This window comes from Juglans regia, chromosome 7 (assembly GCF_001411555.2).
Source record: "Juglans regia cultivar Chandler chromosome 7, Walnut 2.0, whole genome shotgun sequence".
Lineage (NCBI taxonomy): Eukaryota > Viridiplantae > Streptophyta > Magnoliopsida > Fagales > Juglandaceae > Juglans > Juglans regia.
Genome location: NC_049907.1, coordinates 7,137,418 through 7,198,365, shown reverse-complemented (window position 1 = coordinate 7,198,365; position 60,948 = coordinate 7,137,418). Strand labels below are relative to the sequence as shown.

The 60,948-nt window shown below is 34.6% G+C and overlaps 5 protein-coding genes across 6 annotated transcripts in view; 2 read left to right on the top strand and 3 right to left on the bottom strand.

The window, feature by feature from the left end:
* Nucleotides 1-5,340: 5,340 nt before the first annotated feature.
* LOC108996064 (UPF0187 protein At3g61320, chloroplastic-like) lies at nt 5,341-8,122 on the bottom strand. Its single transcript, XM_018971814.2, has 4 exons — nt 7,320-8,122; nt 6,889-7,056; nt 6,323-6,529; nt 5,341-5,914 (listed from the first exon to the last, which is right to left on the bottom strand). Exons 1-4 carry the CDS (start codon nt 8,022-8,024, stop codon nt 5,738-5,740), a joined length of 1,257 nt encoding a protein of 418 aa, XP_018827359.1. The 5' UTR covers nt 8,025-8,122; the 3' UTR covers nt 5,341-5,737.
* A 5,490-nt stretch (nt 8,123-13,612) lies between these two features.
* Nucleotides 13,613-17,226, bottom strand: LOC108996083. Of its 2 annotated transcripts, XR_004801907.1 has the most exons (3): nt 16,936-17,226; nt 14,015-14,877; nt 13,613-13,928 (listed from the first exon to the last, which is right to left on the bottom strand). XR_004801907.1 is itself a non-coding variant. In XM_018971846.2 (2 exons), exons 1-2 carry the CDS (start codon nt 17,050-17,052, stop codon nt 14,806-14,808), a joined length of 189 nt encoding a protein of 62 aa, XP_018827391.1. In that variant the 5' UTR covers nt 17,053-17,221; the 3' UTR covers nt 14,505-14,805. The 2 variants fall into 2 exon arrangements, 1 of the variants encoding a protein (XP_018827391.1); XM_018971846.2 differs by lacking the exon at nt 13,613-13,928 and having other exon boundaries at nt 14,505-14,877; nt 16,936-17,221.
* A 7,088-nt stretch (nt 17,227-24,314) lies between these two features.
* On the top strand, nt 24,315-29,568 carry LOC108996077 (shootin-1-like). The gene is made up of 4 exons (XM_035691624.1): nt 24,315-24,641; nt 26,815-26,869; nt 27,667-28,039; nt 29,081-29,568. Exons 1-4 carry the CDS (start codon nt 24,396-24,398, stop codon nt 29,163-29,165), a joined length of 759 nt encoding a protein of 252 aa, XP_035547517.1. The 5' UTR covers nt 24,315-24,395; the 3' UTR covers nt 29,166-29,568.
* A 506-nt stretch (nt 29,569-30,074) lies between these two features.
* LOC108996337 (serine/threonine-protein kinase BSK3-like) lies at nt 30,075-37,511 on the bottom strand. Its single transcript, XM_018972183.2, has 11 exons — nt 36,729-37,511; nt 35,942-36,199; nt 35,632-35,852; nt 35,277-35,412; nt 34,649-34,782; nt 34,454-34,559; nt 33,591-33,676; nt 33,233-33,421; nt 31,716-31,868; nt 31,328-31,441; nt 30,075-30,792 (listed from the first exon to the last, which is right to left on the bottom strand). The coding sequence occupies exons 2-11, from the start codon at nt 36,021-36,023 to the stop codon at nt 30,538-30,540; spliced, it is 1,476 nt and encodes a 491-aa protein (XP_018827728.1). The 5' UTR covers nt 36,024-36,199; nt 36,729-37,511; the 3' UTR covers nt 30,075-30,537.
* Nucleotides 37,512-52,996: 15,485 nt separating this feature from the next.
* Nucleotides 52,997-60,948, top strand: part of LOC109019059 (AT-hook motif nuclear-localized protein 9-like) — an 8,227-nt gene continuing 275 nt past the window's right edge. The window contains exons 1-5 of the mRNA XM_035691956.1: nt 52,997-54,645; nt 59,140-59,207; nt 59,530-59,661; nt 60,284-60,445; nt 60,780-60,948. The exon at nt 60,780-60,948 is cut by the window's right edge and continues 275 nt beyond it. Coding sequence (XP_035547849.1) covers nt 54,210-54,645; nt 59,140-59,207; nt 59,530-59,661; nt 60,284-60,445; nt 60,780-60,948 — 967 coding nt within the window. The 5' untranslated portion in view covers nt 52,997-54,209. The remainder of the gene's footprint in view (nt 54,646-59,139; nt 59,208-59,529; nt 59,662-60,283; nt 60,446-60,779) is intronic.

Below are 60,948 nucleotides of genomic sequence, written 5' to 3'. Positions count from 1 at the left end.
TAGGCCCAAGCGTTAGGTTTCTCTCCCACAAGTCATCTCAGGTAGTTCTCAAGGCATTTATTGACCACCTCACTTTGGCCATCTGTTTAAGGGTGGTATAAGGTGTTAGTGCCAAATGAATTTCCTGTATTCTGAAAATTTCCTGCCAAAACAAGCTGGTAAACACACTGCCTCTATTTGAAATAATGGATTGAGGTATCCCATGGAGCCTTAAGATTTGTCTCATAAACAATTAGGCCACAATTTTAGCTGAAAATGGGTGAGTGAGGGGGGTAAAATGGGCATACTTGGTTAGGCGATCCACAACTACCCATATGCTATCAAACCCCTGGGATTTTGGTAAACCGTTAACAAAATCCATTGTAATGTGTAGCCATGGCTAAGAGGGAATAGGAAGAGGTTGTAAGAGCCCACTAGGCTTAGCCTAATTTGTTTTCATCTTTTGACACACTTCACAATTTTTTATGAAATTCCTCAACTCCTTTCTCAGTCCTGGCCAATAAAATTCATTCTTAACCCTATGGAGGGTTTTTTCATAACCAGAATGCCCCCTTAAACGTCCACTGTGTAAAGTCTGCAAAACCTTCTGTCTTGAATCACCCTGCCCAGCCACTAATAGTCTGCCTTTGTAAAACAGCAACCCACCCTTTTAAGAAAAATTCTGAGGTAACATACCCAGAGTAGCCTGTTCCATTAGCTTGGATGCATAAGGATCCTGCTTGTACCCATCTTTAACCTCTTCCCACCATTCAACTGTAAGAATAGACAATGCTGCAAGAGTCAAACTCACTCTGTCTTCTGAACTTCATCCCTCCTGGAGAGGGCATTTGCCACACTATTCTTAACAGTCTTCTTATACTCCACCCTTATGTCATATCCAAACAATTTGGACACTCATTTCTACTGTAAAGGAGTCCTTATTTTCTGCTCAATCAGAAATTTTAAGCTCTAGTGGTCTGTTCTAATAGTGAAGACCTGTCCCAATAGATAGGGTCTCCACTTTTGTATGGCTGCCACTAGGGCATAGAGTTCCTTCTAATAAGTTAACCATGATAAAATCATGCCTTCAAGGCTTGATTAAAATAGGCAATAGGCCTATTTTTTTGCATCAACACTGCTCCAACTGCCCTTCCCGAGGCATCACACTCAATCACAAAAGGTTGAGTGAAATCTGGTAAGACTGGTACATGAGATTTAGAAACTGTCTCCTTTAATTTAAGAATTGCATCTCTTGATTCAGGGGTCCACTCAAATTGATTCTTCTTTAATAACCCAGTTAATGGTCCAACAACACTCCCATACCCATTTATGAATTTTTTGTAATACCCAGTAAGGCCTAAGAACCCCCTGAGTGCCTTTAAAGATCTAGGCAGTGGTCATTCCTCCATAGCCTTAATTTTATCAGGATCAGCTCTAGCCCCTTCAGCTTATATTAGATGACCCAAATAAGACACCTCAGCACATGAGAAACTACACTTAGATGCCTTAGCTAGTAGCTGGTGTTGTCTCTAGGTCTCTAGTGTCACCCATAGATGCTGTAAGTGTTCCTCAACTGTCCTGCTGTACACCAGAATGTCATCGAAGAAGACTAGAATAAATCTTCTCAAATGAGGCCTAAAATTTTCATTAATTAGGCTTTGAAATGTAGAGGGTGGGTTAGTTAGGCCAAATGGCATTACTAAGAATTCATAGTGTCCTTCATGTGTTCTAAAGACAGTTTTTGGCACATCCTCACTTTTCACTCTAATTTGGTGGTAACCAAATCCAAGATCCAACTTAGAGAAAACCTTTGCCCCACTAAGCTCATCCAGTAGCTCTTCCACCATAGGAATTGGATATCTATCCATAATTTTCATATTGTTCAAAGCCCTGTAGTCCACACACATTCTCTAGGACCCATCTGCCTTTCTGACCAATATTACAAGGGAGAAAAATGGGCTTTGGCTTGGTTGGATTACCCATTTTTTAAGTAAATCCTTGACAATCTTCTCAATTTCGTCTTTTTGGAAGTATGGGTATCTATAGGATCTTACTGAGACAGGCAATGCACTTGGTAATAAGGGAATGGCGTGGTCATGTGTTCTTCTGGGTGGTAGACCTTGTGGCTCACCAAACACATCAGAAAATTTATCTAACAATTTCCTGATATTTTCTAGGATTCTCACTGGTTCCATTTTTTTTTTCAATAAACTGAATTCCACATTTTGCAATCTAAATCTCAGTTTTGGGCACCTACCCTCACTGGAAATTTTATCCCCATTGGCCACTCTGACCCTTACCCTCTCCTTAGTCAGCATTGGAATATTTCCCTTCCTCAATATTGAAGGGTCTAAAAATTTATGTGTGCTGCCAGAATCAATCAGCACCACTATAACTTGGTTTCCCACCCTCCCTTTAATCCTCATAGTCTCAAGATTTTGGGATCCCACCAAAGCATGGAGAGATATCTCAGGTTGACTATCACCCATCTGCAAGGTGTTATTCTCATCTTTAGTTGCCTCATCAAATTGTTCCAACTCAGCAAGGTTATCATCATTGATTTCCTCAATCTGAAACAGTTTAGGATGAGAACACTTATGGCCAAGATTCCACTTGGAATCACAGTAATAGTATAGGCCTTTATCCCTTCTCTCTTTCATCTGGGATTGGTTAATTTTTTGTACAGGGACTAGGGTTTTAGAAGGTCCTTTCGAAGCTGTATGGTGGGAAACAGTTGGGTATTTTAGGGTCAAGTAGAAGTAAGATTCCCTTGTAACTTCTTTTAGTAATTCCCAAGTATTCCTCTTGAATTTTTTCCGAACTATAGGCAGTCAAGAGATTATCAAGTTTAAACATCCTCACAGGCAGTTTGATATCATCCATTAATTCACTTAAAAAACAACCAAGTTTATAGGAATTAGACAACCCCCTTAGTCTATTTGAGAGTGCCTCAAACTTAGACTTATACTCATCCACAGTCTCTCCTTGTTTTAGCATAGTTAAGGACTCCATAGGGTCGTCATAGGAACAAGGTCCAAATCTGGTGACAAGGGTCTTAGCAAATTCATCCCATCCCATCAGCCCTCTGACTCCTCAAGGTTTTGAAACCAGACTAATGCTTGGTCTTCCATGTGAAAAGAAGCCAATCTGATGCAAACCAAAGAGCTGGACATGCTGATCATACAAGTGGGAATGGAGCTGAATTTGCACAAGACCCTTTGTCACTTCTTAGTGGCCCAATTACAAGACTGGTCTTGTGCAAATTCAGCTTCATTCCCACTTGTATGATCAGCATGTCCAGCTCCTTGGTTTACATCACAATCTCAACTTGTGGTGTGGTAAGGTGTAATAGAAGGCAAATAAATAGTTAGCCTTGTATAGCCAACCCGTGGGGTCATTCTTATTAAAACTGGGAAAATCAATGCGTACTGACCTTGGTATTGCTTCTCTTTCAGGGTCTTGAAGTTCCTGCCTCAGATTCTGTTGATTGAAAGTTTCCCCATCAGAAGAATGAGGGTTTCTCCTCTGCAACTAAGCAGTCAAAGTTACCATTTGCTAAATCATGGAGTCTGATTGCCTCTTCAACGTCAACAGCTCAGTCTGCACTGTTTTGAACTACGAGTCTATGGATCTGCTAAGGTTGGCCAGCCCTTCCTACAGCTAACTCATCCTTGTTCCATCGCAATGGTCACAGTTTAGAGATCGAAATCTCTGATACCAATTGTAACAATGAAGAAGTAATTAAGAAATATTGTAGAACAACTCCTTAGAGGGGAGTAGCCTGCAGAAAGTTGTGAGACAAAGAAAAGAGAAATTCTAGAAAGTTGTATTCAGAAATATTCTTCAGATAATTCCTTACAAGGGCGTGTCATGCCTTAAAGGGAAACCATTCTAACGGTTTCTACAGAGAACTAGCCAATAGATGGCATTCTAGCTATAGTCCAAAAAATGGTAAAATAGACTATATAAACTAATTAGTCATGCAAGACCTTTTGATAATAAAACGGCCTAAACAACGTAAAACACATTGCCTAAACACAACAACATCCTTCAAGGGCCCCAAGCCTAAACCTATGGTTTCATTTACTTCCTCAGTCTTCATCTATGCGTGAGCCCATCATGTCCCTGGCCCATGAACAACTCATTGCGTGTGACATTATTCTCGTCACCAACCCTCCATCGCAGCACCTTAGATCAAATTTTTGCAAGTCATAAATTTTCTAAATCCAATTATAGATTCCAATTTTCTAAACTTACTTTTTTTTTTCAAGCCATTAAATAGAATCGAAAGCAAGTTCATCAACAAAAATCAAAAGTAATAATGGAAAAATAAAAGGCAACTTTGAATGCTTGGATAGCATAGCTAGAGCCTAGAGCAAAGAAGGGAGGTGGCCAAGTTGTGGCTCATGTTTTCCAAGCCTTCGAACTGAATGAACTTATAATAATCAATTATCCTTTGATTAACTCTCTACCCATACACCAAATATCATGATTTACAAGGGAAGACTATAGTGAAATGTTTGCTTGCACACAAATCTCATCTTGGTAGAGTCTGAAAATGAAATAGATAGAACTATCATAGAAGAATTAGAGTTGCCTTCATTACTAAAAATTTGAGCTCTTATTTGCACAGCTTTGGCAAGTATAGTGCTTGAGAGGTGGTTTTCGGTTGGGTTTCTTTTATTGAAGAATGCGATGTTCAGCAGTAAAGACTTTTAGCCCTTTTTCAAAGATGGAGGACTTCCATTAAAATCAAGAGCTACCAATACCAAAGGTTTTTTAGCCCTTTTCTGGATATTTAGATTTTTTTTTTTTTTTTTTTTTGCTGATTCAGAGAAAGAGATAACAAGAGACAGAAAGAGAACGAGAGATATTACCAGTGTTATGAACATAAAACAAAGCAGTGACGGCGATGGCAATGGTCTGGAAAAGAGCAGGCGCTAAACACGAAAACAAAGTATAGGAAATGAGATATTCAACTTGTAAGTGGGGTTTAATCCCGTGTGATAGGCTCTATCTTCAAAAGCAATGAAAGAATAAGATGTCAGCCTCTTATTGGGTGGGTGGTGTGAGACATGGCTTTACACATCTGTTTTGAAGATATTCTCTTAAAGATAAGAAGACACAGAAATAAGTAATTAGAAAAAGGAAAATTCATTTGTAGGTCCAGAGGGTTTCAACTTTGAAAAATGATAAACACATATCACTTCTCACAACACTTTACACAATAATGTTTAAAGCAGTCCCTCCATCTAATTTTTGTTAATTATATGACGAAAAATACTGAAAACACAAAGGAATTGAACTATCATAGAAACTAAAGAGGCATTTTCTGCTTTTGAGGCACAAGACAATGAAATCTTTCCATATAAAGAGATTGTAATTCATGCACTGTTAGTAATTAATCTCCTTTGGAGCTATTGAAATAATCTAAAACCAATCAATAAAGAAACTGATAACAGCTCATATTGGAGATTTAATTCTATTAACACATGACTATTATATACATATATACACCATAATCCAAAGCAAATTTTTGGGACTAAACCATATCATATCTACATTCTTTAATGCTAAAGCCCCACCACAGTATGTAAATTAGATGACAGAAGATGCAGGTAACCAGCCACCACCGCCACAAACAGGGAAATCTAGAGGCACTATGCTCTGTGGCCAAAATTGTGAGGGAAAGTTGACAGACAATTCACCTTGCTGCAACTCCAAAGTACTGTAAAAAAGAAGAGGGTTTCCAATCCATCTAAGAATTAGGCCAGCCATTTGGTGAATGCTCCTTAGAGTGATTCCTTAACTTTGCAGTCAGCTGAGCTTGAATTATTTTGTCAGTTGCAATTGCTTCCTGAATGTTGTTGTGAACCAGCTTGCAAAGGTCGTCAAGTGCAAGCATTGGGAATGGCTCCTCAATTAGAACACCAACCTACAGAAACCAATTCTCATCGTGTTAGAATATCAAATCTGTACTTACGACCCGTGTGTTTGGGCTGTGCTTCATTTGAAAAATATGCACGGGAGAGAGAGAGAGAGAGAGAGAGAGAGAGAGAGAGAGAGAGAGAGAGAGAGAGCATGTTACTAAAAACTATCCTCCAGACTGCCATAACTTCACATTACTATTAGTTTCTATTGTGTCCTTGCCACATCAGTAGTGTCAGGGATAAAATTTATTTATAACAACAGCATTTCCATAATAATGAGAAGGAAAACTGATTGAAATCCAGAGTAATTCTTACTGTTCAAGAAATTAAAAAAGGCAACCATATGACAATGAACTTCTGTAGCACGTAAATACAATCACACATTAAATGGCAGACAGCAGAGGTACACATACTTCTTCTATGCAGAACAATGATGCAGCGCTAATGAAAGTAGCGGGAACCACAATCCAATGGCAATCATCCCACAGTATGATAGGAAGGGTGAGATGCCAGAGGACCAGAAACCTTGAAGTCAAGCGAGTGTAGGAAAGTGGGATAGGGATACCCACAAGTTGTTCACAAACACCAATTCCTTCGTGCAAACAAGAAATCTTTGACTCCTGCATCGCATGTAGAAAACTAAGATGTCGCTTGAAAAAGATATTAAAGAAAGCATACGGCTTTGGGGGAACTTGAGTGTTCGTAGGCATTTCAAATAGTAGTGTCAATTTTAGTTTGTAACATAAGTCAATTCTCGAAGTTATCCACAAACATCTGCTACCGTTGAAGAAAGCAAAAAGGCTGAATAAAGAATCAGAAGTCTACCAATTAACATAACTGCATAACCATATCAAACATCTGGGGATGAAATAAAATACCCAAAAGAAAAAAGCAGAAAAATACTCTGGATCACTTGTAGAAACTTTGGTGGTTGAAATGGAAGGCTTAGAAAACTTAATTAACCCGAGAAGAAAATTACCAACAAGTTTCTCCTTGATTCCTCCAACTTTAGCAACCGGAGGCTTTGAGAGATGAACTCGATAATGCAACAGGGCCGATGCTTTGAATTGAGTACTATTTCTAGATCATCTACTTCAAGAAAACTTTGGAGGTCTTGCCTAGCATTTGAGCCATAAATCACATGACACTGCATTTAGACTGTTCACATCAGTAAGTTGTGTCACCAACCTAGACGTAAGCAAATTACAATCGCTGAACTGCAAAAAGAAATGAATCTGAAATCTTCTGTTAAGCGCAATAATATCAAATTCATAAATTTGTACATCTTCTGATTAAGCAAAAAAAAAAAAAAAATGCCTATGTTTACTGGTCGCCGAGAAAACCAATTAAGCAGAGCATGATACCAGCAACAGCAAGAGGAAGAAAGTAAAGGGGAAAATTAGAACCAACCTTAAGCGCAACTGGAAATGCCATAATATACTGCAAAAGCGCCTTCTTGAGCGGCGCATGATTACCCGAAATATCAACCCCAGAAATCACCTGCGTTGCTAAATCGTTGGTCACCGAAATCACTTTGGTCCATGCCTTCCTCCCCTCCTCAAACCTCGAGTACGACGCCTCGGTCCGAAACACCAACAAGAGAGCGAGCGCCGGTGCCGTCAACTGGTACGGCAACGACGAGGCCTTCAAAACTGGGAAGAAACCCGGCAACCAGTGCAACGACACCGCGGAATTATAACCGGCGATCAACACAGCGAAAGAAGTGAAGGCGATCACGGGCGGCACCAGCGACAGAATCACTCGCGACGACAGGCTCGAGAAGACGTGGCGCAAATGGCGAAGCGAGCTCCGATGGTGAACCCATTGTTCATGGTTGTAGAGGGTGCGGCTTTGCCGCATTCCGCGCTCTTTTACGCCGTCGGCCCAATCGGGTATGATGCGGAGGACGGAGATCAGGTTTTTTGTGAGATCAAAGGAGGGAAGCGGGTTGGGGTTCTGGGGTTGTGAGGAGGACTGGAGTTTGAAGGAGAGGGAGGTTTTGGGTATGGAGGAGGGAAGGGATAAAGGGTGAAGCTTGGGGAAAGATTTGGGAGCAAAGGAGGAAGAAAGAGAGAGTTTGGAGGTGGGTTTGAAGGGGTCTGATGGTTGTGTCATTTGTGGAAGTCAGAGACAGACAGAGAGAGAGCATATTATGTTGTAGTGTTTCAGATTTCTGAGTGAGAGAGAAGAGTCCATGGAAGGACACACAGAGAGAGTGGATGGGTTCGTTAGAAACGGTTATTCTGTGAAGGAGGTTTTTACACGTTCTTCTTCCTTGTCTTTTTCTTTTTTTGGTTGGATAAAATGGGAGTGAGGTGCAAATTTGCATTGAGGGCGGGAATCGTGTACGTGTATATTTAAGACGGTGAGCATCAGAGACCAGACAACCGCACTGGAAGTCTGGAACTCATGATCTTTCGTTCATTAAATTATATGAAATTAAGTAAACATAAGAGTTATGAGATTTAATTTAGAGGCACACCTATTAAAAATACTTGGGGGAAAATTTTAAGTTATATGAATCAATCATATTAAAAGAAATTTTATTTTTTGAAAATTAGGTAGTCTCTTATAATTAAGGTGGGCAGGTTTAGGACACAAGATAAAATACAAAATTCTCATCTCATCTTATCATTACACATTTTTTAAATCATCATACAAAATATAATAAACAATTCAACTTTTTCAAATCCCAATACACATTTTCCAAATCTCAAAACAATAATAATATTAAAACATAATATTTTAAACTTCAAAATAAAATACAAAATTATCATCTCACTCCCTAAACCTGCTATCGAAAATAGATACCAAGAAAAGTCACCAACGTGTAATTTTTTTTTTCCAACCAATTTTTAAATTCCCTTAAATATTTTTTATTTTAAAAAATCATGAACTCATTAAAAACACTTTTTTAATAATTAAGTAAAAAAAAAAAAACGCACACAATCAGTAGCCTTTCTCGATACCCACTCTCGATGAAAATAATTTGTTGCTAGACCAAAATACTTAATAGCATCACGGATTTAAATATAATTTTTATTGTCCATGAACATGAAAGAATGTCCTTAAAATTCTTGATGACCTTGAGAGGGCGGAAGAAATACCTAAATTTCAAACCATCTATAAAACAGGTTCACAATGAGGGACTTAAATTTTCCTAAATTCTAAGGAGTATGATAAAAATAGATATATAAAATGAATCACACAATATTTAATATTATCCAAAAACTACAGGGATAATCATAAATGTTGTGAAACTTTGTATGTCACTCTCTTCAACTCTAGACCTTAAAGACGGGATAGTTACTCTGTGGGATCCATGTGGGAGAGCCTAGCCACCATAAGTAATTTCGTATCAATTTGTCTAATGAAATAACCAAATAAAAGCTTTCATGCCACAATGACAGATACAAGTAGTAACACAAAGCAACTGAAAAGGCTCCTCTTTCTAAGCAAATAAATTTCATTAAAAAAGAAAAAGATGATACATGAAGAGGGGGTGGAGTTTCCCAACAAATACTTCAGTACAAGAACCACAGTGTAAAAGTGATAGAAAAATAAAAATAAAACAGATTTTGAGACCAATTTCTTGGTCCCCACTCATGCCCTACAAAGAGAGCGTTATCTTAAAAGATGGTTTTTAAGTAAGCTACCGCTGGAGGCTGTGTAAGCTGTGGGTACACTGTAGTTTGTTGTCTTGGGATATTTTTTTGAGAGATCCGTAATCCATTTTTCAAGATCATCAATTAAGAAAAACGATAACATAATAAAATGACCGGCATTGGATGGACTAATCTGCGGCGGATCATTTGTCTTCCCACGCCTATGTGGTGGCGCGTGGAGGCCACACATCGATGGTTGGGAAGTGAGGTGGGGAATCTGCTGGTACGACGCATGTAGCCGGCGGAGTTGTCAAGAAGTAGCAGCGAGTGGAGACCGCGCGTGAGGGTCACACAGTGGTAGTGGAAAGGAAATGGAGATGGACAGGAGGGTGGACAGCATATTCACACAGCTCTCACCCTCCTCTCCAGCGGAGACACTTGGAGTGATTTGGGCTTTCTGGAGAAAAGGAAGAGCTTCTCTTTCTAGAGAAAAGGAAAAGGTTGGGAAGTTTTTGAGTGTCTACCGAAAAGGCTCCTCAATACCTCCAACACTCCCAGAAAATTTCACAGAATTTAATAACTTTATGACCCACCAACCAGCGAGTTATTATCCCCCTCAAGTATTGCACCTCGAACGTATGAACGCTTCTTTGGCACGGCCCTCAAGATTTTTTCATGCTCCTCTTTGATTGAACTATAAAAGTTGGTCTGAAAATGCAGCCTTCTTATTTCATCAAAGCAACCTTGGAAAAAGAAATAAGAGTAATGTTACAAACCACACCATCTAGCAATGCTTTAAATTTGTTATTTCATAAATAATAGTTGGTCTAGTAATTGATGGACAATGCCACATTAGTAGAGTAATGAGAGTCAGATGAGAGTTTAATATATAACATTAGAGTGTTGCTATATAACCTCATACTATTCTCTCAACTTCCACACACCACTTATGTGGCTTTTTTTTTTTTTTTCTAACAAATCGTGTATTTCCTCTTTTGCCCTTCTTCTTTTAGGAGGTGACAGTCATGTACACTGGGAATGTAACGCCCCGGTCCCGCAGGGGTCGAAAAGTTACTTCCTGTCACTAGCACTCACATTTCATCAATATAAGTATAGACTCCAAATTCTCAATATCATAAAGAAATTTCAATTCAAACTAATTTCCTCAATATAACCAATTTTCCAAAAGGCCAAGTCATCAAAACATAATAACATTTCTTAATAAAAATCGCCAATACTAATCAAAAACTTTCTATACTTAATCCACTACTCTTAAATCATCTCACCCAAAACTTCAAAATCTTGATCCCCAGCTGAAATATCCAAAATCATCAAAAATATTGTGGAAATAAGAGGTGAGTTATCAACAACTCAGTAAGCAGACAACTTATACTAGCATGTAAACATGAACATTTATAAAGTTCAGTATGCAGAAAAAGACATTTACTTTCAGAATGCAGAAACAACATATTTTCTTTCTGAATGCATAAACAAAATTTGTTACAAAATATCAGAGCGAAATTTTCAGAAAAACAAAATAAACTTGTTCCCAAAAAGAAAATCCTTTGACATATCCAAACTGAAACATTATATTCATATCATCTCATAGCATCACATCAGGACAAATATCATGTTTAACCCCCGTAGTAGAATTATAAACTACCATTATACCCGTAGCTGGGCCATATACCACGTTTCACCCCGTGGTAGGGTTATAAATCATCATTATACCCATGGCTGAGCCGTATACCATGTTTCACCCTCCTGGTAGGGTTATAAACCACCATTATACTCATGGCTGGGCTTTAACATAAACAGAACAAAACATCTTTGGAACCAGATCACATTCAGATACAAAATCAGAACTTCATGCCAAGGTTTTCAAATAACACATCATATCAAAACAAAATATTGAATAGCTTCAGATCATTTCACATGTTCGAAATAAACAGAATTAAAACATCTTTATTTATTCATAACAAAAACTTTTAAATTTTTATATTCGCTATTTTTGCATAATTCAGAAACAAAATGCACAAAATTAGCTCACGTCTACACCAGACATGACAGAAAATATTTTCTCTTATATAGAATTTATGCATATGCAGAAGAAACATCTGAGGTCGTTTTCAGATTTCTTTTCAAAAACCAACATGCATATTTTCAAAGTCATCCTCATTTCCTTTCTTTTATACGAAACTAGTATATGAACTCCGCTTACCTGGACTTATTAAGTACTATTCTGAATCTTTCCACAATCATGTTGAATGAATGTCAATCGTCACCTATACAAAACACTAAGCATTACTAAACTTCTAAAAGGACTTGCTAAAACTCTCTGTTTACCTAAATTCATACTACGGAAATAGTTTTGATAATTATCTAGTTAACAGAAATCTAATAACTATATTATCATTAAAAAAAATAGTCTTAACTTATTATAAAATAATTTTATCAAATATGGCAAAACAACTTAGATTCATTTCGAAAATAAACTTAATCACATTTAAAACTCATATCTCTATAAACTATTATTAACACGATAATTTAATACTGACAACATATAATATAGTAGGAAATTCATAAATTTCTTAAGCAATAGTAATTCATAAAATATTCTGAATCATATCTAATTTAAAAATCATCAAGGACTTGTATCATATAATCGGCTTAGTGTTTAAAAAAACAGATTAAATACTTCTAATTTACAACTTAATAATATACTTATATCAAATTCAAATAATATAACAAGTGGGAAACTCATTTAATAAAATTAAAAAAACCTTTTTATTTACTATTGAAAGTAATATAATTATACTTAAAACAATTTCTTCAACATGCTTTCCAAATGCCATACAACAAGGGATTAACATAATATAATTTAAATCATTTTCTTTATACGATCTTATACTAAAACACAGCCTTCACAATATAAGTATAATTGATAGACAATGACCCCAAAATAGAACCTACCAAATAACAGGGATATTTTAGGAAACATGAAAAAAATGCATGGGCAGATCTTGGGAATAAAACATAACCCTACCATGCGATGGAACCAAGCTCATCGTGAGGGAAAAATCGCGACAACGGATTGGAGCAACAATGGGTGGATGTCGACAGTGGCGCAGCTGGGTGTGGTGGCAAGACACAAAGAGAGGGAGAGTGTGCGTGCGTGTGTGTGTGTGTGTGTGTGTGTGTGTGAAAGAGAGAGAGAGAGAGAGAGAGAGAGAGAGATCACGGTATAACAGGAAAAGAACACTCACCGAGGGAGAGCAGGGAACATGTGAAGGTGCAGGGGGTTGGGCTGGCGAGAAACAATCACGGCAGTCTCCTCCATGGCAAGCTGTGGAGTTCAGAGAGAGGGAGAGAGCATGAAGACCATGCCGACAAGGAGTAGTCGAGAGGGGTGAAGGTATTGTGATGGTAGTTCACGACGACTCCAGGTTGTGTTGTTGCTTTGTTCTATGGGCTTAAATCAGAGTAGTTTCGTTTTCTGCTTCCCACGAATGTTGGTGATGGTTGATTTGGCGCGACGGAGCTTCGTTGCCTTGGGGTTCTCGATGCAAGGTTGAGGTGGTGGGAAGGGTTGTTGAAGGCTTGAGTGCACGTTGAGGTGGCTTGTCTATTGCTTCTTGGACGTGAAGGGCAGCGGTGCAAATTTACTGCTTGTTGCCAACTGTTGAAGTGCACGCAGTGATTGGTTCCTATATGAGGACACGAAGGTTCTGGGCAGTGGAGGCTGTCTCATGGTGGTTGGATGGTGGCGTTTCTAGGTGCCTTGCGACGTGGTGTTGAGAAGTTAGATAGATAAAGAGAGAGGGTGTGAAGGCAACGACAACTATGCTAGCATGTGCACAAGAGGGAGAGAGATAAAAGGATGGGATGAGGGAGAGCAGTTGAGAGAGATTAGGACGTGGGTAACTGGGAGGGAGAAACTGTTGGCGGAAGAGAGAAGAGAGGGAGAAAAAAAATTAATAATAAATAAAAAATAGGAACCAAGAAGATAAAATAATAGCAATAATAAATAAAATAAGAGTATACACGAGTGGTTTTTCCTTAGCATCAGAGCTTCTTTATGGGCGTGGGCTAATATTTGGTCCGGGTGTTACAGGAAATGCCCGAGGCACCAACTTCACTTGGAGTTCAATTTTGTTCCACTTTTAATTCCAAAAAAAGAAAGAAAAAAAAAACTCAGATCATATGTTTTTCTTTTAGTTCTAATCGTAAAATGTTCTTTGGTAGAAGAGCAAAAGCAATGGTTCAATTAGTTGTATCCTCTCTGGTTTCTTCCTTCCCATCTCTTCGACATTCCAATTTCTAGATTCTTCCTTGCATCATCTCTCTCCCCGCAGCCAAGACTGCAACTTTCTTCCCCCTTCATTCTTCATCTTCGTAATCGAGCCCCCTAACACTTGGAGAATTGAAACACAAGCTGAGATGCATAAAAGTACCAAAATCCATAGAGAGGGAGAGAGATTGAGATGGAGAGGGGCTCACCTTGGGTTATTGACGTCTACGATGGAGAGATTCGCAGAACTGGGTCTGTCTGTGATGTCTAGAGTTTGCAAGAGAACCTCAATCCATCATTCGGAGTTTGAGAGCGAGAGAGATGGCTGGAGTTAGCACCTTACAAAGACGGCTCGGTGAGAGAGACAGAACGGGACTGAAGGGGTGAGGGAGATGAGATCTTCGTTGAGGACGAAAAATAGCATTTCTAGGGTGAGGGGCGTCGGGGTGATGGGTGAGGGAAGAGTAAGATCGGGTTGAGGGAGAAGAGATGGGCATTTGTGAGGGAGAAGAGATGGGTGCTGGGGTGAGGAACGAAGAAGGCTAGAGTCTGAGGGAGAAGAGGATGGTTTAGGGAAGTTTGGGGAAGTGATGGGTGAGAGGGAAGAACCATGACGTGGGGCCATAGACCGGGTTCGTGTGGTGTGCGATAATAGACCCGAAGTTGAGTAGATTTTTTCATAACATTAACTCTAGAGAATAGCATAACCCAAAAGGAAAAAGCTTCAACAAAATGTACATGCTCTCTAATCCATAGCATGCAATGTCAACATGATGTAAAGTTTTGGTTTCAGCCAGAGATCCGAATATATGAAATCCATGAGACAAAATAAAAGATGTGCCAAAAGAACTACGTTCCATATTACATACAACTTTCAAATACTCGACAATTCTTGTAAAAACCTCTCTAAAACCCATAAAGTTCCCTATACAAAGTGAACTGCCGTTAACTAAGGATACTCCTTGGTGCCACGGGATCCCAGCTTCCCCAATTGACCCTCTTAAGATTCCTTCTTTGGTCCAAATACATACTCCTTAACAGAATTTTGTGCTGACAGTATTGCCTTCTTAATCTGCCATTGAAAATTTGTTTCATCAAGAAGTCCAAAAGAAAACAAATCTTTAATGTTGTGTGCCTATGTGTGACTGCACACGTGTGTGTTAGAGAAAGAGAGAGAGAGAGAGAGAACAAAAGAGGAAACAAGTATATCAGTTCATAAAGATTGATACAAAATCAACATGTATAAAACACAAAAGTAAAAGCAGTTGAAAATCTACAGGGAAAAACTTCAAGTGATTCACTAAAGATTTTGAACCCCAAATGTCATCTACCAGTACCATTATGAGAAATTTGAACTCAGAGACTACCACTAGCAATATTTCACACAACCCAAATGCCTAAATCCTCCTCAGGAGGGAAAATCTAAGAGTAGCTGAAACTGCAAGTAACACAGATTTCTATAAACAATTATTGAAGTAAAGTAGTGTTAATCTAGAACTACATTTCCAGGATAAGTTCCTAAATTTTCTCTTTTTATCAATGCTTAACCTTTCTTGCTATCAGAATATCACATTTAGCATATAATTAGAAAGCATTCTGGCTTCTGATGGTCATATATCAAGGTTCTGGCACCTGTAATGCTTGTGTCAGGAATTCCATTCCATGTCCCTATTATTCAAGGCAACCACAACAGGGTGAAACAAAAAGGTTGCATCAATATATTTATCAATTCCAAAAATAAAGGTCCTACAGTAAAAGGGGTAGTAATCTGTAGAACCAAGATGAATCTTAGATTAAACTAGTCAGTCTGGTCAACTGAGGACCATTTCAGATGCTATATAATCCTGACTTTCAGTCTCCAGTACTGTTGTTAGCTAGGATGAGACTTTGCATTGCATTTGCCACGCAACCAAAAATAAAAATGCCCCTTTACAAAATTCTGTCTCTAGAGTGATTTTTAATATTAATTAGACAAACATGTTGCAATCAATCATAGTTTTGGTAGCTCTTTCATTTCGTTCTTCGAGTTTAAATCATTCCACTTATCCTAATGTTGCACCTCAGTACACTAGAAGCTACTCAATGATTCCCATTACACATCATGACCAGGCAAAAACGTTTTCACGTTAGATTCCAAATGTTTTACACCCCCAAAGAGATTAAAAAGTAAAGAGTACGAACAAAAAAGGGTTTGATCACTTCTTCTCAAGAAATCTCCATCACTATCAGTTCTAGTTGATCAATACTAAGAATGCTGTGCCTCTTAATGCTTTTTTTCCCCTTTTTATTTGGGGTGGGGGGAGAGGCTATCCTGTCTCTGTGTCTCCGATCTTCCATATGTAGGCCATCGTCTTCTTGCTAAAGTTTACCTTGTAAGATCCTCCCCACATGGATCTTCAATGGACACAACCAAACCATTCATATCACTTCGTAAATCTCATCCCCGATTTGGACTCATCCATTATGACTACAAATATCTGTCTTTCAACGTCTTCATCTTAGCATTCAGTTATTCTCACTCTTGAAAATCTGACATTCTATACAAGGCATGGCTAACAATACTCTAGGCACTGCAGTCTATCATAGGCAGCACTTGTTCCACCCCCAGTATCCAACTATCGCATTGATGTATCTATGATGGAGATCAAAACTAGTTGCCCTAAGAAAAAAAATCTAGATTATATTTTTCTAGATTGAAATGGACAAAGGACAAAAATCCTATATCCCCAAATTTGCACCATAACTAGAAACATTAAAGAAACCCAATATATATATATATATATAAATATATATAAATACCCCAAATTGTGAACTAAATAGGATATCCTGCACAGAAAATATCAAAATTTGCAAGAAATATGCTGCTATTGAGGAAATAAAGGTAAGTGCGAATATAGATGATATCAAGTAAAAGAATCCAGTATACATATAGAAAAAATTGCAGAAAACCCATATCATAAATTCTAAAACTAACCCATCCAAAAGCTTATGCTTCACTCCGATGCTAAGAAATTGCAGAATTACACATGTACAACAACAACAACACAGTTTCATTTCATTTATTTGCAACCAAATGGACCCTTTGAGATAAATAAGTAAATAAAATTCTTATAGAAAAAGAAAAACATACAGGATCGAGAGCGTTTGGTTCTGAGCCATAGTCAGCGGTCAAGAGAAAATAGGAAGCAGTGACAGTTGCCACCATGGTTGTCCTTCTCACCAGTTTGTCTGTCTGTGAATTCATCATGCTTGTTCAACTTCAAGTTTGCACATCAAAGACAGCGATACACGCAGAGAGAGAGAGAGAGAGAGAGAGAGATGCTTTTATATGAGAAGTAGAAGAAGAAGGTTTTCGAAGAGCTTGGTTTCTTCGCGGCGAAACGGCCCCGACGTTTTCCAATAGATTAGGCCCGTTTGTATACAGAACGATATATCTCCTTTCACTATTATGGTGAGTTTGGTTGCCAAACTCATCTCAACTCATTTCAATTCATCATTATAATTTTTTTAAATTCTAATATAAAATATAATAAACAATTCAACTTTTTCAAATCTCAAAATAATAATAATATTAAAAAATAATATTCTAACAATATTTTATTATCTCAACTCAACTCAACTCAACTCACTTCAACATCCAAACACAACCTTAATCTCATCGTTATAATTTTTTAAATTTTTATATAAAATATAATAAATAATTTAATTTATTTAAATTTTAAAATAATAATAATATTATAAAACATATTTTATTAATATTTTATTCAAATTTCAACTTTTATTTAAAATTATTTTACATCACTATCCAAACATACATCAATACATTCGGGATAATTATCAGGTGGTTTCGAGATACTCTTGTCTTTTCACGTAATTTTGTTCTGTTTAGATTTCTTTTTTCCCAAATAGCTTATACTCTACTCGATAGAAATTAAATAGAAGATAAGATGACGAAGAGTCGCAGGCGCTCTCTTAAATCATATTTAAGAAAATTTTGACATTATTATTATTCTTAACGTCATGTTTTGCATATTTTTAAATCGAATTTCAGCAATTTAGATTTTTAATTTTTCATCTACACACTTAAGCAAACGCAAAAAGTGAGAGGTCTTAGTTGTGATCGGAGAGTCTACAATGCTAAAGTCAATATATCTCTTTAGTAATTTATACATAAATTTAGAGGAATCAGAAAAAGTTCTTCGTACCTGAAAATTGACTTTTATAATAGATTTATGGAGGGGACAACTTGTCCCTGACTTTGAGGAGCCTATGTCATTTCCATAGTTCATTTAGTCAGAATCCTTAAATGCGGTGTGGCTTCTGAGCGTCATCATTAATGCGGTGTAGAGTCTGAGGAGTGACGCCGTTAATGTAGCGTGGCTCCCTGACTCACTTTACTCTGTAGGCGTTCCATGTTAAGTCTCTTCATGTCTACTGTCAAGAGATCAATAATTCTTCATATTTCTCGCTCAAGCAGGTTCCCAAGAATAGGGTGTCTTTGGGGTGGTGTCAGGGAGACGAATCTCATATGTCCCTTTCGTCCACTTTTCCTGCATGTGAGCTGCTTCGAGGGTGGGTTTTGCTTGTGCGTTGAGTACTCTGCAGAGGCCCCTAAGTCATTTGAGAGGAGGCTAGTTGGACTTGATTGAGTTTGGTCGGACTTTCTATCTTACTTCTCCAGCAATCCCTCGTGAGCTTACTTTAAGGGCCGAAAGGGGAGAAAAACCTCTTACAATTATCATAAATTTATATTTTAATTTAAATTCAAAACCTAATATATATCAAATTACAAAATTACATGAGAGCAACCAAATGATTTTTAATCAAGTCGTGCTATTTAAAGGCTCGCTACTTATGTCACACTGCACACCGGTGACGTGGTTCAGCTTAGTATATTTTTTTAATAAACATCAAAGAAAAATCTTACTCATCATCTTTATAACACATATTTTTATTATTAATATTTTTATTTTTTTCTTTAACAAGCATGTGATGTAGAGATGATTAGTAGAAAAACTTAATTAGTTTAATAGAAATAAAAAATAAAAATAAAAATAAAAACATGTGTAATGTAATGTATGCAACTGGAGAGCCCAACATCAAAATGCAGTGAAATGTCCTAATTTGTGGTGATTGTATCCATTATTTTTCCAAATCTCCCCCGCTGCCAATACTACTCAGAAAGCCTCATCACTTAGAGCAATCCCAATAGCTTTGTATTATACAAAAAATATAAATAATTTGAAGAATTGTTCTAAAAAGAAGTTCCATCCGATTATGTAAAATAAATTATAAAATACATTTAGCTACAGTATCCCGCTATATGTAGCAGGTACTGCTTGTCTTGTAAAAAAAATTTTATTGTTGATATTTAATTTACTCCCTCATTTTTATTTATTTTGATTTTTATCATATAAGCAAATTCTTTTTATTGTTCATTATTTAAAATACATATATTTCATTTTCTTCTAAAAAATATCTTGGAATTATTTTTAAACCAAATTTTCATATTTGATTTTATTTTTAATTTTTATTTGGCTTATATATTTTTGTTTTACGTATATAGGACTGAATTATTTTGCATTGTATATAAATATAAATTGCAAATATAAAAAAATATATGGATATTGTAAATTTATTAGTAGAAATGAAATATTTAAAAAGAATATTTAAATGATATAGAGAAAAAATAGATAAACTGATGGATGACATATTGTAAAAGTCAGTACGTAAAATAAAAAAAAGTGAGTTTGGTGATGTATTTTAAAGAATGAGATAAAAAAATATTATGTGTTTTGAGGAGTGAGATGAGAATTTTATTTTTTGTTTTAGTGTTTAAAATATTATGTTTTAGTATTATTATTGTATTGGGATTTGAAAAAATTGAATTGGGATTTGAAAAAATTAAATTATTTATTATATTTTATATGAGGATTTAAAAAATGTGTAATGATGAGATGAGATGAGATGAGAATTTTCTGTCTCATCCCACCCCCCAAACCTGCCCTAAGAGTACTCTTAAAAGCAAAGGCCAAGAAGACCATCCCCGAAAGAAAGAGGTATGTTAAGCATTCTCAATGGGTTGCGTAAAACTCATGCTTTTATAAAATTTGAAGAAAAAAACTCAAAATAGCTCATCCAATGGATTATATATTTTATCACTACCATCCAGTTTGTTACAGCATCACCTCTACATCAATGAGACACTATACACACTTGTATAAATATTTAATTCATTTCTCTCTCTATTTTCTATTTTTTTCTTCACTAAGTACATTCATTTCTCTATCTACTTTTTACACATTTCTACTTTATTTGAAATGAATAAAATATAATATTTAAATGATATAAATAAAAAATAGATAAGCTGATGTATGATACATTGTAAAAGTCAACATATAAAATAGAAAAATTAAGTTTTGATAATATATTTTAAAGAATATGATGAAGAAGCCATTAGGAATACTCTAAATTTTGTAGTGTTTTTTTTTTTTTTTTCCCTCTAAAGGGTAAATAATCATAGCGAATAATTTCCACCAGGGGTTATGAATCCGCAAGAGGATTAACTGATTTCGTGCATGAAGCATGAGGATGAACTAATTTCCACAACGTAGATGATAGAATTATTGACAATTGACTCTAATACTAAATTCTCAGTTGAAATAGCTCAATAGGCAAACAGGAATATGGAAGGCCACAATAGTGCAGAAAGTGAGAAGAATGTTATAAGTGAATCAAATGCAAATGATCATAGTTATCATATTAATAATGGTATTACACTTTAAATTCCATTTTTCACAACCAATGTCTACAACATGCATATTAATTTGAACCAATTTTAATGCCTAAATAGAGGATAAAGAGACAGCATGCAACATAAAAGTAGAGGCTGAGATGAAGAATGAAAATGAGGTGTCTGACATAGTTGATGAGGAACAAGTCGATGAGCCAAAATCTGGAATGACTTCTACCACTAAGAAAGAGTTTTCTACGTATTACAAACGATATGTCAAGTAAGCGAGTTTTGGTATAATGACACAAAATACAAAATGATAGGCAAATGTGAGTATTAAGTATGTAACAATTAGATTTGCACGTGGCGGCAAGTATAAACCTAGCCATAGCAGCATCTTGAGGCCACCTCCAACAATTAAAACAAATTGTAAGGTCAAGGTAAATGATCATTGGATGAATGAGTTATGGGTTCTGATCACCATTAAAATTGCTCACAATCATACTGTAAACTCACAAAAGTCTAGATTCTTTAGATGTAACAAGTATTTAGATGAATATGGTCAAATGATGCATACTGTGAATGATAGAGCAGGATTCGAATAAACAAAAACTTCAATACTTTTGTTATTGATGCAAGGGTGTATGAGAATCTTAAACTTGTAGAGAATGATTGTTAAAATTTTATTGATAAAACTAAACATTTAAGGCTTAGTAAAAGAGGTGACAAAGCACTCTTGATAGAAGGAATGAGATAAATGATGTTTTTGTATCTGTTATGGATATAGATGACGAGTTTAGGGTCAAAAATGTGTTTTGCACTGATGCATGCAATCGAGTATCGTACAAGTACTTTGGAAATGTTATCACATTCGATACGACGTACCTAACAAATAAGTATAATATGTCTTTTGCTCCCTTTGTGAGTGTGAATCATTATGGACAATCAATACTGTTAGGGTCTAGTTTGATTTCAAGTAAGGACACAAGTACGTTTGCATGATTGTTCTAAACATGGTTGAAGTGCATAAATATTCGGGTTCCTAAAGCAATGATAACATATTAAGATCAATTAATGAAAAATGCAACTACTGTTGTATTTCCAGATGCTTGTCATAGATATTATCTGGTCAAAAGAAATACATAACAAAATAGAAATCTAATGTTCTTCTTTCAACTACAATCGAATTTGCAATCAAATGAATGGAGAGTATTTGTGCTTGATTAAGACAATAGAAATGTACATTCGTTTAGTAACTTATCGATCGATGCCGAAGAAATGTTGAATCTGGTAGAAGAGCGAGTGGGTCGAACTTCAGACAAGATTCAAGATGGAGAGAGAGAGAGAGAGAGAGGAACTTCAGACGAGGCTCGCCATTGTTTGAAATGCAGACATTGTGCACGGTGAAGGGCGGAGCTAGGAACACAAAGGCTTCCTTTGTGTAAAGTAATACTAGATATATCATACATTTTTAGAATATGCAAGTCATTTATTAAAAAAAAAAAATGTGCTTTATAGTTAAAAAATAAACTTTTTATATACATATATATTAAATTTATTCATTTTTTAAATGAGTGCACAGAATTTATTTACTATAACTATAAATGTCATTTTTCTTCTTACTTATCTGTTTTTTTTTTTTTTCCCTTCCTTCAACAATTTGGCAGCTTATAAAAATTCCATAAAATCTATTTTTAATATTTTGATATGATAATATTCGAAATTTTTTTATCATTGTTGATATGACGTGAACGAGGGAGTTTATGCAGAGAGCAAAAGAAGGAAAATGTACGTAGCCTCTTTAAATTTCAAAATTATATTAATATTTGATTTTTTTAAAATATTTTTAAAAAATATTGCTAAAAGAAACATTTGTAATATATATATATATATATATATATCTTTCTCTATTATATAAGTAGCTATGAAACGGCTCAAACGGAAATTCTTGTTTTTTATTAACTTTCTGTTAAATTAATGTTAACTTGCTGCAGCAGCTTTGAGAACAGTGACTTTTTTATCCTTCAGTCAGTTTTTACTTTTTCACATCTTTATCCGTTGAGTGTTAGAATGTTTTAGGTTTATTATTTTTATCCTTTATGCTTTGTCGGTTATGTCAGTACACAATTTTTACCATTTTCTCTTTATGTTGTCTCTGAATGCTTTTTCATTTCTGCAGGTTGTCAAATTGTGATGTTATTGGGATTTCTGGTCACTGACCGCACTTGGTATAACATTTTTATTCTTTTTTTTTTTTTTATGTTGTCTTGTATGATTTTTCTGTTCTGCAACTTGTCAGATTATGATGTTATTAGGGTTTCTGGTGTACTGACCGTAGCTAGTATGCTTTTGTGTCAGTACACCATTTTCATGCGTTTTCTCTATATGTTGGTCTATGTATGCTAGTCTCTTTACGCCTTTTCTCTTCTACAGGTTGGGTACATGTATATAGATAATTGTGCCTTTTACATTTTTAAATTTTGAAAAAAAAATGTTAAAAAAAAAAACAGATATTCACTACAGGTGAAGAAAATAAAATCGCAAAAAAACAAATAAGAAAACACACAAAACATTAAAAAACTTGTAAAAAAAAAAAAATCAATCAAAATCTGAAAAACATATAAAAAAACACAAAAACCATTAAAAAAAAATTCTTAATCAGTGTATTAAAAAGCTTCATCATTACTGAAAAAAATATAATTGAATCCATGCATCTATTCTATCCGTTCATGGTCATGTTATTGCACTTTTCTACAAAGTAACATAAAATATATGTCAAATAGATTTTTAAGAAGAATACATCTAAGTGGATAAAAAAAATTGTACAAGAAAACCTGACTCCATTACTGAACACAAAAAAACATATGCATGCATGGTTTGAGGACTTTTTTCCATATCTGGTTCGAGAGTTTTTATTTTCTCATGTCTAGCTTGATTAGTTTTGCAGTTTTTGATATGTGATAGGTCGCTTGAGAAGAGAGGAGACATTGCACTTTAAAAAATAATGGAAGGCTATTAAAAATTTCATCTGCCATATATAGAAAATCTTGTATCACAATTTTCACAGAAAGAATGGATGATTAAACTTTTAGTAGATCCTAATCGACTCAACCAACAACAACACAAGAATTTCAATATTGTCTCTATTGATGCAATACAAGATGACACAAATTGATGCATCATAGTAAAAATATCAAATGACTCATATTTTGAACTGATGTTTTTGTTGAGTTTGTTGCTAAAACTATCGATGTTATAAATATGTGTTGGACTATGTTATATTTTAAACTGATGTTTTTGTTGGGCATGTATTAAACTTATCGCAGACAACTTTGCTAAAACTATCGATATTATAAATATGTATTGGACTATGTTATATTCTGAACTAATATTTTTATCATCTAATCTATACAAGCATGTAATTATTATACTCTACTTAACTATCATTACCTCTAAATATTTGTTAGATTTCACATTTTTTCTCATATGTATTAAATTATTGATTAAATTCAATTTTTTTATAAAATATATACCATTTTTTCAAAATAATTATTTTGCCGAATTAGGCAAACATATTTTGCACATTGTTCCGGCCTAGTGTGTGTACATATAAATATATATATATATATATATATATATATATATATATATATATATATATATAATTGCAATCATAAAAGTATACGAACACGGCATAAAACGAGAAAGTAAATAAATATAAAATTTATATAAAAATAATAATAATAATAAATTCCTCTCTTCTTCAAAACCCGGCACTTGCGAACTCACTGTTAAGAATATTCAATTTGAGAGTAAAACTTGTGAGAGTTTAGGTAGGTGTCTAGCAAACCTTGCAAATGAACTCAACAAGAGCATCAATGGAAGAAGCTGTGCCTGCGCAGACAACACCGACGCAAATCTCAAACCCTCCAACCGCTGCTCAGTGCCCCCCTCCACAACCTCCACAACCTCCTGCTCCCACTCCTTCCCTTCCTCCTAAGATCAAGAAGAGACCGCTTGACAGTAGTAGTATTCATATCCAAAACCCCAAATACTTCAAGATGCGTGCCGTTCTTAAAGAGCTTCGACCTCATTTTGTTGAGGTACTGTTCGAGCCCAGTAGCTAGAGAAACTACACTTAATTTCATTTCTGGGTTTGTTTCTTTATGCATGATTTGATGGTAGTTTTTTCCATCTTAGGACAAGTAGATACTGGAACTAATTGGGTTCTTTTGTGCAGAATTTAATGTTATATTAAAGATCTCTAGTGGTTTCATTGCTAGGTCGATTTTGTATGCATGTTTTATCCAGTGCTTTTAGTTTTATATTTTTGTCCAATTTATAAAAAAATTCCTTTTATTCGTTGGAATGATATATTGAGAAAATTTTCGCTCTTTAATATCCTGTTTGCAATTATAATGAAGATCTCTAGCGAGTTAATTTCTGGTTTTCTTTTCTTGATGCATAATGATGCGATCATTTTCTTCCTCTTCCTAATGCTGTGTGTTCTTAGTAGTTATGGAAATTTATGTGGGAACTGGGACACAATTGACATTTTAGATGGTAGTATTGGGTATTAGAAGGTAATCTAGGTGTTATGTGTTATTTTTCTTCTTTTGTGAATGAATTGAAGGTGCTTGAGATGAGATTTTGAAGGTAGGAATCACATGGTGTTTAAGATCAGTGTGCTTAAAGAAAAAAGTCTTGATATGACCACTGAAAGGCGTTCTTTTTCTATTCATGTGCAGAATCTAAGTAGGTTTTCTTTCGTTTTTTGTTTTATTGTGGCTGTGAACTTATAATTTCAAGTAACGATAGACGTACAACCTTTCTTACAACTCTTTTAAATGAAGGGATGTGTAAAATCTAAAATTCAAAAGAAAAATAATTTTGTAGTTTTTATGAAGTGAAAATCATATTAGTTGGTTATAAAATAGTTGTAGGATCATTATTATATAACCTAACCTATTAATTAGAATGCTCATATAGGTGAAATATGAAGATACAAGATCTATTTTTCCTGACTGAGATATATTGCATATGATGTGTTACCTGGAAACCACTTGTCAAAAGAAAAAAGAAAAAGGATGGGCTGTGCATATAGAATAATATGCATTGGGCAACACATGCACACACACGCATGTATGTATGGAGGAATATATGTAGAAATGTATGTAGGTATGTTTATGCCATCAAGGCCAATGGGTGTCAGGCATGAATTACTGTACAGTGGACTATCTAGGCCAATGGGTGTCATCCTAGTTGTGATAGCAGTAAATGCAGATGGTAGAATTGTTCAATTATCAATCTTAGATCTCCTACCAAATGGCATCTCTTCTTCCCCAAACTAGGGATGCAGGGCAAGGTCGATGGTTTAATCCTGCTTGTGTGCTTGACTTGTGATTTCGGTTTTCCTATAAAAAAAAAAAGAAAAACAAAAGACCTTGAATTTCAGTAAAGAGTTTCATTGTGCTAAGCTGTGAAACTTCCTTGAAATGCAGTTAATAAATGTGATTGTGCATTTGAAGTGAATGTCAATGTTTTGTATAATCCTAAATGTGGAGGGTCGATAATTTTGAGATTCCTATAAAATATCCTGGTTTTAGCATTGCTCTTGAAGAAAAAACGCGTACTCTGACTAAACCTGCTGGTGCGGTTTCAAAGTTGGAAGTTCTTTATTGTTTCACTCTCTATGGCCAATCTATCCATGAAGCAGAGTTTCAGATAAAAATGCTCATTTCAAGACAATGCCTCATTAATAGTTTGTGATTCAATATAATTTCATACGTAGATATTTGGTCCAGCTGACCTCGACAACAACACAGTGAGCATTTTTCTCTATCATTTCCTCTAAGTGCTTTCATAGATGCCTTGACTAATGGCGGTGTAATTACAATGTTGTTACTATGTAATTTTCCCAGCACCACCATGCTCTAAACGGTCCTGTATATTATTTCTTCTGCACTTGACTCTCATGTACTGTAATTGTTTTTGCAAATGGAATAATAGATTGAATTCTTTTTTTTTTTATAAGTATGGATTGAATTCATCCCATGCACAAAAGAGTTTTTATCAAATTCAGGATTATAGGATTGAAAGAGTTTTTCTTTCTTTCATGATAGGGATTAAAGGGAGGTTCCTGACATTTCATGATGGGATATTGTCATATTTGAGGAGATGGTAGTGCACGGGGAACTGCTTTATTTGCATGGTAGATTTTATCAAACATGATGGGTCTTATTTATTTTTATTTTTGTTTCATTTGTTATCTTGAAGGTTATGAGGACCCCTGACTTCCGGAATTGCAAGGCAGCTCATGAAATACAAGAACGTAAGCTTATCAAAACACTCTAATAGTTATTCAATCATATATATATATATATATATTCATCTCTGTGTTGGTGCAATTTGGCTACCCAATGATTAACTCTTCATAAGAACAACAATAATGGCTGTACATTTTGTGTGCCTGTTCCAATCTTGTACAATGCCACAGTATCTTTCTCACGCGGTGTTCGCTTTTGCAAACTTCCTGTGTACTTGGGCTATGCCTATTTACTTGATTCAATAAATTTTTTCTTATAGAAAAAAAGTATCTTTCTTATTATTATACATATTAGTCTTTAAATTCTATGTGCACATTAGATATGTAAATGCAAAGACTTATTCACTTAGGCATGGATGAAGATTGTGACATCCAAGTTGGTGTGGCTGATTCCTATCTTTAGGATACTTAAGAAGCTTGTGACATGTTGTCCCGTAAATCCTTTGCCAACTCATGATAAGCTGATCCTTGAGCTCTGCTAAAGTTCATCACTATTAGCTGGTTGTCACCCTATGCTAGAATGCTGTTATGCAAACATAGTACTAAGATGGATTTTCATCCAAAATGAGGAGCCATTTAGTCTTATTCACGACTGTAGAATACTGTATCCTGAGCTTCTTTGGTTCCATCTATACAAGTGCCCATTCTCTAAAGCATTCACTTCCAGCCACTATTGGATACTGGGTTCCTAATGATAGAATCAAGTCTATGAGATATTCCCCATAGCTATTGATATGGCGGACAGGAAGAATGTAGTTGTGTAGCTTCATGAATTTGCTTATGACTTTACCTGCAACTTGCAGAGATGAAGCTTCTGATGGAACTATACAAGGTGATCACCACAGAAACAGTTTCTGTGAGTAAGAACATACAACAAGAAGGCGATACCTTGTCAGGTGAAAACCGAGATGGTCAAAAGCTGCGAGAGCAGCCCCAGGATCTTAAGCCAACAATGGAGCAGCCTCAGCAAGACAGGGTATTTTCAAAACCGTCTGAGAAAAAGATCCTCTCAGGCATTGCCTCTGAGAAGCAGCAGGGTGCTGAAGATGGTCAAAGTCATGGGAAATATGTTGTTGGAGGATCAGCTTTCGGCTGGAACTTTGTCACTTTTCCAGGCAACGAACCAGTCTATTATGGAGTAACCAAAGATTCATTTCGAACAAGTAGTTTGGCGAAGTAATTTCTTGTGCTAATTTATTCAACAAGGACCTTTGAAAATTTCTGGAACCTACCCCCTATAATGTAAAGGGAGTTCTCAACGATGGTATCCACCAAAAACAATGGGCATGGTAGTGTTCTTGCAATGATTTCACAATCCAGTTACTTGCCATGGGTATCCGGTAGAACTACTGCAATAAAATTTGTATGTCTCCCCCATAAACGTATATATCCTGCATATCCTTGTTAATAAGGTCAACCCTTTAGGGGTTGGTTTGAATGACAAGGCCTTGGTTTTGGGGGGTGAGAAATGATAGTTGCAGTTATTATGGTGTAAATATCGTGCAATCATTTTGAAAAAAGTGAATAAATACGATATTCACATAAAAAAAAAAAATAATTTTTTAATAGTATATCACACTCTTTTTCAAAATGATTGCATAGCGTTTGTGCATTCTACGACTGCATTAGCATTACTTTGTATATTCTCTCTCAACATGTTTCAAGGAGAAACCATCAAGGCTGTTAAACGGAGAAAAATCTGCCCGTTACAAAAGAAATCATATGTGCTTATTTAGGATTGGTTTGGATTTAGAGATAAGATGAGATAGTTTTAGATCAAAGATAAAAGTTAAAAAAATATTGTTAGAATATTATTTTTTAATATTATTATTGTTTTGAGATTTAAAAAAAGTTGAATTGGAATTTGAAAAAGTTGAATTGTTTATTATATTTTGTGTAGAAATTTAAGAAAATTATAATGATGAAATAATTTCTGTATCACGGGGTGAAGGTTGGGTTTCTCCACCTGGTGGATGATTTCTAGAACCGATCGGATGAATTATTGCGAACTGATTGTTGTGTTATAAACTTGAGAGGAAGCAAAGCGCCGGGGGGGAGCGGTTGAATAACTCGCGCCGCTCACAATTTAGCAAGATTACTTGCTAAAATACTTTTCTGCTTACATCTATCATGGGCTCTTTGCTTTAGCTCTTTTATGATTTATGCTTCTCCAACCTGCTTTTTCATTCAATGATTATCACATCAACTTTGTGTCAGGAACCCTAAGGAAGAATTGGGAATGTTGAGAGAAGTGAAGAAGATCGAAGGAATTGAGTTGCTGACTGAAGTGAAGGAGTCTTAGAAGTGGGGAACTCGAGACGACGTCGTGAAGCATCTGGAAGAAACGCAGCGTTTAACCCAGGAGAAACGCATCGTTTAGGAAGGAGCAGCTTGCCGTTTAATGTCTGAGAGTGTAGCTTTGCAATACTTTTAAGTGTCTTGTCGTTTTACATAGTTTACTTTGTTGAGGCCTGTGTTAGACGGGGCGTTTTAATACTGTCATCTTACATTATGTTGCTGTAGGGTACGTTAGTTAATTCTTAGAGTTTGTTAGGAAATGCAGAGGACGTGCGTATATGAGGAACGTGGAAAGGAGAGGAGCGTATCGAATATTCTGGGCTGTCCGTAGGAATTTCTGTAGTTGAATTCCTTGTATGGAGGTTGGTCCTCCCTCGAAGAAGGACCTCTATCAATGAAATTGTGGCTTTCACGCCTTTTATCAAACACCTTGCATTCATCCATTTTATTCCACAAACAATCACCTGCTTATCCGTTTATCATCCTGCTTACAATTCATTCCACAAGAGAGAAGAAATAGTGAGGTTCTAACACTTTGCATGCGAGATAAATTGATCATATTCCCATATGAGACAATACATACAGATACCGGCAGCAAGACACAAACCTATTTAAACTAATGGATTGCAAAAGGAGATTTTGCTTGTGGCTTTCTGAGTTTGTCTTTGACCCATGACAATTGAAGTCTGATCACCTTGAATAATTAAATGATACAGACAAAACAAGATGATCAAAGTTAAAAAAGAAATGAAAATGTCTAAGGAATTAGGAATAGAAGTGACTGACATTACTTTTTCTGTAGCCAAATGTGGTTTAGAACTTGGGACTCCACGAAAGGCACAAATAATCTCAAACGACAGACCAAGCAAAAACCCATGAAAGCAGCAGTGCCACCAAGAAGTTCTAAATCTGGAGACAAATGAATTTTATTTCTGCAATTGTTTAAAGAAGACAATAATCCAAAACCAACAATTTTACATCAGCAAGAAGAAACCAGGCATACTATCTATACAAAAATTACAACTCGTTGAAAAATCTCTTCACACTATTTTTTCACCTTTTTTTTTCATTTTTAGTGGCAGCAGATGCAAAAGCACAATCAAAGAAATTGTAAACACAATAACAATAAACTTCCTAGAACACACATAAAAATTTGCAAAAAACCCACAACCATCAAAATATTGTTTATCCGAAATCCAACGACACTCAGTTCTCAGAGAATTTATCTGAGAAGAAGTTAGTGCCATATGGAAGGAGCGCCCCGCCTGGAAGCGAAAACCTTGCAATCAATAACAATTGTAATCTTCATATGTGGACCACCACACATATGACCACCACAATGAGATGAGTGAGAATGAGAATTTCCACTTCCACATTCACTTATGTCCAGCAGGCGCATTCCTCTTTGCTTCAAGAGTTGCACCATCCTTAAGAGCAGCTTGCGCTTCATTCTCCATTCCAAGTGCAGCAAGAGCAGCAGACTGGAGATAAGAAGCAATGTGCCATACAGGGGAAACGATCTGAGCTTGCATTGCATCAGTCAGAGCTTCTTGAGGCATGTCACCCATGAGATAAGATAAACTACGGCGTGCATATACTGTTGGAGAAACCATGGTTCCACCATCAACAAACTGCAAGTTAAACAAGAAACTATCAGCAAAGTTCTAAATGATACATGCATCTTAATGGACAAACCATATGTAGCATGAAATATCCCATCTACATGAACAAGATAGATCCTCAGGAGATACCAAACAAGGTATTCATTCAAAGATCACTCAGATAAGAATACGTTATTTCCATCACAATAACTTGTGCACAGGAATTTTTGATTGTCCAAGCTTATCAGATAGATTAGCTGTTGCAATCATCACCATCATTTTTCAAAGTGAACCAGGGAGGAGTGCCAACAAACTAAGTGACTCAACCACCTCACCAACACCCCACAAAAAAAAAAAAGAAAGGAGAGAGAGAGAGATGTCTAACACCATATATGAATCTATTTGTCAACTCAGGATTGTAGTCATCAGAACAAGTACAAAGGAATATGCATCAACCTTCAACCTTCAACCTGCAAACAACTGCTACCTAAGTTCCAGAAAACCTCTGGTCGTAGATAAAATAATTCTAAAATATCTAGCCAGCCCATTCAAAGAAGAACATCACCTGGGTATAATTCTCAATTGCGGCTCTAAAATCTTTCTGATGAAAGGCAGTATCACCCTTTCTCTTTGAATTCAAAGTTTCCTGCATTTGGTCGGTCCACATTTGAAAAGAGAGCTGCACCATGATATATGAGAAGGAAATATATCATCACCAATATTACTAGTGTCTTTGCATGTTAAAAGAGACAATTGGAGTACAGATAACTAATGCAGATGGTTAAAACAGAATGTCTTAAACAACGAAAATGACAGAAATAACTTCACAAGCATAGTTGAAATGCTCAAAAGCCTGGAAAGCCCAAGAATGAATAGAAAAAGAGTAGACAGGGCTAATCATGTGAAAAAATGAACCTAATCTCATTCATTATCATTTAAACTGTATACAGAACCTCATTTGCCACTCCTTCGTCATCTTTGTAGCTAATACTTTCCAAGACCTCATGAATGGCAGTCAAGTCCCTTCTTGAGCATGCCTCACCAAGTGGAGACAGGGGAGAGAATGAAGCATTATGTGAAATACCCATCAACACATGAGAAGGAACCTGCAACGAAGAAATTTTTATTTAAAAAAAACAATGACAATAATATTGAAATAAAATAAGGGAGAGCAATGGCACAAAAGGAAGTTCTATGAACTGATACTGCCAAATGGGGAGTGTTTCTGAGTGTCTGTTTGCACAAGGAAATATCACCTACAGCCTACATGAAGTATGCATCAACCTGCAATTGATGGGTTTGATTCGGTGGGTTACTTGGGTGTCCAAGAAACGTATAAGTCATGCTTGATTTTTTACATGCTTGAAGAAAATCTCAGAACAAGGCGATGACAAAAAAGTACACGAGACATGGCCCTACAATGATAGGATGTCCTGGTTTAAGCATTTAAACCATATTGTTGGGCTGATTTATTCACAGATGAGATTTTGGGAAAGCTGATTTCATAAACATGTAAGGCGTATTCACTTGACAAGAGGAGGAGGAAGAGGGGGTTATAAGCCTTGCTTAATCAAAAGATCTTTGATTCTAAGTCTTGGCTTCACTGTATCTTCCTTTTGTTGGCATGTGCAAGCTCACATTCTATTCAAGCCCTTTCTTCAACAAAGGTTGTTAGTAGCTGATTCTATTTTGGTAAGTAATTATAGTTTTAGTAAATGGATGCTTGCTAACGGCTGCTGCATTCATGTTTCTTCTGGTGTTCCATTATAGATTTTGTTGAGCAGTTGTGCTTTGCATATAAAATTAGGAGAACTTGGTACACAGTGATCTAAGAAACAAAGATTTCAGATCAAGCATAGAGAGGTCCACATCATGGGAAATCTCGTTGTTCCTCACCTTCAAAATAGGCCAAATTCGGCAAAGAGAAGAACCATTCCAATTATACTATCATGATATAGTCCAAAGTTTGGACCCTTTCTAGCTATATTATACATTTACTACCTTCTTTGGAACCATCCAAGACTAAAAGAAGATGATTTTCTAACAACCGGAAGATGAATCACTAAATGGTCAACTCACTCTCCACTACACTTACACATACTTCACAGGAAAGGATGTAATACCAAGACTCATAATCTCAAATACTTCAATACTAGTTAGGTCATATTTATTTACCAGATTTTTTTTCTTTCAATGCTGGCTTTAAATTAAATTCAGTATTATGGTTAGTCAGTAGACTCGATACGTCAGTTACTTCTATCAATCATATTCATTTTTAGTTCACAGTTAGTATCACTTGGCATAAACATATTCCAAGATGCAGATTGCTTGGCCTGTTCTTCAGAAACTTCCAAGTGATGAATCTAAAGACTAGACTCTCTTACAAAAAGAAAAAAAGGGCGGTCTGATAGTTCCCTTTGTTCCTCGAGAATAAAATGCCTAACTACTTGAGAAACAAAAAACAATTGACCTCTGTTTCCTTCTGAAGTGGAGTCAAAGCAGCCACTAGCGACTTTGGATTCGGCCGTTCTCGAGGTTCATACTGCAAACATCGGGAAGCCAAACGTACCAACTCAGTCCCATCATCATCAGACAACTGTTGTTCCAAGCAAGAATCGGTCAGCATCTGAAGATTCCTGTCCCGAATAAGGTCAAGGGCCTGGAACAAATCACTAAACAATTATTTAAGGTGTTCACATATAGCTGAGCAAATATCAAGGTGAAAAATTATAACATTTTCACTCTAAAAAGGATCAAGGGTAGATATAATTTTTTTCTTGGACTTAATTTTCTTCTTCTAGAAAAACAAAATACTTACAAGCACTTACATGGCTGGGAGGAATATGTTTCCCACTGATAAGGTCAAGCAAAAGAGTGCCAAAGCTATATATTACACTTTCTGATGTGACTCTCCCTACAATGTTAAAGGCACATGAACTTCAGAGTTCAAGTCATACTGATTCATAACGTGTCAACTATAATATGAACTTGCATCATGGAAGAGCACAAATAGAAATAAATTATAAACCAACAGCATTAGACGACACTATGTTCTTTAATAAAAAAAGTGAAAATTCAAATGCAGAGGTAGACTAAGCAGATTGTCACCACCCTGTAATTCTACAGATGTAGAGAGACAGACAAAAATAAATGGCAGCTAGAATCATCAAGAGCTGTTACATTCTAAAAAATCTTAAGGTTATTTGCATGGCACAAAAGTAATTAGATCACCAGTCAAATGAGCATTTGTAACAGCTTTTTGGCAGATTATGAGCATGTTATTATAATGTATACAGTCCTTGACAATAAGCAAACATGATAACCCGAGGGCCAGAGATGTACAGAAGAGTAGATGGGATTTCTTAAAATGCCAGCTTATGTTTGATAGTTGATGTAGTCGTGCCAATGAGCTCTAGTCAAATGACACTCATGAGGGTGCAAGTATAACTCAACAATCAGCAATGAAAAAATGCATCTTGCATTTGTACTGGAGACCAATGCATCGTGATTAATGTAGGCCACTTCACAAGATTTTCATAATGGAACACAACACAGCTAAAGCGAGGTCACCATAAAAGATAGCTACTCAAATTCATAAATTTTAGATTTATTACCCGATCGGGATCTAAATAATCCATTCAGTAAACATCACTAGGACTGAAAACATTTCATGTTCACCAAGGATACATACCAGTTCTGAGATACTCAGGAGGGGTGAATGCCAGATTGGTGCTATAACTTTTTCCATCCCTACTATTTTTCATTAGGCCAAAGCTTGAGAGCCTAGGATTAACATCCTGCGAAGTTCTAATAAATAAATAGAGGAATACATATAGAATCAAAATAAGATTGTACTTGCAAATAAAGGGAGTGATAGGATAATTACCTCATCAAACAAAATTCTGTAAGCATTAAGATCATGATAAAGGGCACGCCCTTTGCTTGTACAGTATTCTAACGCTTCAGCAAGATGTAGAACAACCCTTAGTCGCATTGCCCATTTCATAGGTTGTGTTTCCCCTGATTGAAGAAAGCACATCAATGCCCTTTCAGCTATAACAGAAACTGGACTGAATTCAATGTAAATAGGGCAATTCCTGCTAGTAAAGTTGACATGCAAGTGAACTGCTCATCGAAGTATGGGTTGACACCCTTTCAGCAATTAAAAAAATAAAGTTCTTATTCGATTACTGTTAGCAGCTTATTACTGATTACTAGGAGTAGGTAATTAATTGTGGTGCAAAACAAGCACTATCAAAGTAAAAATGATAGTCTCAACAGAGATCCCATACAGCACAGTTTCCAGGTCACCCCAACCTGGATTGTGCTGGCTTTAATACACAATATTCTTAAGTGTGAAATATTATTAGAAGCAGATATCAACATGATAACACAGTCCAAAGTTGTCAAAATCTATAAGCCAGATTAGGTAGAAGGCATTGAAGATATATCCAGTTCTAACTAAAGCTTAACGGTGAGATTTAAAACAGAAAATCTAGAAATGCAGGACTTACAATGAAAAAGGTGTTTTGCCAGAGTTTCATTAGGCATATATTCTGCCACAAGCAACCGTTCATCATTTTCACAACAACAACCAAGTAAATTTGCCAATCTCTGGTTGCGGAGCTGACCAACAGATCTTGCTTCCTCCTATAGTTATGAACAAAAATTGTCTGAGTTATTTACTATAAAATCTTCATCTTTCCCCTCATCAACAACAAGTGTACAATGCATGGTTTATAACCGCAAAATGAAATAATCATATACAGTACAAAAATTGAAAATGGCTAATTGCCCAGACAGGGACTGATATTAAAGATTGTGAATCAAGTTAATTAACGTTAGAGGTAGAAAATAACAATGATCTACCAAAAACTGCCGAACATCAGGCCAAGCCATCCTATTGAAGCGTTTGACAGCAATCCTCATCTGATTTTCCAGCTTCCCTTTGTAAACAACATTTGGAGCTTTCTCTCCATGCTCAGATACAATATTTTCCACTGCAAATCCTGAAGTAGCATTTTTAAGTTGATCAAATGTGAATTCCCGGAATCTAGGCAAGTGGCTAAGCTCGCTCTTCTCCTCATCCTCTGCAACAAACAAAAAACCAACATCAATCAATCACGTGCTCATTAGCTAGAAGAACAGAGACAACATTGAAACCAATTCTTGTACCCACCAACATCAGGCACTTCAAGAACCGATGCCTTCACTTGTGAATTCGAGCAACATGGCATGAGTTTGGAGGACTCACAACCCATCTCCCAGAATCAAAGGCTACTTGGTAAAAACCTTTTGAGTTATAGTTACTATCTGTATAATAAAACAGACTCTTGCACATCCAAGCCGCCTAGCTTCACAAACACTATTCGATCTTATTGCACAGTAAATAGATTCGCTTTTGATTTTCCACTCAAACTCCTCAGAACCACAATGCCTGGAAATAAATTTAACAGCTCAGTATACGCGGATGGATATGCACCGAAAAATGCAAATTGCACTCACAATGAATGCATTGCAGATTAGATTATTCTGAGTAATAACAAATAGTACTCAAGCAAATTCTCGAATAAATCTGTAACTCAAGAGAGAGAGAGAGAGGGAAGAAGAAGAAGAAGAAGAAGACAGAGTACTGCAGGTGAATCTGTTTGAACCCAAGACCAGTTTTGCCATAAAACTTTTCTGGCTGTATTTGCAACCAAAAAACACAATCAAAACACTGCATGAAAAGGTTCTTTTTTTCAGTAATCAGATTTTTCCTCCCTTTCTTTATCTGCCAAATATAAAATGCTACCCAAAACACCAACTTCAAGCTGTCCCCTTTAGTATTATCACAAATAACTCAATCACTTAAACACAATCTAAATCAAAAGATACGTGTGTATCATTTTAATCAGCCTCCCCACACAGAGACACAAAAAAGAAAAAGTAAAAAGAAAAGGATCACTCCAAAAAATCTTCCTTACCGATTCAAACCAGTGAGACTGAACGCACGAAAACTCCACGACCCAGATTCCAAAACCAGAAACCCAGAAAGCCCCAGCTTCTCAATCGGCCGGAAAAGTGGTTCTTCTCCAATTGCTAAAATTAAAACACTAATCAACCTTCAGCTGAATCCAGATCAAATCAAGCAAAGTATACCCCTTTTTCTCAATCAAATCCACGACTCCATAGGCTCCATATTTTCGCTTCAAAACCTCGTCATCATAAAAAGTAACTGAACCGATCCCCTCCTCTATCCACTTACCACACCAAGAATAAATCCCAAATTTTCCAAAGCCAAACTATTCTTCAACTCCTTGATTCAGCAAAATCAACAAACTCGATAAAGAATTTATGAAACTAATTAACAACTAAATAAGCCCAAACTCGAGAAACGTGGCAGTCGAACAACTCCAACGCTCAAGATATGTGAATCTCTATAAGAAGAAGAAAAAAAGAAGCTGATGTTTGAATTCTCTAACCCTTTTGCTTGGGTTTTTTTAAAATAATCTTCCGCTTTTTGATAATTTAAACAAACCAATTATTACCGACACCATGTCGCGAAGATTATTCAAAGTGCTGGAATTCGCTTATTATTTTAAACAAGAAAATATTTTTTAAAAGATTAAGTTTATTTTATTCTTGATAAATAAAAAAAGTTTGAAATTTGTTGAATTTGCACCGCCGATTATTTTGGATTATGTGGGATTTTGTCTGGGGGGTGGCGGGGCCAACGGGGAAGCCATAGTTGGAGGCTTGGAGCTCTTTAATCATTCCTCTATGCCTCCATTACTCCCGCCGTAATCATTCCCATTTTGCGACTTTAATTATAAAAGAAAGTAGATGAAGCGGCGCCGTTTTACCTTCTCCAAGAGCTTTTTTCTTTTTTCTTTTTTTAATTATTTTCAACGCACGTAATTTTTTTTAATAATTATTTTCTTTATTCCTTTTCCACCTTTTATTCAAGTCAACTACTCTCATATTTTAGATCAGTGCAACTCGAATTTTATTCATGGAAGAGCTGACTATCAAAGAAATGGTGGCTTATGAAATGTGAATTTAGATTTCCAACAAAAAATACTAAAAAAATCTAAATTCAAAATATGTAATTAACCGGCCTAACAAATTCCATTGCTTGTTTCTCGTGTTTGCTTCTTTGGTTCCTTTTTTTAATCTGTATTTTTTCATTTAAATTAAGAATGGAAGATGCCGGAGCAATCAAACTCAGCACCGTGAACATAAAGGATGGGAACAAAGAAGAAAAGATGCACAAAGAAGAGATGAGAATTATGATGGCCTGACGACATACGACAGGAACATGGAAGCCGCTTCCAATGGAGAGGATTATGTGTAAGGAGTTCACCCTTTTGCATAAGATCTATAAAGCAAGATATTTCCCTAATACAGATTTTTGGGTTCCTAACCATAGACAGCTGAAACAAAGTGTTAATGAGGTTGTGTTGGATGTTAATCAAAATGTAGAATACCTCATTGATAAGGATACACATTGGTGGGATGTAGAGAAAGTGAACCAGATTCTTACAACTCAAGTTGCAACAGAAGTGTTCAAAATTTTATTGAGCCCAAGGAAAAGTATAGATAAGTTAATTTGGGAGCCTAAGTAGAATGGTGTGTATAGTGTGAAAAGTGCTTACAAGCTATTTAGATCAATGGAAAAAGAAGCCAGAACATGTGAATCTTCTAATGCAGGAGAACATAAGTAGATATAGCGAGGGCTATGGAAGTTACAACCATCTAATAATGTTAAAGTCTTTGCTTGGAGGGCTTGTAAGAATGGTCTACCAACAAAAGCTAATTTGAAGAGAAGGTAGATATACTAATGGAAGACAATTGTATATTTTGCGGGGATGGTGTAGAAGATGTGTTGCATGCTTTGTATCAATGTCCTAGGCTAAGACGGTGTTGGGATAATCAAGGCCTATTTTTGCAACCTGAGGCAAGTTGTGTTGATTTTGCTGATCTAGCTAGACAAGTCCAAGCTAGAGGTAGCAAAGAGGAATTGGAGAAATCTTTTCTCATTGCATGGGGATTTTGGTATAGACGAAATCAGAGAATGTATGAGAATAAAGAGATTAATCCTACTACAGCAGTACACAATGCATTATCCTTAGAGTCTGATCATAAACAGGTCAAGTGTGTTGAAAAGAAAAGCAAAGGAACTTGGACTCTTTCTCAACAAGGATATCTAAAGCTAAATGTTGATGGTGCTATCTTCCATGATCAACAAAGAGCAGGGGTGGGTGTAATCCTTAGTGCTAAAAAGGGAGAAGTTCTGCTGGCAACAAGTAAAAATGAGTTTGAAGTGAATGATCAAATAGAAATTGAGCTGTTGGCTATTTTAAAAGGCCTGCAACTATGTTACATAGGGGGATTCCTAATCTAGTGATAGAAAGTGATTCTTTAGTTATGGTTCATACAATTCAGAACACTGGTGCTAATTCTATGTTAGTTCTTGGAAATGTGATTAAGGAGATTCAAGAGTTGATGAAGTCCTTCCACCAACTGGCTAAGCATGCTTGGAATATTGATGATATAAGTGTGTGGGATGGGTCATATCCTGAGTTTATAAGTTCTATTATTTGGATTGATAAACATTGGTTGTAATGTTTATTTTGATTAATAGAAATCTTATTATAAAAATAAAAAAAATAAAAATAAAGAATATTGCTACATGTATTTACAATTTCGTATAAGACTCAATTTATCAATTTTTTTAAAAAAAAAATTTTCATAATTTTTAATATATCAATAGCTGACACGTGAAAAATTAAAATTTTTTTATAAATTTTTCTCAATTACAATTGACATTTCTATTAAATTAATGAATCATAGCAAAGTTTTTCGACACAAGACTTCAAGCAAGTTGCCGTGGTTGAAAATAACAAGTAAATGAATAGCAAATAGATAAATGATTTGTACAAGTTTCAAATAGACAAACCACATACAAGTATTTGTAAAAAAGTAGACTCCATCTTAAAAAAGTGTAAAAAAAATTATTTTTTATTAGTAAGGCCTATTTTTTTATAAAAGGTTTGTATGAGACTTATTTATTTAGGGTTTGTATCTAGTATTACTCTAGCAAATATCCGTGGAATACTTTTAGATATTGAAAAAATAACAAAAATAAATCTTTTTTCAATTCCCATGCAGTTCATTTCTCTAGAATGTGGTGTAGAATAGTCATTCCTCTAGAATGTCTCATAACTAACTCTTTTCAATAGTTAATCCATTTCGTTGAATTTTGGTATAGAATGAAGCATTTATCAACTTTTTTCCAATACCCCTCAAATTTTGATACGTAACTTCAACTTTTTATTTTTCAAAAGTCGATCCACTTCTTTGTCCAATATTGATTTTGAAACAGTCAATCAATTTCTTTGATTTTTAGGCTCTACAGAAGCACTCTCAACCCATCTTATCTCATCATTACAATTTTTTTAAAATTTTTATATAAAATATAATAAACAATTCAATTTTTTAAATTTTAAAATAATAATAATGTTCAAAAATAATATTCTAACAATAATAATATTAAAAAAATAAAGAACAATAATTTAAAAAAAATATATACACATTGATGACATAAATAACCGTTACACTATAGTAACAATTTTAAAGTAACAAATATAAGAGGCGATGGATAATTCCACATCATCACAATAAGATACGATTGAATAAGATTTTAGATAGAACTAGACAACATCCCAATTCATTTGAATAAGTGGGGTTTGGATAGTAAGATGAGATGATTTTAAATGAAAGTTGAAAGTTGAATAAAATATTGTTAGAATATTTTTTTTTAATATTATTATTGTTTTGAGATTTGAAAATTTTGAATTGTTTATTGTATTTTATGTGGGAATTTATGAAAATTATAATGATGAGATGAGATAAATTGAAATGATTTTGATAACCAAATTGAGCTAAATCGTTGTGTACTAAGATTAGTAGTAGAAGTTAATACAATAACTCGTGGGTTTTGAAAATTTGTTGTTGTTTTTCTTTTTAATTATGATGAAAAATGATACTTTTTGAATCATCATTTGATAAGGTTGTTGGTGGCGACAAGAAGACAAGAAAAAGAAGAGTAGGATTAGGTTTAAGTGGGAAGAGGAAAAGTGAAGACCAAATTGAGAGCATTGACAAAAGCTAAAGTTGCACAAGCCATTATGGTTGACAAATGAGGTTCAATTTAATTTGAACAATTTTATGTGTATTTGGTGAAACTAATAAGCAAAAACTTTTGAGCTCAATGATCTCATGTCACATAGAAAGAACATTCATCATGTATGTTGTCTTTGTTCCCTTTTTTCTTTTGACTCAACTTTCTTCTAAGATTTGTTAAGGTATTTGATAAAAAAAAAGAAAAATAGTGAAGTTGTATCAACTCCTCTAGTTTAGGCTCATTATTCAAGAGTTCGGATCTACTAAAAGTTCGGAAAAGTTGTATTTCTTTTAGGGATGAGAGTAAATTGTAAATAGATATATTTGATTGAATCGATTAAATTATAAGATTATGAAATCGTTTAAAATATGTCAGATCGCTAAAGGTTTGTGACTTAATTGGCATAACTTCCAGCCTCCAAAAATAGAGGTCTGGAGTTCGAAACTCTCATCTTCCAAATGTATCAAAAAAAATGTATTATATCAGTAAGTATGACTAACGATAATAAAATAAAAGATAAAGGATAGCATTGCTCCGGTTTATAATTGGGTTTATCGATACTTTTTTGGGGAAGAACATAATCTCAACATATTAAGGGTATTCTTTTTGGGGGTGGAAGAGATAATAAGCATAAGAAAAAAGTGAGTTATGAAAGAAGAATGGAATGAGAGGCAATCTTTGACATGGGATTTCATTGCAGGTTGTGTTGGAGACCATTGGTACCCTGAGATTAGACTTGTGCACAACATCCTGTCGTCCAGTTTCATGATTTCATCTTTTTTTTCGAGTGGGCCTAGCCTACACAATCCTTTCAATTTTTCGCAGACCAAAATTCAAGGCCCGTCAGGAAAAGACTTGCTAAAGTTGAAATTTTGTTGAAGTGATACCATCGATTCAATCATGGGCAAAGCCTGATTTGGGCCCATTTAATAAATTCAAAGACAGCTCGTTGTTATGTGTGCAAGTCTTGCGTACTCATTTAAAAAAAAAAAATAAAACTTAAGATTACAAAGAAAAATAGTATTATTTTGCTAAACATGAGAGGTCTCGACTCGACTTGTTTATCATATTTTCAAATTTTTTGAATTAGAAAAAATAAAGAAATAAAAATAAAAATAATATAGTATTCTAACTCACAATATATAATTATAGACAAATTTATTCTTAAAATCATAATTATTCACAATTATTTACAAATACAATTACATGGCTACAAGACTATATGCATGGCTACTTGACTCTTATCCACCTTTAATCAATTATTCTTGTTTAATGTTTATAGTATATCGATATATTTATAACATTTATATAGAACTATATATGTATAATATGAACTTTTTTTTATATTAATATATATATATATATATATATGTGTGTGTGTGTGTGTGTTTTAATATATGAGTGGGCTAATAGGTCGAAATGAAATTTATGTGAGCAATCGAATCAAGCGGATTTAATAATTGAATCTATTTTCGTGGTCACAAACAACCTATTTAATAATCAAGTCGAGTCGAGTTCGAGTTTAATCAAATCGAATTCGAGCTATTTATCGGATAAAATTGCTTATTGATAAACCTAGTTGAACATGAAACATGAAGAGACCATAGGGCTTCCTCAAACATGATGGAGCTATAACTAGTAGGCCAATTTGTATAAGAATCCAGCTATGAGTGATGATGCGAAAATTATAACCTATCCAATTTGTATTAGATTCTGTCTATGACTTAAAATTCTTTAAAAAAGTAAGATAAAAATGAAACTCTTTATCCAAAAGTGAAGTTCAACAAAATGAGTGGTTTTTCTTTTCTTTGAACTTCATTATAAACTCCCTAATGCCTCATTTAGATAGTAAGATGAGATAATTTATAAATGAGTAATGTTAGAGAGAAGCCACTATAGCAATGCACATTTTGTACTTACTGCGTGGTTACTTCTAGTTGATTGTTCCCAACACTCACTTGAGGAGATGTGTGGTTTAGATGATACCACATCATGTGTGCAAAATGGATACTCTCAATAGTGACTTCTATCTATATTTATTCTTTATAAATAGTAGTGAAATAGTTTAAATTGAGATATTTTATAGGGTTTCAGAAAATGAGAGAAAAAAAATTAAATAAAAATCTTATAAAGTTAAAATATTATTATAATATAATTTTTATTTTAGAATTTAAAAAAATTGAATTATTTTTTACATTTTATTTGAAAATTGGGAAGTTATAATAATTAGATGAAAATTTTAAATATTTAAAATTGAAAACTACTTGTATTTATAGTGTTTGAATATTAAAATAAGATGATATGAAACACTTTTATTATTCAAACCGGACCTTAGACTTTTAGGATGAGGAGTCTTGATATTCTTTCCTACCGTTAGCGAGGCGGCCTTATCAAAGTTATATGTTTGGTCACTTTTGTTGGGGCCAAACTGCACCTCAAATTTGGAGCAATAAGAGCAACAAATAGCAAGTAGGGCTTGTTGGTCAAAACAATACTAATTCATTCATCTTTTCAACTTAATAGCTACCACAAGTTACTCAACAAATATAGGTTGAGGGTTGTCCCACCAACAAACATAATCCTTGCTTTACTACTTCTAAGTCATTTTCTCTTCGCATATTCCTTCCCCCATTTTGGCATTGGGATGCCAAGGAAAGGGACTTGGGATATATAATTTGACCATTATTTAATTATTGTTCAAATTTATAATTTTCTCTTTCTTTTATGTTTCTAGGTCATTATTTTGGAGAAGATACTTGAAATATAAGTTCTTTGTTACAAAGAGAAGTGGAGAGGAAAGGAAATGAAGCATGCCTTCAAGAGGAGAATAAGAAGAATAAGAATAAGTTCCTCCGCATTTTTATGTTTATTGACGATCTGATTAAGCCTTTAGAATTAATTGCAAAATCAATATCTGAGTTTTTACGTTCTTACAATTAAAAATCTCGATTTTAACATTTTCAAATCTGATATCAAAACTATAAGAAATTCGTAATTAGATATCTTCATCAATCTCCTATTAAAAAATCAATGGGAGGTTGTCACGTGATGCCAGTATGCCACATGTTAGCCTTTGATTGGCTTATGTGGATACCAATGCCATATGTCATCCAATCAAATACTGACATGTGATTCCAATTAATTTTCTAACAATTCGATTGATAAATATATTTAGTTGCGAGTATTTTAAAGTTCATGTATCAATTTTGTAAAAGTTGAAAACCGATACTTGAGATTATAAAATGGTGAATACCCAAGTACTGATTTTGCAATTAATTCTAAATTTTAACAATGGTGTACCAAATTAGGGAGGAACTTATCTGACCGACCAAAACTAGTTGTGTCCAATTCCATTTTGTCAGCTTGGTGGGTTGCATCGATGTTGTGCTCATATTAATAAATTTCTTAAGAAAAAAAAAATGGGATGATTTTGTCACAAATTTAGATTGTTCAGTCCCTCTCATGGCTTTTTAATGTCACAAATTAGTTTTGGTGTCTTAATCTCCAATAGTCATAGTCAATTAAAGATTAATGGATTTTACCAATAAGTCTTTTACATGAAAACTCTAATAGAACAAACAAATATACCAATTTTATGGATGTGTTTGGGTGTTCAAGAGCCGTCATCATCATCCAAAGCACTTGACAATAAAATTGATGTGCTTACATTTTGTAGTCTTTTAAGAGCACTTTTATTGAATTAGTTAAAGTTAAAGTATATTTTTTTATGAATGTAAAATAAATTTAACTTTTAGCTATTCTATTCATATAAATCTCTATATTATAATAGCCATTTTTTCATTATATGACAATAAAATAATATAAGATAAATTTGATTTTGACTATTCATATCAAATCTTCACATTGGATTATCCATTTATTCATTATATAGTAATGAGTAATTAATAATTTCAAAAATATTTTAATTTTTTTAATTATGAATTTATTTTATTTTATCATATTTTACTATTCATAATATTATATATTAATTAGTAATTATATTCTAATTATATTTTTTCAATTGCCATTTAAAAGGGAGAGATAAATAATTGATATAAAATGAAGAGATAAATAATTAATATAAAATGTATTTGATGAATGAATAGTTCTTTTTAAATTTGAAAATAATTTTAGAAGTGACTGTAGATAAATTCCAATGTAATCACATTTTATGTGATCACATTTTAGCTATTCCAATGTGGTCACATTTTATAGTTTAATAGTTAAATTTTCAATGGATTTAACTTTTAGCTAATCCAATAAGAGTACTCTAAGTAGTGTAAGATTTTCTATCTTGATTTTGTAGTCATCTAAGATAATATATGATCAGAAATACTCTAACCATAAAAGGATTACATAAAAACAATCTCACAAACTGACGTAACTTGATATGATTCGTCATATTAAAAAGCTATTTTTATAGTAAAATAGATTTAATGTATCAGATAAGACTATATCAGTTTGTGAAATTATTTTTGTGTAATTATTTTATGTATGTAGCAGTATTTATATATGATTACTAGAACATTTTTTTTTTTTAAAGAGTTAGAGGTCACATGTCCAAGAGTGACCAATTCCCATATTTATTAAAAACGACTATCACTTATGGCGGATAAATACCATAATTATATCACAATCATAAAAGATTAAACAAAACGCCACATGCCGAAAAATAACAATCTCACCAAAACAAAAACCGAAAACCCGAACACCAAGAGAAAACAACAACTCAATGACCTCTCAAGAGGTAAGGACAATTTATTCGTTCGAATCAATCCTTTAAGATATTTTGGAACATGCAAAAGAGATCTTCAAATAAAGGTCGAATCTTGAGCACCCATTTTTGCTAATAATCAGCCGGCGTATTTCCTTCTCGATAAATACATAATTCCATAATTAAACAGTCATTTTGTAGATTGATTTGTAATTTAATTGGCATATACTCCTTTTATAATAACAAAGAGGAGGATGAATGGTCGTGAGTTCAAAATTTCATGAAGATGTTTTCTATTTTTACACAAATAAAGAAGAAAGAGAAATCATGGATATAATCACCATTGGGTGATATATACGTGCTTCGGAAAATTGGATGGTTCGATTTTAAGAGAAAAAGACAAAATATTAAACCTACAGAAAGGATTCAAGTTGTTAGAATATTGTAGAGTTTATATATTTATTTATTTTCAATTAGATTATTTAATTTGGATTGAAAGACCTCTATCTACATATAAAATAAGATAAAAATTGAGCGTAAACACCAAGTTCAAAGTACTTTCTTTTTAGGTTCATGATCCCATGCCATTATTATTACATGCAAGTAATCCCGATAAAGATAGATAACACCACAATACTTTATACATAAATTCTTGTTTCCAACATTCGATTTGGCAATTTTTTATTTAAGATGGCAACTTTACCAACGTAATCCCTTTGGGCACGCATGAAAAGTTGCATGTTCTTCCAATAAAAATAGGCCTTTTAATTTAACTATGGACTTGTGAAAAACATGCTCTACAAACTTTATCCAATAAGATAAAAGGTGATGCTAGTTTGCCACCCCGCAGTGACAGCTGGGCATGCTGTCTAAGTAAAATTCTTTTTTTTTTAACATCTTTAAATATTTTTAAAAAATAAAAAAAATATTAATATATTAATAGTCACTTTCTTAATCAATAAATAAATAAATAAATATATAAGAGAGCAGAATAAGAGAACATACTAACATTATTCATAAGATAATGCACAATTTTCTAAAAAAGGTTTAACCCATCGGTGGTCCTCACAAAAGATGTCATCCAACATACAATTATTTCATTTGACTAAAAGCTACCAAGACTACTACAAGATCATTCTTCTAAAGTGATTTACCAAATTAATTACGTTCAAATGGTGGTGTAATGTCATGAGCTCGAGTCTTCCTAGATGAAAATTAAGGAGATATAACTTTTACTTATTATTCCTAAATATATTTCAAGAAAACTTATAAAAAAATTATTTCTTCACGTGTTTATTGATACGTTAAAAATTATAACATTTAAAATTTAAAATTTAAATTTTAAAAAAAAATTAATAAAATAAGTGTTATAAATAAAATTATAAGTACATGTTGCTCTACTATTATTTTTGACCACCTTTTCTCATCATTATATAATGGACGAAGTCGAGATTAAAATATAACTCGATTTTAATGAGAGAGGTCTTAGGGATCCTGCATTTAACTCTTAGAGATTGATGCTAAACCATAATGCATGATTTACGAATCTTAAGATTATATAAATTATTTTTCTAATATTATTACCATAATGTCTAGATAAAAGGGAATTGCTACGTTCATAGAGAATTATCACAAATATTTTTTTAAATTCTTTAAACATTCTAAAAAAAATTATAAAATTAGTAAAAAATATTTTTCTAATTATTAAATAAATAAAAAACACAATCGTACCCACTCACTATGGGTATTCTTGATAGGACATATTAAAAAATATTTTTTTAAATTGATACACACTCTTAAGACTGTGTTTAGATATTGAATTGAATTGAATTGAATTGAGTTTAGATAATAAAATATTATTTTTTAATATTATTATTATTTTAAAATTTAAAAAAATTAAATTATTTATTATATTTTATATTAAAATTTAAAAAAATTATGATAATAAATTGAGATAAATTTACGAAACAAACGAAGTCTTATCCAAGTTTTTTTTGTTAGTTTTTAATGAAGTAAAAAAATCTGAAAAGTTTTGGTATGACACCTAACAAGGCAGCAGGCTGGTGCATTAGGAGGGGTGAGGTGAGGTTAGCAAAGCTATTTGGAGATATCTTTTAGGGTTGATGGATGGCGGGCCAGAGGCAGAGAAGCATGGAAAGGGATTAATAACAGGTCCGCAAGCAAGCAAAGTCACCCTCTGGAAGGGCAGTGTCCGAACTCCAAACCATTTTTCCGTGAGTGTGAGTGTGGGTGCGAGAGGTCGCATTTAGAAATGACAACTGGTCAATGACGCTCAATTGCCACAGTCTTTCCTGTTTCCCACGCCACTCTGTGCCACCTTGGGTGGGTCCGGACGGGACCTCTTTTTTTTCCTCTCTCTGTAGATTTCGTGATTTTTTTCATGAGCCGTGCTGTATAGCACCTCGCACGAGAATGGCTACCGACAAAGATCAATTGATTTTTTTATTTATTTATTTTTATATCTTTAAATATTAAAAAAATTTTATAATATCATTAAAAAAATTTAATCACTAAATAAAAAAAATACCGAGTCGGTAAGATTAGCTTTTCTCTTTTCTCATTGCATCGTGATAAAATTGCCTATGAAAACTTTTAATTTTGATTGGCATGATGTTATATAAGTGAAGTGTTTTGTATATAATGACATTATATAAAAATAAATTTATAAATTAATATTATTTTACATGTCTGTTAGATTTATTTTATTATAAAAATAATTTTATAATTTGACATACTACATTAAATTATATCAATTTATAAATTTACTTTTATATAATTTTTTTATAATTAAATTATTTCTCATTATATAATAAGACGTGAATATCACGTGTACATATTCTATGAGTATGTACTAATTACACATTTAGGATTCAATTTCATCCCATAGTCTCAAGGTGGTAGAATAAGAATATTAGGTATATTTATTTTTTAAGGAAAATTTTCATTATTTATTCATCAGAAAAATTTACATTTTGAAAAATCTTCATATCAAACATGACATCATAAATTAGAATAATGTATTTGAAGCTCCATCAGAATACTATTTCTTTTTGTGACTAGTTTGGTCTTCATTATTACTGGTACTATCTACAGTCAAATGTCTAATAGACAACACTATCTGTCTAAAATGAGACTCAACCTCACCATTCATAGAAAAAGAAAACTCAACCTTTACAAACAAACGTATGAGAGACGAACTCTTTTTTTTTTTTTTATAATTAACAATAAAGAATCAAAAAATGAAAGTAATAAGATAGATGCGAAAAAAGATGAATTACAGTTTGGACCAATTCTGATAGACTTCAAAATCTGTGACAGCCCATAAAAATAACACACTTATCTCTTTTCAGCCACAAAAGTCAGATATGAAAGACCTGGTGGTGGCTAGTCATGTGATCACCACGCGCAGATGTAGGTGGAGCGCGAGGACCACACGCAAATGTGGACAGAGCATGAGAACCACGTGTGGTGATTCTTGCAAAACCATCACATTCTTTCGAACGATTTTCGACTTGTGAATTTGCTTGTATTGCGCGTGTCTCTCGGAAGTTGTCGAAAATATGTAAATATGTTTTTTTCGACCGTGAATAAAGTAAAATAAAACTAAGCAAAAGAAACCTTGATAGATAAGGTGGACAAATTGAGGAAGGAGGCTAGAAGAGGAAGGAGCCGACGCCTCATTTCCATCCGATGAAAATTAGATCTAAAATCCTTAATTTTTTATGAGAGAGGGGGAGAAAGAGGTGCTAAGGTTTTTCAATACTTCTCTAATATTAGCTATATTTAAACTATGCATGTGTGCGGTATTATTATCTTATCATTACAAATTATATATATTAAAATTGATGTTTACATGACTAATAGTTTGTAATAGTTTTTTGGCTTGCATTTATAAGACTGAAAAAATCGATCGAATTGAAAACTTGTTTGATCGGTTTCGGTCCTCTATTTGTGAGACCGAATGAGTTTCAGTCAGGTCCTGAGGTGGGGAAACGGATTGGACCGGACTGGACTGGACCAATCAAACTACAAATATATATTTTTATAAATTATATATATTATTTTATATAGTAGTTATATAAGTGAATTATGTAATTTTCATATAACTTATGACTATTTAAAACGTTAAAAATATAATTATTAACTAACTAATATCAATTAACTAATATATAAGTATCAATTTTGATAATTTGAACATAATTCTTTAGACTATTTTTAAGTAAAAAATGTGCAAATAAAATTAAATAGTTATATTATTTAAAATTATAAATATTGTGGGTTTATATATATATATTAATGGACCAAAAATGCACACTACGAGTTTTTTTGTATACTTTAAGAATGATGAGTTTTTTTGTACGATTGGAATCCTATTTGAAACTGTCCTAGATCGATATGGATTGATCGAACCAATAGCTAACAATCTAGTCCGATTCATTAGAGGTGATCGATCCGGTCCTAAAACGAGAAGAGATTGAATCGATTTACACCCCTAACTAGATGTTACACAAAAGATAGCTCTTATTGGGTCAAATAGATTTTTTTATAATTTTATTTTTATATAATGACGCTGACACATGTTATTTAGTGAATTTTTCATCACCTCAGTCGGGCCAATTGAAATAGGAAACTCATTAGGGTGTAGATAATGTATGGGTTCTTTTTCTCTCTTTTCTTCTATTTTCTTGTCACAAAAAGATAGATACCTGTGTCTATTAAATACATGATTTAATGATGTGTGGGGCTAATGTGTTTGACTAACAATGTCCAAGTCAAATATGGGCCGTACATGACACGATCAAATACAAAATCAGTCAAATATGGGTCATACCATTCAAATATTCAATCCAATATATTTCTTATTACGCTTGAAGACTGGTTTAATTATATAAAATTAAATTATCTCATTTTATATAATTATTATAGATTTTATATAAAATATAATAAAAAATTCTAATAATATTTTATTTAATTTTTAATAAAATATCTCATCTTATTTCATTTGAACTGGAGTCTTAACTGTTGTTATAAATTTAAATTTAGGCATAGTTTGAATTTAAAACTCACTTTTTAAAATTTTTACATAAAATATAATAAATAATTTAATTTTTTTAAATTTTAAAATAATTTTTTTAAATTTTTATATAAAATATAATAAATAATTTAATTTTTATTTTAATATTTACAAATTATCTTATTTATCTCTAAATCTAAATCACTTTTTAATTAAAGTCAACATATGAATGCTGAGAATAATGAATGCATCTCAGCCTTCACTTTTGTTAGATTTTACCGATCTTGGAGAATGGTGCTTATCTTCCAAGCTCGGAATATTACCGTTCATTCGTATAAAAAGAATTTTACAAACCCTTTTCTTACTATTTTCCCACGAATTTTCTAATAATTTCCCTTAAAATGAATAAAATATAATATAAAAACTATTTAAAAAATTCTAGTAATGGAAGAGAATACATAAAGTGCCGCCCACATTATTTATTGAATATTATTGTTAACTTTGAGATATTTACACAGTCAATAATAATATTACGAGACTTGCTTTGTATGTTTATCTCTTTTGTGCTCTTGATGATAGTTATGTTTGGATATAAAAATAATTTTATCTTATTTTATTTTATTTTATTATTATAATTTTTTAAATTTTAGTATAAAATATAATAAATAATTTAATCTTTTTAAATCTTAAAATAATAATAATATTAAAAAATAATATTTTATTTATTTTTTAACTTTCATCTCATCTCATTATCTAAACGGAGAGGCCTTAACGTTCGAACAAAATTTTATTTAATGCAATTTTTTGTTTGATAATGCATTTCAATTTGATTTTTGGTTTTGGAACCCTTTTTCTTTTCAAAATTAAATAAAATTTTGTTTTTCAAAACCAGATTTCGATTTGTGATGGGCATATAAGCCTAATAATTTTTAGTATTCATAAAAAAAGATAAATTTTGAAAGATTTCTCATAAAATAAAACCCATAAACCTCCCACCGCATGAGTCATGTGAAAAGGGATAGTAGCATGCCTTGCATGAGTTTATATCCCTCTCCATAAAAAATACAAATATTTATTGAAAAACTACGTAGTTAATATTGAGTAATGTCATAATTTTATTCTTATCTTACTATATAAATATTGTATTTAATTATTTTTGGATTATTTTTATTTTTTTTAAAATAAAAATTCAAAAGTTGATAGGGTATGCCATGTATCAAAGTTGGATAAGTGTGAGGTATATGTGTAATGCATAAAACATTTTTAATAAAAATTAAAAAATAAAATAGAAAATTTGAGTTAAATAAAAATGGTCAAGTATTTTTCTTTTTACCTTTTTTTTTTCCTGTAAAACAATTACAACAGAATGGAATGATAAAATTAAAATCTGAAATTAAATGTCTTATGCATGGAGTGAAACACGTCCTCAAAAATAGTTTGATCTCATATAATCTAATCTCATTATTATAATTTTTTTAAATTTTTACACAAAATATAATAAACAATTCAGTTTATTAAAATCTCAAAAAAATAATAATATTAAAAAATAATATTATAATAATATTTTATTCAACTTTTAACTTTTATCTAAAACGATTTCATATCACTTAATATCCAAACAGAATCTAAAAAATAAGTCACAAAAAAATATAAGATTTATTTATAAAATATTAAATATTAGTTGAGAGGCACTGCCACATGATATATTAGGCTGCGTTTAGTTTCTAAATTCAGTTGAGTTCAATCTAATTTTAAAATGAGTCTAATATTTAAATATCAACTTCTCAAATTATTAAATTCATCTCAACTTAAAATTTTCTTACATATAAGATCTATAACTTTTTTAACTTAAAATATATTTATACTGAGATTTATAATTTTTTTAATTTTTTATAATAAATATTAAACTCATTTTAACATCTAAATATTTTTTAAATTCAATTTAAATAAAATTTACATAATTTTATTTATTGCTCAATTTTTAATTTAACTTTTTCAAAATTTTTCCGAAAATTTAAGAAAATAAAAAATAGCATTATCCAAAGAAGAAGTGTTCTTTTTCTTTTCTTTTTTCTGTTCAGGTTTTTGTTTGTTTCTCAATCTCTCTCTGAAGCCCAACGACCAGTGTAAAAGCAAAGCATCATCACCCACACAACCAGAGATGCCCAAAGAGAGAGAAAGAACGAGAGAGCTTTTGGATGGAGAAATAAAGATAAGCAGCTTTTTAGAGAGAGAGGCTCTGCCCCAGAAAAAATAAATAATTATAAAAGAAATAATACGCAATCCGATAAGGACTCGTGCTGAGGGCTCTCTCTGCCTTTTTCTTTGTTGTAGTAAATACTTCCGCTGGCCTTGGCCACTCAGAAGTTGAGAGTCTGATACTTTCTCTCTCTGCCTTAAAAACATTTTGCAGAAACTGTTCTACCTTTAGCTCCTTCTCTCACTGTTCTCTATACGTCCCTTCAAAATTTCTTACCTTCCTCTGTCTATTAGTGCAAAACTGTTCGACCCTTTACCCACTCCGCAAAATGTCATCTTGTTTTGAGTCTGATTCTTCAGTTCCATCACATACTCATCCTCCAACTTCTTGGTTTTAGAGAGGGAGAGAGAGAGAGGAAAAGAGAGGGTGATAAAATCTGTCTTTGGAGCCTGTTTGACGGTGAAGTTGGCCCCTTTTCACTTTTTGCTGGGTTGGAGCTCTTTAATTGCATTGACTCGAACCTGTGGTGTTTTTTGTTTTGGGTGTTTGGTTTGAAGGCTGAGCTTGGTTTGTAAGGGCTTTGTTTGTTTAGGTTTGCCTTAGGGGATGCTTTGTGTTTAAGGTTTTACCAATGGGTTGGTGAGAGCGGACCTGTTTCAGTCTTCTGCGTTCTTTATCTTCAAAATGAAGCCTTCTTGTTGTGAACTGTAGTTTGGTAAGCTGTAAAAGTAGCTTCCAATTTTGTCTTCTATTTGACTCACTAGCTTTTCAGGCTTGTGCTCTTTCTTTCCTGCTTGTTTAGGTGCTTGAAAATCTTGGGTTTTCATCTGGTTTTAGTTCATTTTAATTTATTCGTTTATATTTATCCTTAACCTTTTTTTCTTTCTTTGGGTTTCCCTGTTTTGTTTCCTTCTACATATGCAATTAGTGCACTGAGTAGGTTGTTTTTCTTTCCTTGCTTTACCATAGCTAGACTTAAGGAGCTTCATGTCTTAGTTTTAATGTACCTTTGAGACAATGTATCTGCTTGGAGCTTTCTTGTTTTGAATTGAAGCAGATACAGTTGTTTGGAACGAGCTACGTTGGAATCAATCTTAGTTTCGAATGCTCGAATGTGTTTCCTACAGTTCAAACCCCGTCTGTTCTCAAATTCAAAAATAATTTCTAAAACATTCAAGTACCCTGCAGGAAACTCTTTCCAGTGATTACTAATCGGGTCTCAAAGATTTCCATTTGTCCAAAATACGATTTCTTGTGTGCAATTTGTCTTTGAATTTGAAAACTTTGCTTGTGAAAGATTTGTGAATATAAAGTTATTTGAAGTTAATGCATGGATCGAAGGGACCCCATGGCGTTATCGGGTTCGACATCTTATTATATGCCGGGAGGAATGTCTGGGTCTGGGTCTGGATCCCAGTCTGGGATACACGGATCACCACCAGGCACTCGTCCTTTGTCTAATCCAAATGCACAATTTCAACCCAACATTGTTGGCACTACAATCGGATCAACATTACAAGTAGAGCCTTCATCTGCATTGTCACCTCATAGTATGCACGTGGGTGCTCCATCTGCAGTGCCACAGAGTGAGCCTGTGAAGAGGAAAAGAGGAAGGCCCCGAAAATATGGACCTGATGGGACCGTGTCATTGGCATTGTCTCCGTCATCTTCTACTTATCCAGGAAAAAGTTCCATAACTTCGACCCAAAAGCGGGGTAGAGGGCGGCCACCAGGGACAGGAAGGAAGCAACAATTAGCTTCTCTCGGTAAAGTTTCTCTGGCCAATTGGATTTCTTTGATCTGGTTCATGTTGGCACTATGACTCTCCTAGACACCACATTGGTTCTTTACATTTACGTGCTGTTTGCTTTTACTTTATTACTCCTTTATGCTACTTGTCAGATACATTGTTAACTGTCTTAAGTTATGCTTGTGATTTCTTATGATGGTTTTGCATCATCTGTACTAACTAGGGGTGCATTTTTCCGACTTGATTGGCATGAGAAAACCCGTTCGCCCTTCCAATCTGAAGGGGGTTGGAAGTACAAATCCCTTCCGAGTCAAACTGACCCAACGTAGTTACCAAGGTAAGCAAGCTGAGCGGACCCAATCGCACCAATCTGAAGGGGGCTGGAAGTACAAATCCCTTCTGAGTCAAAGTGAACCACTGTGGTTACCAAGCCAAGCTGACCTCTGACCCCTCGGTTCAGAAGTCTGCTTGGAAGATGAAGTTTCACCCTTGTTAATTAACATCCAATGTCCCAATCCAAAACCCACATTTTTGTAAGGAAAAAAACAGTCTGGGGAAAAGAACACGTTTCTGAATCTTTATTTTTTGATGGCCCAAATCACAGTCACACAGATCAGGCTGTTTGGGAGAGTAAATAATCTCTGGGAGAACTCAGAGTTTCTACCATTGTGCTCTATACCAAAATGCACAATCTTGGTGACATTATCAAGAGACTACTAACTTCTGGGCTATTAGACCCTTTGGTCACCATATTAGACTCTGAAGGCATCATTAATGCAAGTCCTTGATTTGCCAATGGAACACGTTAGATTCCTGGCACTAAATGTACAAATCGTCCTTGGTATGTCCCCTACTAGTTTGTAGTTTCCAGATGTCTGCAATACAATTCCTTGGTGCCCAGAGAGTGGAGCGTCCCAACCGGACATTCCTGCCGCCATGTGTGAAGGGTTGCCCCCAACAATCTGTGAGGTTCTCTCATAGTTTTGGTCAGAAGACTACCTACTAAGTTGAGTAGGAACCTGGTTCATACCGTAGTGTACATCCAACTCACATGTATAGATAGATATTTTGTTGGGTTTTCAACTATAGATCTCCAACTTCAATCTGGCAAATGTTATATGTTTGGTGGGCCTTCCAACCAAGACAACATGCATGTATTGGAAGCCAACATGTTGGGTTAGGAGAATTGAATATTTCAACAGCCCTAGTATATCCCATGGTGAGTCGGAACCTGGTCCATACCTGCCTATACCTCCAACTCACATAATTAGGTGTAGTAGACGTACTTACCCCACAACCTTGTTGTACACATCTCCATATGCATTTCAATTGGTTTTTGGATGAAACCATTTACCTGCTTTAAAAAATACTGTACAAAAATAACTTCCTCGGGATTCAATTATTTGGAGGCGAAAAATGGAAAATGTTAAACAAATTGAATTTTAACATAAGTTATATATAAGAAAGAATGAAAGAGAATGAATAATGAATGGAAAAGGTTTTGTGCTTTTACTTTGCTGATGACATCATGAAATTCTAACCTCAATGATACCAAAAGAACTTTTGGCATACTGGGTTAGGCAATCCAGTCCATTTTTGGATCAACTTTGTGTTAGGCGAGTGACCTCTCACCGTCGCCACAGACAAAGCCGACGGGCCCGGGCGACTTACCTGAGGGCCGTCCGGCGTTGGCCCAGAGGAGAGAGAAAACACTACGAAGCGCAAAAGAACCAGATCTGCCGCCACCCACCCTGTGCCGGCGAGACTCTGCGCCGTCGGCACAGATAAAGCCGACGGACCTCGGCGACTACGCTGAGGGCCGTCCGGCGTCGGTTCATCCTCCGGCGACGTTGATATCGCTGTTTTTGCATCTCAGAGCATTCCGGCGACCTCCCGAACTCTGTTGGGCGTGCCGTCGACCCTGAAGGCTCCGGCGAGTGCTCCGGCGTCTTCTGTGAGCACGTTTTGCAGCATCTCTGCAGTGCTTGCAGTGAGCACGAACTGTTCGTAGTGCTTGCAGTTCCCAAAGGTTTTAGATTCATCTCTGAGATGATGAATGGTTGTTGAGGAAGGAGAGTGGGTCAGTATGGGTTCTTCTATGGAGCTGGTTATAGAATCTAAATCCTTTACTTTGGTAAAGGAGGGGAGCATGTTGGCCATTACTGAAAGGAGTCGAAGGGTGATATCTAAGTTGGTTCTGGGTTCGACAACAGTGCAGTGGCTGACTAAGGCCATAGAAGCGTGTACTAAGGATAAGAAACAAGATTTTTTCTCCACTGTTCGGGAAGGTCGACGTAGTTTCACAGCGCATCGGTGCTCGAATGCTCGAGGACGTTATATGGCGGTGGAGGAGTATGGTGGTGGGGGGAGGAGGAATTTTATTTTCATTCCTGAAGAGGGGGGCAGTGGTTGGAGAAGGATGGGGGAGGTGCTGCGACATTTTTCCTTCGGTAAGAGAGGGAGTGACGGCTTGGAAGGACAAGGTGGTGTGGTAGGGAGGGAGAACTTGGAGAAAGACCCAAGTACATCCCCGGTGGCGAGGCAATCCTATGCGGCAGCTCTAAAGACTGGACATGCTTCGGGGGATCAGAGAGTGGAGGGTTTGCCAATCACACCTCAAGACCAGCTTCTCGAAATGCACAAGTCTCTAAAGGAGATGGAAACCCAACTTGTCGAGTTGAAGATAGCAATAACTCTCATGTCTACGAAAATAGATCGGCTTTCAGCTGGAGGCAACAGGGTGGTAAGAAACATGATAGGCCCAAATCCTTTAAGCTTAGAAAAAAGAAAACGGAAAATCGGATTCGGCCCTGTCCCTATAACCAGAGCCAGGAGAGTATGGCGGGTCAAAAGGAAATCTGGGTTATTTGAGGTGGGGTCTACATCGGGTATTGGCATAGAGACATCAATAATGGAATGTCATTCACCTCGTGCTACACAGGATAGATCGGAGTTGAAGGAAAAAGGTGTACTGCCGAGGTCTGAAGGAGAAGTAGGATCCGCCATTATCCCAGAGGTGAAGGGACTTATTGTCACCCCAGAATCTTCAATGGGAACCCCGGTACCATTGGAGAGAACCAATGGAGTTATTGGAGAACCAATGGGTTTGGAATTGGTGCCTTGTGTAGAGGATTGTCTAAAGTCGGGAGTGCAGGTTGATGGGGACATTGTGGCTCCCCTGGTCTCTCTTCCTACAATAGCAGATTGGATCCTGCCTAAAGTTAACGAGATTCAGCAATTCGTGGGAATTTCACATGGAGGATGTGAAGACAAATTTAACGAACTAATTACTACGATTGAGGCAAGCCGCACACTTGAAACCAAATCAAGCTTCAAGAAAAGCAGGGAGTTACAGCGTCTCTTTTCGACAATCAATTACGATGCTAAGGGTGGTAGTTCAACTAGAGGGAAGTCTAAAGGGAGGGTATTGTGAAGACAGGTATCAAGGTGTTGGGGTTGGTGTTCGGGTAGAGTTTTAGTTCTACGGGAAACAAGGTTTGGGGTCGGGTCTGATGTACTTTGGGTTAGTTTTTTATGGGCTTGTTGGGTCATTAGGGGCTTGTTGGGTCATTTTGGGTAAGGTGTTTTCTTGTTTACACTCAGTGTAACTGGTTTCTCCTTTTGATATATACAATATTTTTACTTATCAAAAAAAAAATGATACCAAATACCAGTGACTCAAAATGGTATCATTGATACAAACTTAGATATCATAGACAATACCAGTGACTCATAACCTATATGCGACAATTAAAAAAATGTAAATATATGATGACCTAACAACTTTTCAGGAGATTTTCTGAACCAGCATGCTTGATATTATTTTTGGATTTGAAATTTGGCGCACACAGCTCTTAAGGTTAAAATACTCAGAAGTTAGAACCTCTGAGTGAAGACATTGCTATGAAATCTAGATACATATAGGTAAGGTATAAATCTTGACGTAGTTCAAATCTGGGGACCGACAATATTTGATGGAAATTCACAGAATTGAAGGAGAGTATTTTTACTGCAGCATAGAGACTCCAGGTTTATGTTTCGATCAGAAATTGTTGCCGACTGTACAATCTTTCAAAGAAGCTGGCATGAAATGAGACTTAAAAGTTTATATCTTAACAAACTTGTGTAAATAGGCATCCTTACAAGTCTTTTCTTTGGTTTACAGCTATATTTACTTTGAGACAACTTATTTTATGCATGATAAGTTTGAAATCCACTCTTCTGATCTTATTTGACTTGTAGTGCATTATATCCATATGCTTGCTGTCTCAGTTTTAAAAGCCTTGTATTTGGTTTTCCCAAGCAAATGAAATGGTTAGAAAGTCATATTTCTGCTTTGCATTTTTCTTTTTCTGATAATTTAATTCTGTCAGTTAGAGCATATCTGCCTTGTGGTGTGAGCTTCAGAATATTAATTTGATTTGTGTAGTATAATATATACATGTTTCTTTCTTACGTGAGCCTTCCTAGTAAGTGAATGATGTATACAAATGATTTACTGTTTTGATAGGTGAATGGCTATCTGGTACGGCTGGGATGGGTTTTACTCCACATATCATCAACATTGCAATAGGAGAAGTATGTGATTTTAGCTTATCAATCAGTATTGGTTCCTTGGGCCTTCAATTTCAGATTTTTTAAAACTCTTGGAAATTGCAATTTTCTCTTGAAGTTCTGTTGACCCAAAAGCAATTTCCCCATGGCCCAGAATGAAGCCAGTGTACAATAATGCCCTTGATGAGGATTTGGGAAAGAAATTTGATTCTGTTCTTGCCTGCATTCTAATTTAATCAATGCTAATATGGCTTTCAGTTAATCTATTCTGAATTTCTGGTGTTTTTGGGGTGGTAGAATATTATTTTATTTATTTTGAATTATTGAAAATCTGATTTTTCTGTAGGATATTGCAACCAAAATAATGTCATTTTCACAGCTGGGGCCTAGAGCTTTATGCGTCTTGTCAGCCAATGGTGCCGTCTCTACCGTGACTCTTCGTCAGCCTTCAATGTCTGGTGGCACCGTCACATATGAGGTTTGAGCGTTCTCTCTCACACACGTATATGACATGTTGGCAGTTCTGGCATATTCTAATGGTGGATGGAGAACAATGCTAATCCTTTTTGGAGCTTCCATTAGTTCTTGTAATTTAGGAATTTGCATGACATTGGAAACAATACTCAAATTTTTGAAGTTTGTGACTGGAATATGAGCTCAGTAAATATGCTCAATCTGCGCATCTCAGTCATCATGGAGGAGAGCTTAATTTATATATATATTTTTCCTGAAGATAAATTGCAACTTGACATACATCTGTAGAATTTAGGCAATTTCGATTCTGAAATCCTATTAATGCATCTAGATATTGTGCATTTCCACTTGCACGATGATGGTTGTCTACCCACCAAACCCACTTACTAATTTATTTATGTATATTCTCTGAGAATCATCCCTCTATTCATTTGCAATTATCAACCTCTACATGACCATTTAGGCAGAGAGCACTGTTTTTATTTTTTATTTTATTTTATTTTTTTTTAAATTTTATCGCCCCTGGTTTCTTTTTTGTTTGTTTGTTTGTTTGTTTTTTCCATCTCTTTTTTATTAGTTTTGAATCTTGTATATCTGAAAAATTCTGGTGGATTTGATTTTTGTAGGGGCGTTTCGAGATATTGTGTTTATCAGGGTCTTACTTGCTAACAGATAGTGGTGGGTCCCGCAATCGAAGTGGTGGTCTAAGTGTCTCCCTTGCCAGCCCTGATGGTCGTGTTATTGGTGGTGGAGTTGGGGGAATTCTTATTGCAGCGAGTCCTGTTCAGGTATTTTTTTTTATATTCCTTTATCTTCTTTACTATTGGTTGTTCTCCATTTTAATTCTCTTCCTCCACAAGGCACAACTTCCCGAGAACTTTGGCTTGTGAGGAATGCCTAATTCTGAATAATGCATGATCAAATTTTTTTTTTATATCTCGAAAAATAGATTTTTGAAATCTTGATAAAAGGCCTATAGGAAAGATACGAAATTGACCAACTGTTACAGTGAGCTAAACTGATGACTGTTGATGCTTTGAGCTTTGTTATTAGGCATACATGTAATATACAAGATTCAAGTTTCATTGTTTAAGGCTTAAAATGAATGATGGATGATCCCAGGTGATTGTGGGGAGCTTCCTGTGGGGGAGTGGTTCGAAGACGAAGAACAAAAAAAAGGAAGCTTCAGAAGGTGCCATAGACTCGGAACATCAGGCTGTCGACAATCCAGATGCACTAACTAGCAGCATTCCACCAACTCAAAATCTCGGTCCAGCCTCTTCAATGGGTG

What these genes read in the sequence shown, in the direction of transcription:
- LOC108996064 (XM_018971814.2), bottom strand. Translation starts at nt 8,024, where the DNA reads ATGACACAACCATCAGACCCCTTCAAACCCACCTCCAAACTCTCTCTT. An exon ending in AATCAAGGAGAAACTTGTTG is followed by an intron (nt 6,530 to 6,888) that starts GTAATTTTCTTC and finishes CATGCGATGCAG; the next exon opens with GAGTCAAAGATTTCTTGTTT. An exon ending in CATTGTTCTGCATAGAAGAA is followed by an intron (nt 5,915 to 6,322) that starts GTATGTGTACCT and finishes TGGTTTCTGTAG; the next exon opens with GTTGGTGTTCTAATTGAGGA.
- LOC108996083 (XM_018971846.2), bottom strand. Translation starts at nt 17,052, where the DNA reads ATGATGAATTCACAGACAGACAAACTGGTGAGAAGGACAACCATGGTG. An exon ending in AACCAAACGCTCTCGATCCT is followed by an intron (nt 14,878 to 16,935) that starts GTATGTTTTTCT and finishes TTTCAATGGCAG; the next exon opens with ATTAAGAAGGCAATACTGTC.
- LOC108996077 (XM_035691624.1), top strand. Translation starts at nt 24,396, where the DNA reads ATGAACTCAACAAGAGCATCAATGGAAGAAGCTGTGCCTGCGCAGACA. An exon ending in TTCGACCTCATTTTGTTGAG is followed by an intron (nt 24,642 to 26,814) that starts GTACTGTTCGAG and finishes GTTATCTTGAAG; the next exon opens with GTTATGAGGACCCCTGACTT. An exon ending in CGAACAAGTAGTTTGGCGAA is followed by an intron (nt 28,040 to 29,080) that starts GTAATTTCTTGT and finishes ACTTTGTGTCAG; the next exon opens with GAACCCTAAGGAAGAATTGG.
- LOC108996337 (XM_018972183.2), bottom strand. Translation starts at nt 36,023, where the DNA reads ATGGGTTGTGAGTCCTCCAAACTCATGCCATGTTGCTCGAATTCACAA. An exon ending in TCTTGAAGTGCCTGATGTTG is followed by an intron (nt 35,853 to 35,941) that starts GTGGGTACAAGA and finishes TGTTTGTTGCAG; the next exon opens with AGGATGAGGAGAAGAGCGAG. An exon ending in AACATATTCCTCCCAGCCAT is followed by an intron (nt 33,422 to 33,590) that starts GTAAGTGCTTGT and finishes GATTTGTTCCAG; the next exon opens with GCCCTTGACCTTATTCGGGA.